Source organism: Amblyomma maculatum, chromosome 8 (assembly GCF_055883805.1).
Source record: "Amblyomma maculatum isolate TAMU_Amacu chromosome 8, ASM5588380v1, whole genome shotgun sequence".
Taxonomy (NCBI): Eukaryota; Metazoa; Arthropoda; class Arachnida; order Ixodida; family Ixodidae; genus Amblyomma; species Amblyomma maculatum.
The window spans coordinates 47,089,046-47,151,631 of NC_139351.1; the positions used below are offsets into that span (position 1 = coordinate 47,089,046).

Genomic DNA, 62,586 nt, shown 5'->3' on the forward strand with positions numbered 1-62,586 from the left:
ACTGCGTCCGGATTGGAGGGTTTAAATTCCAACGGCTTTCTGTGCTATAAAAGAAGGCGCTCGGCCGGGGGACCAGAGAGGTCTTCGTGAACGCCCGCCGTGTGTTGAGCTCCTCGATCGGAGGTGACATTGCGGCTTCTCCCTGGCCTGCGCTGTGCGATTACATTCCCGCGTAGCTTTCGGCCCCCGTGTCGTAGTTGTTTCTATCCTGTGCCATGCCTGTAAATATTGCATAAAGTGACAATTCGTTTAGCTCGTCTCTTGGAATCGGAGCAGTGAGATAAGCGAATCAGAATCATGCCCGTGTCATTCTCGGTCCGGACTGGTGGGACGTCGTCTTGGAAGATGATGGCTCAAGCAGCAGCGAACTCTGGCATCTAAACATTTGTTGGCAGCACTTTGAATTCACTACGTGATATCTTCTGCATGTGCGGGTAAGCGCTTTCTCCTCCCTTTTGAAATTCGCCAGCCTTTAAACTCAGGGTTAATAGTTAGTATGCTTTGAATCGCGTATCTGTCGCACTGTGGTTGTTTGCACAATACCGCTTGTGGGTGAACAAAGGGAGTATTTTGGGCAGCAGTGATTGACCACAGCAATGAAACCACGCGCTGCTGCTGTTATGTGAAGGGTTAGGCGTAGATACGGATGAAGGACTGAACTTGATAACTTCTGAATCAACAAAAATTGTAATTCAAACGAAGGGGCTTCGCAAAGTGAATGGAAAATGGTCCAAGTTGCGAAAGAAGAATTGAGAAAAAATAACGAGATCGAAGTGCTAGTCATATAGCTGAATTGGCTTGAGCTCGATTATGAGCTGAAGAAAAACGCAACTCTGAGTAAGATGGACCAAACCTAAGAGGAAGGAGAGAGCGGGAAAGTAGGGTGCCAGGAGCAAGAGCGGGGAGAAAATACTCAGGGAATATCTCATGGGGACATCGACTATGCAAAAGCGAAAACTTTCTGTTCCAGCTTTTCCCAGCTACGAGCGAGTGTCTAAGCGGCAGGAGAAGCGACGACGTTAGGAGGAAGCCCGGTGTCACCAATATCTAGCTGAAACGCGCTCAGCTTCAGACGGTCGCCGAGCTGCCAGCTTGCAAACCTGCGTATGAGAAACGAGCGTTTGACCGTTTTAGGTGAGAACGAAACGCTAGAACCCTAGAAGTAGATTCGGAAGCAGTGAAAGAACGACTTTTTCTCCCGCGTCAGTACGTTGACAAGATAGGGGAAAGAAGGAAGAATGGGACAGCGTACCTCAGTCCGAAAAGAACAACATGCGCAATCGCAGTCGACTCGGATATGTGTGATATGCTGAAAGCAAAGTTTGTCCAACCATGCGACTGGCACGGTCGCATAAAAGGAACAATATATGTGCCCAAGGGCGCAGCTTTCAAAGATGGGGATGATGTAGGAAGTATGCTAAAGGCACTGCAGAAAATGTCACTAAAGTGTGTGTGGCCAAGACCAGTCATACGAGCTTGTACGCAGTCAGGACGATGCACAAAATACCAAAGTACACCTCTTAGATGAGTGAGTTGCGTAACATTGAAGCCACGAGAAGTCCTTCAAGTGAAGTGTGGCAAGGTTTCCCTTAGCTGAGATGTCACTGAAAGTATCGTTCGAAAACCGGGAGAGCATTGTACCAGTATTGCTTATTGAAATTTCGAAGAGTTAGTTGACGAACACGAATGCACACAGTAGACACGCAGCCAAGAAAAGGGCAAAACGCACCACTGCTGGAGAAGAAAGACAAGAAACGCCCGCCACTTGACACAACGGCGCGAACCGTAAAGGCTGAAAAGAATTGTCAGATAAATTCTAAGCCCAAAGAAAAACTAACACACTGCGTCTCATGAAAAAGAGATTCTGATTGTGCAATGCGCGTGGATATGTCAAGCACTCAGCCCAAAAAGAGTGAAAGGAAATTGGATTCTATGGGCACGAAGCTAGCAGCCTTGACTTGTAGTAAGAGTGAGACTGTCGAGTGTTTAACCAGCAGGAGTGCTTTGACTTTGACCGCACGGTTGGGGAAAGGGAGGGGCCAGTAGTTTTTTAGCCACATATGCCAAAGCAGCTCATCTTGAAGGAGTGTCACGAAGCCAAAACAGAGCAAAGATGTCACGTAATGTGCGCTGAGAATCGTATGAGACTAAAGCTCAGCCCATTGATCGAGGAACGATCATGAAACTCATCGACAGCAATGAGAGGGTTGATTACGAATCATAGAAATGATATATTGCCAGGGGGCAGTCGAAGCGAAAGACTTTGAAGTGAATCCATTCTGACATCGCAGGACTTATTTTAAACTGTGACCGTGGATTATAACCTGTACCGGCTTTATTAAATTAGTCCCAGTCACCAACACCGTCACAAATCTGGTGGAGGGGAGCTTTGATGTCCCGTATCCCACCGCTAAGCAGGAGTGCTAGCCCTATATCTGTGGAAACGCCTGTTCACGCACCAGCCGCAGGGAACGAGGCCAACCACCTGCGTTTTCCCCATCGAGCATGTCTACCGGAAGACACGCCGTCTTCGCAACGCCTGACTCGACACCCACCTACGTAACGCTTCAGAACTCCCGCTTCCCAAAGACCTTTCACGCGAACACCTATGAAGACTTTAACGACTCGTTGCAGCGCTACGATGGGGTAGCTACGTTCAACCTGTGGGATTACGCTACCCGGCTTCAAACGTTTAGTTCAGCCTTGAGGACGGCGTTCCGACGTGGTTCGAGAACCGTGATGAGCAGCTGTCTCCTTGGAGTCAGTTCAAGCGTCATCTTGCGGCAACATATTGTAGCTCAGGATCACGCAAACGGGCCGAACGTGCTCTCTAATCTTGGGTTCACATACCTAACGAAAATGTCGTGGCGTATTTTTAAGACATGACACGCCTCTTCAAACGTGTAGACCCAACTATGTCCGAGGACAAAAAGATGCGCTACCTCATGGGTGGAGTCAAAGAGCAGTTTCTTGCTGGCCTGATTCGCAGCCTTCCGAAAATGGTTTCAAAATTCATTGCGGAAACATCCACAATAGAGAATGTGCTTGGTTCGGCATAAAATCGTACCGTCCGAGCCGCTTGCGTTTCTGCCGAGGTTTCATCGCACAGCATGGACACATCTGCGCTACGGGAGCTCGTACGTTCGGTTGTGCGCGACGAACTCCGACTGCTGTATCGTACACCTCAACCAGGTCTCACCTCCATTGCGAGCGTTATGTGCGATGAGGTGCAGCAAGTGCTCCGGCCGCCGTTTCCAAGCGGTGAACCTCGTCCTGCTGTTCCTCTCACGCCACCTGAGTGTCACACATAGGCCGAGGTTCTGAGAACTCCATCCCTGTCGCCACCCGTAATTCCTGCTAACGGAGCCGTACAGACAATACCAGCGCCCGCGATCCAGTGCGTAACAGATTCTCGACTGTCTACAACAAAAGCAGACGAGTGGCATACCTCCGACCAAAGGCCGCTATGCTTTCACTGCAGGGAGCCGTGTCATATCTATCGGCGCTTCCCGCACTATTCCGAAGCGTCTTCTTTTCTATTATTATGCTCTAGCTTAGCTTGAGCATCATCACATAAAAGAAGAGAGGAAGAAGGAAACATCATTGAACACTGATAACGCAAGACTGTGAGTTCGTCCACGCAAAAAAGCATGGCAGTCTCTTTTAATTATTGTGGATTATCCACAAACTTGTGTTAAGATGAACACCCAGGCGCAAGGCAACATCCCTTGATGCGGTCCGGTGTGCCCACTGATTTTTATGCTAGGCTGCCAGTGGTTTACATGGTGGATTGCGAACGTCACTTGGAACAACGGCGGTGCTTGTTAAACGTAGTGTTTCTTCCAGAAAATGAAACCCCCCACGCCTGGCATCTTAACTATTGAACGCACGTGGCGACAGTGCGGTATCTTGCTGAAAGGAGTTCGCAGGGTTCGAGCATACAAATCTGTGCAAAGCAGAACTAGGCGTAGGCCGTGGTCCGCTCTACAAACTGACAAGCAAATATCTAGCTAATTATGTAATCAGCTTTAGTCAATTTTACGTGGTTACTCTGAATACTCTGACAAACTGCCCGACAAGCCTCGCAGTTATAGAGGCAAAGACACTTGCTGATCCCATAGATCAAATATACAAGGCCGGAAGCTGCCCAATGGCGAGCTTCTTATAGAAGTGCTTTATAACAATCCTTATGCAAAACTAGCAGCATTACATGGTCCATCAAAATAAGCTCATACTGATCACTCAATACAGTTCGCGGGGTTATTCCAGATGATGAATAAGTGTCTGACTGAGGAAGAATCACTAGAAATACTGAAAGAGCTGCATATTACAAAAATATCAAATCAAGATCTGGTGAGAAATCAAGGTAATAAAGCATATAGTTGTCCCATTTGCTCTAAGTATCCTTTCCGATTTAGTCTAAGCAGGCAAAAGAACTTCAACTTAGACAGACAATATTTACTTCACGCTGCTGCACAAGTGTCTCGGATATGGCCGCATCTCCAACGCCAGCCAAGATGAATTCACCTGTGACATACGTCTTTTAATAAGAAATATGATACAATGCAACTTCAGGTTTCAGAAATATCTAGGCAGTATTTTGCACTGAAAGCTACGAAAACGATTGATGAAGCCCAGGAGACCATCTAAAACGCAGAAGCATAAAGAAATCAGTGGAAGTTTTGTTTCAGACAATATTAAAGACAAGGGTGTTACAATAACCTTGACAGCTTACAATAATTTGAAATAATGTTACCAGCACTCGAATTATTGCAAACCTTTAATAAAATTAAAACCTGTGCATAACGCCCGACAAAACAACATACGTAGTCCAGGGTACACAAAATGGCCTCATGATTACTTTTTGTTCATGCCCTTCTTCTATGGCACAGTCGGCATAAGGCTACATAGGCATAAGGCTAGTAAGCAGGTAGCCATGCTGGCTAGTCTGTTGAATATTTTGAGAAAAATGCGTGCTGCACCATGAAACGGACTCATGAGGAAACAGCCCAGCTAACTACGGGTGACGAAACTTGTCAGGCGAACCGCTTTTCTTTCGTCACCCACGGTTTTGTGCGACAAATGCTGAAATTGACTAGAATTGGGCAGGACAAGCGTGGCTCCGAAAATCCAGTTTATTCAATACATTGCATTTAAAACAATGAAACGTTCATGCTCTGATAAAATGCACCGACAATGTCACAACCTCAGGCAACTACGCTTGTTTATTATCTCTTTACTTGACAGCATAACTAATGGTGCGCTTATGATCTTGGCTTTTATGCCTTCCCCTATCTGGAAAGTAATTTTTTCTGTCTTTTGAAAGGGTTATGGAGATGGTTCCTACAAAGCCTAACGTACATTGGTATTCTGCGCAACGACGTTCGTTTCTAGGTTGGTAATATTACATAAAGCAATGAAGTGCTTCTTTAAATACAGATGCGTGCACACACCTGACGGGTTTGCCAAAGTAACCCATTTAGCACGGCAAGGTAATTTTATACACAATGCCAGTATTTCATTCAACAAATATTTCATGGAACACAATCTCGCATGTCTTGACTTCATGCTTCAGAGGTGTGCCGGGAAATATTAGAGGCATATTAAACCGTCACATCGAGCACTTCGCATGTTGCTGAACTTCCGTGGCATTGCACCAGATAGATAGATCTTTATGACAATCTACCTGCGCAATGATTATATGGACACGTGTGATTTCGCTTGTTTGGTTATTTTGATTTTTATGCATTGTATGCCTGCGCGAGGCAACAATTCCAGCCTTTTTAGGTACGATATTTTAATAAAAAATTCATTTCATACTCAGCGCTTTGTTTGTTTTTGAGTGTTTGTTATCCGGACTTTGTTTTTCGCGCTGCGCAAAAACGCTCCCTTTATGCCTTGAGGCAATACACAACACTACTTTAAAAAATTGCAGATTTATTCCAGCGAAGAAGTAAATGTCTGCAAACGGTACGACCACATGAGGAAGAAAAAGCCGGTTAGGTCTCTGAACTGGACTACCGCCTAAGAACAGCGACTTCGAAATGTAAGCTGTCCACACATATTTCAAATGTTTTTCCGCTTATACCCTTCTTTCTAAGGCTCGCGATCGCTAACAAGAACATAGTCACGCTTTCGTGGCTAACACGCTTCCATTTTGAGGCGACAAGCATGGCGCCCGTGTGCTGTGCGATGTCAGTGCACGTTAGAGAACCCCAGGTGCTCGAAATTTCCACAGTCCTCCACTACGGCGTCTCTCAAAGCCGGAGTTGCTTTGAAACGTTAAATCCCACAAACTAACCAAACGCTTCCATTTTCTGTCTGGACTTAGCATGACGCCACGACAGCGTGCTAATACAGAGAGTTGGGTAGCTGTAAGGCGACGGTCAATAGGTTGCGCCCTTCCACTGACAAGGGATGCGATCGCGCATCAGCTGACCGAAGCGTCACAGCTTGTGTAGGTTGTACGAAAGCGAGTGCTGTAACGTTTATGACCATTTCATTTCTTGTGCGGCCGCGCCCGCCATAATCATCTCTTGATCTCAACCGTTCTTGATGCTGAGATAATTTTGTTTTTAATGCGAAAGCAATAATTACTACGCTGTGTTCACACATTTGTGTCCGCAAAATCGTGACCGCAGCCTTTGCGAGCATTTGAGAAGTGTTAGAGGTTGATAAGTGGTGTCAATTGATAGAGGTTCACGCAATATTGCTGCAGAAAAAAATAATTATGCCAATAAGTTGACTAGGTAGTTAATTAGAATGACTGGTTAACAGGAAAGAAAAGGCGTAGTATTAGTCACATTTGTTCTGTGGACACCTTAAACGCGCCGTTAAAGGGAGGAAGGTGGGAGTGAAAGTACCAAAGACTAAAAAAATGGGTAAACAAGAAGTGAATTAATGTGGCGTAGAGGATGTGATGTCACGCCACTGGAAGTAGTGCCGAAAAAAGCCATAGGAAGGAATGATTGGTGCGCAATTTGTAAGTACCAAAGACTAAAATGGGTAAATGACGTGAATTAAGCATCTGGAAGCAACCAGAAGCAACCAACAGCAGCATCCGTGCTTTGGCATTACTCCAATGCAGATTCTGCAGTGCTCGTAAAGTTTATTTTTTATACGTCAACCTAGCGCTCGTCTCACACTCTGTGGCATGTATGAACAGGTTTATCGAACAGTTCATATGGTAGCAGCAATGTAACTTGGGACTACACGCTGTTCGGACGGGAACCTGATAGAGCCGCCCTCCCGCATCGGACTTCCCTGCGTGAACACACGTAAGTATGGAATGCGCCAAGCATGCCTGTTCCCATGCCCAGTATGTAGAGCCTGCTAACCTTTCCGACCTTCCTTATGGTCACACTGATTGCAGGAAGTCAAAAAGCACGAGGCTTTCCCCTGAAATGTACTCGGTATCACGTGGGAAGTGCCTTGATTATATTATGTGTGAGGGGTGAAAGGAGCGAATCGCGACGACAACCCTAGCAGTGCTATCTGATACTTTATTGCGAACCACAAGGATGCTTGTGGGTGTCGCTTAGATTAGCGGTTAGAAATATGGCTTAAACTGCCCCTCTGCTTGCAATGAAACTTTAATGCAAGAATTCCATAAGAAGGATTTTGAATTTTGAGTCAAGTGAAAATGCTTTGGATGGAGCGCACATTACACCAGTACCTTTATTGCTGCAAGCGACCGTTCGCAACTGATTTGGTTTACACATTCGCGCGCACGAATATTATTTCCATACCTCCACTGCGGGATCTCTTTCACTCATGCCGCTTTCACTGCCACTACCTTGCCTTTTCTCTTGCCGCGGTATAGGTGTCCATGGTGTCTGACAGATACTGCACCTCTCCTGTCGTGCAAACCAATCTAATAGTAATAAACAATTTTCCAGTGGTGGTGGTAGAAACATTTACTGCCAATAATACAGAGGGTGGGGGCGTTCCTCCTACATGGCATTTGAGAGCCCCTTTCATGTATGGAGGACCCTCTTACAAAGCACAGGAAAACCCTTGCAGAGCTATCCAAGTGAGAACGTATGTAATTATCTTGCGCAGGTCATTATATGAGGTACCTGTGAGTAGTTTCTCCCAATATTCTAGGGCCACCTTTGGTGAAGGAGAGTGGTGAAATGAGGGGCAGGAGAGTGGTGTGTGTAGAATATCGCCAGGTTTGCCACAGAGCTTGCAGGAAGAAGAAAACTGGTCAGGAAAGCAGGGTGGAGAAAGATGGGATATGAGGCGGTGCGCGTGTTTTGCTTGCGCCAATGGGCAGCTTGTGTTATTGCGATATTCGGGGCAGGAAGTGCGTAAGTCTTATTTTCGCGGTGGTTGGTAAGGATGTCACGAAAGGACAGCAGGCACTCCACGGCATCTGAAGAAGACTATTCCTCCCCGGCCTGGAAAGTGAGACCTCGGGCCAGGGAGAGAACCTCCTCATTACCAGAAAGGCCCGCATACGCGGGTGTCCAAACAAGGGTGAAAGATGGTCTGGGTTGTCAGAAATGCAAACGACGGTGGGTGTTGGGGGACACTAAACCATTGGCAACGTTTAAGATAGCTGTTTTAGAATCCCAAGCTATTCTTACGGCGGGTGTAGATATCACGGCTAGCGCTATGGCTGCCTCCGCCTCTGTTGTAAATTCGGTGAGAATAGAGCAAGCAGAGAGACGTTTTGCATGATTGTTAGTAACTGCTAGCATATTACAATGGGTGTTTGCGTAAGTGGCCCCATCTATATATTCTACACTGGGGTCTTCTCCATACTGTCCGTGTAAGGCTTGTGCCCTGGCTGTTCTACGTTTCCCGTCCCGTTCTGGGTTTATGTTTTTAGGCAGGGGGGTACCAAACTTTTGGAGTGAATTGCAGGAGATAACGAGGTACCTCCAGATGAGTGTCCTACGGGGATATGTGTAGAGAAGAGGAAAGTGCGCAACCTGCTGGTGTACGCGAAAGGCGGGCCGTCTGGGCTTTCAGCGTGGCTTTACGGAGTTCTTCATACCTATTATGGGCCCCAAGTTTTAGTAAGCGGAGTGTTGAGGCGTTGGAACAAAGGCGCACGCCTGTTTTGTGCAACTGCGAAGTAAAGCATTCACTCGATAGCGTTCCTTGCTGGAAGTGGTAAGTATCGAAGAGCGTATGCCACTCTGCTGGTAACGTATGCTTGTGTAAGCCGAAGTGCATTTATTTCATTAAGGCGTGTTTTCCGAGGTGCTACACGAAGATAAGCCAAGTAGTTTGATGAGCTTGAGTCTGGACTGCTTTGATTACATCGGCATGTGCTCCATGGCAGTACAGAATCATTCCTAGTAATCAGCTTATTTGAGTTACTGCGGGAATCGGTTGTGTACCGGGTATCAGAGTGATAGGTGGACTATCAAGATGTGTGGATTTGGGTCGGTAAAGTACGAGTTGATATTTAGACGGTGAGCATGTTAGGCCTGTCCCTCCTTCACATATGCATCAATAGTGTTGAGGGCTGTTTGGAGGGGAGTCTCGATGGTGGTGTAACTTTCTCCACATGCCCAGACTGTGATGTCACCCGCATAAGGGGCGAAATGTATGTCTGGAACCTCAAAAGTTGTTTGGGAGATGAATAAGGGCAATTTTAGTGTGTCGCTGAAAGGAGCGCTCCTTGAGGTGCTCCCCTAGCACTGAGCTTGATGTTTAGAAGCGTGTGAGGGCAAAGTGTGAGAGTCGCTGTTCGGTTGCTAAGGAAGGCCCTTATGTAGTTATAGATGTGACTGCCTATTTGTAGCATTTGTTGATTATTTGGCAGAATGTGTTACATTATCAAATGCTTTGGTGAGGTCGACTCCAAGACTGGCTCGTGTATCGCGAGTTTTTTAATCAAGGATATGGTGCTTTAGCTGTAGGAAAACATCTTGAGTGGCCAGACCCTAACAGAAAGCAAACATGTAGTTCGGCAGGAGCTCCCGCTCCTCCAGAAAACTACTTAGTCGTGCATGAATGACATGCTCCAATAATTTTCCTACACGAGAAGTGAGAGAAATAGGTCGAAGAGTGGTGGGGAGAAGCGTACTGGTTTTGGTATAAATACTACTTCTGCCTTCTTCCACTGGGCCGGCAAAGTGCCTTGTTGCCAGCAATCATTTAAATAATTGGTTAAAGTGGTTATGAAGGGGTGTCTAAGTTGCGCAGAGTTGTATTGGTTATACCGTCTCATCCGGGAGCTCAGGAGGTAAGTTCTGAAGGTCTGCCATAAATTCTGCTTCAGGGATAGGCAGACTACAAGGTAATTAGGAAGCCCGTTAAGTTCCGGATGGGGCAATGATTGGTAACATTTAAAGTATGTATCCTTGAGGTCCTCAAGTAGCATCAAGAGTGTAACTGGGACAGACAGTTTTCGTATGACTGCCTGGACATTCTTCTGTAATTGTGTAGTCCAAGCGGTGATGTCGGTGATTGGAGCAGCTGTTCTGGTAGATCAACATTTCCGAAGGAAATCTCACTTGGTGAGAGTTGATCGCCTAGGTGGGCGGTGAGGAAGGCGAGTGTTAGGAAGGATTTCAGATTCAGTAATCACTTCCTAAGCACTCTTTGGGTGTAGCATCAAGTAGCTGATGGGACCCGGTAAGTGAAGGGAGATCAGTCCAAAGTCTGCATTGAATCAACGCGTAAGCCTAAGCGTTGCTTTGTTGTCCTCGAGATGTGTCAACGGGATTCCGCGAGTGACAAATATCGTGCCTCTCCTTTCGTGTATAGCCATTATAGAACGCCGGTGACCTTTCATGTGTTCAACGGAACGATGCTTGTGTTCGACAAGGGGCGCACAATGTATCGTGTGCAGCCGCAGCGTTCATGGTTTCGCATTTCTGCACTGACACACGTGGCCGGACGCTGATTATCAAAACCGAAAGCTGGCTGGTGGCAATCATGGCTCTAATTAAAGACTTGATTAGCGCTAAATTAATACTTCATTCACCCACATCACCCATTTTTCCGCTTGCACACTTTTTCTTGACCCACTATCCGATGGCACACTTCGTTTTCCGATATACAAAGCATTTTCTCTCTTGCAGCTCAGACAAGGTCATGCCCATGCGAAACGCGCCTAAATACGCATAAGATGCTTAAGCATTAATCATTTCCGATGGGCAATGCGGCGCAACACGCCGCGACTGCCTTTGCAGGTGGGATGCCCACATTTACTTCCCCACCCCCTTTGCATCATCTTTACTCGACCTTGAGCGGGCAGCACACCCCTTCTTTGCCCTTATGCACAATACACGGACCAGTCTTCGTAGCCTCAGTCAGCATCGAATGCAGGTGGCCACACCAGACCCCCTTTTACGCGAAAAACCCACCCCACGCGAAGTCAAGAAGTCTTCTCGAATAAGCTCATCACTCATGCGACTTACACGCAACGCATTATGGCCCGCTGGCGTCAGTATAGAGAGAAAATGGGTACGTGCCTTCACTGTACGACTCTAACGTGTGGCGGCATATCTCATCTACTCTTCGATTGCCCTGCTTTTTCTATTGGATGCTTCGAGATCGAACTCTACCGCTTGAACTACCGTTCTCTTCCAGAAACTGATGCTAACAAACATGATATTTGCAAAGTATGGGTGCCTTAGATACCTTGTCAGAGCAATATGATTTCAGTGACGACCTGTGCAAACAATGAAGATTCTGTCTACTCCCCTTTACCCCCATTCATGGCTATGAGCATTCCTATTCAATAAAGGACGTTCAAGCAATCAATCAATCACTGAAGTATGCGGGATGGAATTTCGGCTCCAGTGGTCGCTTTTCAATGACCGCTAAGAGCAAGGCGCCCGTGTGCTTTGCGATGTCAGCGCACGTTAAAAAACCCCATGTTGTCGGAATATCCGGAGCCCTCTACTGTGTCGTCTCTCATACCCGAGTTGTTTTGGAAAGTTAAACCCTATAAACCAAACCAAATTCTCACATTTCCTTCCTTTAAAATGCTTTAGGTGGCCACATAACAAGTGAGAGAGACAGTGCGCCTTTTGTCCTGTGCTCCAATGCTACTAATTATAAATTGGTTTACAGGATAGGAAGGCGCAGTATCTGTGAGAATCTTTGGGGACCCCTGATCCCTACTGTAAGGGATTTGAGGCACATGAGAGCGAAAGTGAACGCGAGAATATGTGACGTAGTTGAAGGCTGCAAGTATATTGAACCACCTGGGAATCCTTAACTTGTGCTGACATCACACAGCACACATACGCCTCTCCGTTTCGCCTTTATCGAAACGCAGCCGCCGGCGGTCGGGAGGAACCCAGGTACTCCCTAATTGTAGTCGAGCACAAGAACTCTGCGCACCGCGTTGGGGCAATTTACAGTTTACAAAAAAAAAAAAATATACGAATAAGTGATTATTTATAGGCAAGGTAGTAGAGGAGCGCCGACTCGGGCGCGCTGCTATGCATTTGACATAGGCCGATTTTCTTACACCAAGCCCGCGTCCGGCGCACAGCTTCGCACTGTGCTCTCTCCCTCCTATCTCTTGCTCGCCGATGTGGGTTTGCACGCGTTTTCTTCCTCTCCGACGCGTCACCCATTGACCCTGCCGCGAAACAAAATGTCCTGTAATCGATAAAGGCCACCACGTGGTTGTGACGAACGTACGAAGAGCAAATAGAATAACGGCTTTGCACACCGTCTGCTAGCCGCAAAACGCGCAAAATGGAACCGCGCTCTTAGTTGTGCGGCCGCCAACCTGTATCTTTTTTAAGAGAAACTTTTAAGATAAGGCTACGCCCGTGAAGGTTTTTTATGCCGGCTGCATGTATACGCATAAGACTGAGTGGACAGGCGCATACAGATGACAAACCACGCAACGAGATCGCCGGTATGCAGACGGTGCAACGCACGGCGCGGCAGTAGTGCAAGAGTCAGACACTGTGTGCCATTAGGCACAGGCGACGAACTTTTGAAGCGAAAAGATTCACTAGGCTACTCAACACCCAGTTTGGCGTGCGTGCGATCAATTTAAATCACAGCTGCGCATGCGCGAACTCACCGAGTGACACCCGCGCGCTCTGCGAATGTTTACCGAGTGAGTACCGCCGTGCGCTCGGCTTCCTCGTATGACGCTGCTGCGCATAGCACACCTTCTCGCTCTCGTTTCGCCCTTCGCTGCGGCAATCGGAGTAATTTCGACCACCTGGGGATCTTTAACGTGTGCTGACATCGCACAGTACACGAGGCGTCTGTGTGCTGTGCGATGTCAGCGCACGTTAAGATCCCCAGGTGGTCGAAATTACTGCGCAGTCCTCCACTACGGCTCCTCTTTCTTTCCACACTCCCACCTTCCCCCCTTTCCTTACGGCGAGGCTGAGGTGTCCACATCAAACAAGTGAGACAGTTACCGCCTTTCCTTTCCTATAAATTAACCTATTGATTATACTGCCAGGTATATATATAACAGCGCTCGTAGAAGAAATGCAGACGCCTTGCCATGAAAGAAGATCCCGAAGTGGTGGCTTGGAAGTTGGTCCAGAGGACTCGCAAGGCCAAACGAGCTGCCGAAACGCCAGAAGTGCGGGGGGCTCGCCCCGCTAACAACAGCAAAGAAATGCCGAACCGGCAACTAGCGACGACGCCGAACAGTTGCGCAGCATAAAGGACGAGAGGAATAAAAAGTACAGGACTAAAGGAACGAATGAAACAACTCAGCAAAGACAGGAACGTATCACTAAACGGCGACGGCAAGAGGCTCAAAGGCGGATATTCCGCGCCTACTATCAGTGTCAGCAGCCAACAGAGTGACGCCGATCGTCGACGACGCCATACAATAATAATAATAATAATTGGTTTACAGGAAGGGAAAGGCGTAGTAACTGTCACACTTGCTCTGCGGACACCCGAACCGCGCCGTAAGGGAAGGGGGGAGGGTGGGAATGAAAGTGGAAAGAGAGAAAGAGGGGCGATAGTGGAGGGCTACGGAGTAATTTCGACCACCTGGGGATCTTTAACGTGCGTTGACATCGCACAGCACACGGACGCCACTTCGTTTCGCCTCCATTGAAACGCAGCCGCCGCGGTCGGGTTCGAACCCGGGAACTCCGGCACAGTAGTCGGGCGTCTTACCACTGCACCACCCCGGCGGGGCTGCCATACAAGAAGAGACAGACTCGCCGGTATGCAGACTACACGTTGCAACTGTGTGCCTCACTGAACCTTTTTGCTTCGGATATCCAGGATTAACCTAAGCTAAGCCATAGCCAATTGTTTTTTGTCGCTGGCTGTGACTCAAGATATTGCAAAGGAAAAGAAAAATTACGGCCGATTTGCACATTTATTCAATTGGGAAGTAGGTGCGTAGCCCTGCTTAACCGTTGTACTTCAGCACGTCAATCACGGCGAACCTGCGCCACAGTGCCCGACAGCCAGGCTTCATCCATTGCGACGCGGAACAAACGCACGGCGTAGCCGCGTCCTCAGCTTTCCTTACACTATCTTCAGAAATAATTGAAAACAGGCACAATGTACCTATTCACAATGCACTGTTCTGTGGCCCAAAGGTCTTGGGTGGGATCATAGGGGGATAGAAAGAGAGAGAAACGCGTTTGAAGGAGTCATGGAGGTAAGCACAAGCTGCTTCACGACATGGCGAGCGGCTCGGAGCCGAGGTCCAGGGAGCACCGCGTGTGCACGCCTGCTGTGCTTGAAGGCTGAGAAGTGACTCATGAAGGGAAGAGATGCTGAAGTTGACGACGCGCGAGCGACACACGACTGCTCACGCCGGAGTAACACACGCTTGCACAACGCCGCCTAGTGACGGCCGCCACGGCCGCAATTGACAGGCCCCTCTCTCATTGTCTTACCCTCTCACTGGTTGTATCTGTACGGCCGCTCCGCTCCCTTAGTGTTAAGTCGCGTGATGCGGCTGTAGACACTTTCCCTTCTCCTCTCCAAGTTCACGGAGAGACGGATGGACAGAGAGAGAGAGAGTGGCCTCTGCTGCAGCTGTGCGGCCGCACCGCCTCCTCAGTGCTAAGCCGTGCGACAAGCGCGTCGCCACCTTCTCTTCCTCCACTTTAAATTCATGAAGAGAGACAGAGTGAGCGGCTTCGGACAGACACCGGCAAAATCCGTGATTGGGGCTAGTAGTGCTACGTACTTAAACCGTGCCTATTTAAAAACAGGTACTGTGTATAACAATTTTAATAGGTGGCTCTCCACAGAGTGCAAAAAGAACAGAGACGTAAAATTGGTTGTCTTCATGCGCATATATCAAGCAGCCAGCGGGGCCTCCCAGGCAAGTTGTATCGTGCAGACAACAGGAGTGTAATAAGTGAGAGGTGACAGACAATGGGACCACATGTCAGTGCATCTCGACTATGCAAACGATAAACGGCCCCGCCGCGGTGGCTCAGTGGTTAAGGTGCCCAACTACTGTGCCGGAATACCCGTTTCGAAACCAACCGCCAGCGGCTGCGTTTCGGTGGTGGCGAAGCGGAGTGTCGTCAGAGTGCTGTGCGATGTCAGTGCGTTAAATAACCCCAGGTGGCCGAAATATCCACATTCCTACAATATGGTATCTCTCATAGCCCGACTCGCTTTGGGACTTACACCCTACAAACCAGCAAACCAACCAGCATACGACAAACGCGATTGACAGGGGTATATGCCAGCTTTCTCGCAAGCGACACGAGGCAGCCAGACGCGGAGGCACCACGGAACCGCCAGAGCAGAGGAGCAGCGGCGGAACGCTTCCCTTAACGGTACTATTAAGGTCGGCTTGGCCAGCGTCGATGATGATGAATCCGCGCACCATCTATCGAATTCGCCAAGAAGCTGTCTTCGATGTAGCAAAATTTCTCCTTTGCCAATAGTAGTGTTGGGGTTCCTATCTTACTCTGTTCGTACTAGTGACCTTCATTCCACAGTCCAACCAAGAGTATAAGGCGTCTTCCTTTTCCAAAACCTAACTTAAGGGGACAGGGTATGCGAAAGTGTATGGAAAAAGTAATTTTTTGTTTTTTTTTCTAAATATGAAATACATTCTTTTCTGCTTTTTTTATGGTGTTACACTTCATTCCGGGCTAATTGTGCCAACATTAAAAGCGATGTGAAAACCAAGCGACAAGCGACATGGTACCCTTTACGTAACTTCCTTCCAACGTGAATCTACAGAAACCAAAAACTTCCTTATTTTAGCTAAACGACAAGGCCGTTTCACAACGGTGTTCAAGTTGTCAGCCAAAAGAAGCCTTAGTAGCATTGCGCCTGGTGAATGGGCAGAGGACGACTTCCGGACGCAGTCATAGAATTTAACGTACTACGGTTTGGCAATAAGGAGGAATGTTGGAAACTTAGAAGAGATGCAGAACACTGTTTGGGTAAACTAGTTTCACTTGGCATCATTTGAAACGAACCCATGTGATGGTCTGTGTCCAAAGAGCCCCGGCACCTGGTGCACCTACAACAAAAGTGCAAGACGGCAAGCCGTGCATGTATACGTCTTCCAGCATTAGTCCTGTATGCACACTGAAGACCATTTATCTGCAGCTTTCATAGCGAGAGCTTCTGTCGGAAAGTCTGCACGGAAGAATCCAGAAGCCAAATGAGTTGCTCACTATCTTAGTGTGGGAGCGTTCTCCAGAATGCCTTTGTGGGCCTGAAGCATTCGATGTGGTTCTAACATTCAATGATGGCCACACAGCAAGAACTAAGGTTCTTGATGCAGGGGGCTACGTCCCGGCAATACTACTGGCCGCTGGCTAAATGGAGTCGAACGGCGCCAAGTTTTGCTTGGCTGAGAAATCAACAACACAGGCTGACGAAGCTTAACAACAGGAAAGAAGCGCAAAGCTCTAACACGACGATGACTTGCAGCTGGCTTCTGCTGAATAAATGAGTCAAAAATTGTTTAGTGAGTAAAAAATGTGAAATTGAACTCTCTTGGTGCGTCAGGCCCCAATGGGGATGTGGCTGGAAATATTTGCATATCAACATTGTCGAAAGTGACTCTACGTGCGCGGCGTAGACAGTGTGTAGGGTCGTACCAGCCCGGGTGTGCCAAGGCCAACCAAGCTAGAGCGCAAATCTTTTTGGCTCCAGCTGCCATCAGATTATTTAATGGTGTTCTAAGAGAGAGAGGTGTGAAGTGGCGAGATAGAAGAGTCATTGCTCTTTATAGTGAAGAATTGGAGGGTAATTGCAGCCTTAAAAGTGTAATCTGTTTTTTACCCGTGTTCAAAATCACTGTAATGCTTTCTCGCTATTAATATTACACTGCCAATTCATGTCTGCTTATGATGTATGTCATTTAGTATGTTATTGTATTGATCGCTGCTGTAGCCCTTCCTGCTTGCATATGCATAAATAAATAAATAATAGTTGATAAGTGTGCCCCGCGTGCTTCCCGTCTTCGGTACACCCCTCTCGATTGGTGTTCGCTCGATCAGTTGAGTGGGCTGCCTCATTTTAGGGGTTGCCTGTATGGCCTAGTACCCAGCCGATATGAATCGTTCAGAGAGCTGTGCAACTAGTGGTTGAGATTTGATGAGCGAATGGGTGTATCTTACTCCTTTGCAAAATATTAGATGGCTGGCATAGAATCCGTTGCGAGAAAAATTAATGTGACAATAGAAGAGGAAATGGTTACCACTATGGCTGCCTCTTCAGCCTCTGTCGGCATCTACTCTGACAGAAGCGGAAACTGTATACCGGACGTTATACAAGAGTACATTGATGGCATATGTCGCGGGGTGGCTTTATTCGTCCGCGTCGACATAGGCCACTTCGGGGTCACTAGCGTATGATTTTTAAACATCTTGCCTCGAGTCTCTCGTCGTGTCTTGTGGGGAGCAGGATGTATATTCTTTTGAATTGTTTTATGATAAGATTATCCCGGATGTTTTGGGGACTAGCTTCTTGTTAAAGGAGAGAGGACCGATTGTTTGGAGTTCTTGTGGTCTGAGGATGAACGTTCCCGTCTCTGTGGAGGAATGTCTGTTGATTGGAGCCGCACGATAAGCTTTCACTAGTTCTTGATTGTGTTGTGTACTCCCACGTTTAGGACGCGTGTGGTAGGAATATGCTTCGGGAGGTGAAGGACTGTTTTGTACGCTTGAGAGATGACTGCGTTCAGTATCTCTGTTTCTGTCTAAGACAGATATTAGAGGGTATAGACAATTCGGCTGATGCCTAATGCTGTACAATACGCCAGAGATCGTAATCTAGCATGTATCTGTGGTTCTTCGCTATCTGGTTGATGCGTCTGATAGTTTTATGGCTGGTGATAAACAGTTTGAAGATAATAGTCTATGTTGAGTCCATTATTTTGTAGCAACGTTTCTAGAACTCGGAAGCTTTCTTACCTCAGATACTGAGTGCCTATCTATGGTGATGTGTACTGAGGCTTGATTTTGCTTAGTATTCAGGGGTCTTGGTGGAGCAACAGGAGTTCAAATGTATTGAGGGAGCACGCTAGGCCGATGGATGTTGAGAATTTTGCCACTAGGTAAGCTCCTGCTTAAGGAGTGTCCTCTATGTTTCATACATATCCCGTGATTGTCCATGTGGTAATGTTGCCCGCGGAGAGGAAGAGGGAGAGAATTGCGATTTGGGTCAATTTAGAACCATGGGGATGAGAGAGATGTTAAATTGTAGGAGGAAGAGAAATGAAATATGAGTGGGTGCGCGGCCCTATTCCTAGGATGGAAGGGCGTCAAAAATTGAGTCACTATAATATTATTGCTTTGGAAAGGTTCAGAGCCAGTAAGGCTTTCGTGCCGTTATGGTGCTAAGGATGTAGAATTTGGAAATTTTAAGCATGATGTACTGGCTGGGTAAGTGGCTTCTGAATCCCTGCATCGTGTGTTGGAAGGGTGTAAAAATTTGGGCGGAGGTGAGTTATGTCTGGTGGTTTGCCTGATTGAAACGCGGCTGGAAGTCCACAAAACAAAAGTGAGATATCGAACCTTTCCTTTCGTCTAAACGAACTTTTCAATTAATAATGGGTAACCATTCTATGGCTATGTAGGTAGGTTTCGTAAGGGCGTGACCTTGTTGGAGCTGTAAAAGAGGAGCAAGTTGGTGCATCGTAAAAAGTAGGGTACCACCGGATAGGTGTCAAGCAAAGGTGTGCAACTAACGAAATGGCTGATATAGGGTATTCGGCTAATTAGAGCAACTCAGGCATGTATTTGGGAGCAAAGATTGCTACCAGCCAACTTCCCTTTTCGGGCATCAGCTTCTGGCCCTGTCCGCAAGCCAACTTCCGGCTTCTATTTTCAGCTTCCGGTCACGTTTCAGCGCAGAAATGCGAAAGCCTGAGTGTTGCTTCTGCACACGGCACATCGTGTGCACTTTTAGAACACAACCAGCGTTCCTTTGAACGCATCGAAGTTCACCGGCGCTCTACAATTGGTTTTACAGGAAAGGAAGAGCGCAGTCACTTGTGGAATCCTGCTGACAGAACTCGCTGACAACACAGAAGCACTTAAGATTACGTATTTCTCCAATGTAGATTCTGCAGTTACCTCGGAAAAAATTTCAGATCATTACAAACAAAGGCAAGCACAAATCTAAATCTAATTTAAAAATTTGATCTCCACTTTAGTGTCTAAAATTGTAACAGGCTCTCGGGGAGGGTAAAACGTTCGCCGCAGAAATATGGGATCGCGAAAAGATGAACACAGCTCTGTGTCTTTATGGAATTTTAGACCCCTGAACGACCTTTCTAGTGGGCACTTCGGGCACGCCAGGTTTCATGTGAAAACCTACGTAACGCCCCTCCCAAACATGTCTTTGCATGGAACAACGCTGCCGGCACTCTTTTCTCTACGGCATGCTTCTGCTAACTTTTCTGTAATGGACGTGATAAACGTTATGAACATCATTAAACCCTTTATGCATTGTTACGTATGTTCCATCTAAGCTGCATGTCTATTTAGGGCATTGTTGATGTTAGGTTTAGAGAGCTTCATTTATGCTGGAATCAAGTAAAGAACTAAATTTGCAAAAAGCTAGAACATATGTCCTTATATAGGACATATGTACCGGCTTTAAAGCGGTAACACAGAGATACTAGCCAACGCACCTCTGTGGATCGGTGCCAAGGCAAGCATATCAATCGCTAAATGTTTCACACTGCTCAATGAAGTGGATAGAAGAGACTGCAGCGCTGGGTATTGGTGATTACGCCTAATTAAATTTATAAAATATACAAGTACCGAATAAAAAATTATGGTGTTATACGAGTTCTGCGGCCAGGAAGGCTAAATTGTGAAGAATATTTATTTTTATTTATTGCGCAATTTAAATGTAAATTTAAATTTTAATTTCTGCAGTCAGCATGCATGTTTACGTACGCTCATGTTGAAAATGTGTATGGCGTTGAGTTCGAAGACTTCTTTGTACGGCTATAATAAAACGCTTTTCTCCTGAGATATGCAGGCCGAACTCCTAAACTCCACCAGTCTCATTACGAATGCGAAACCGCAGCACATAGCTAAAAACATCCTGCCTGGTGTGCCGCACCTGTCGAGCATAGCGCTTCACCTGACAAGAATGAGTCACAAACCATGGCGTTGGTTTTTGTTTCTTCTCCCAACAATACGCTTGGAGAAACAGCCCCAGCAACACTCTGTACGCACGGTAATTCTTCAGGTCCGGTGGCAAAGAACGACAGGTTACCAGCGTTGTCTCTTGCCAGAGTCTTGTTAGGCGAAGCGTTACGCGCAACTGCAGCGTCACACTAAAGAAGTGCTTCATGCCGAATGGGTCAGTGTCCAATACGCATTTTGACACTGTTTACGACAGGAAGATTAAGACTACCTGTCCAAGGACAGATATCTGTTGAAAACACTTTACGTAACAGAATAGTGGTCGAACGTAGTTCCTAAAAGTTTTTCATATTAACAACCTTGCGAACGGCAGTCAGTAAAATGATGATAATGCTCACGATTGTTCCTCAGTTCATGATGATAATTTCTTTCGGTGCGCTTCGGCTCATATTCCATATAGTCAAACAATGCTCATGTACTACTCTTCGTACGTCTTAAACGTATTCAGAAATGCTATTTTGAACACCCTGCTTAACTTCCGGTTCTCAGCAATACGCATTTTACCATACGTTTTGAATGATTTGTTTCTAATGTTCTCCTTTACTTCTATTTAATAAATCACAAATCTTCTATTATAGCTATTGTCGCAAGTTTTCTGAAGGTATATCCGCGTGTGAGCGACCTGCCTACGAAAATCTGTTTTTGGTAAAGCCTCTCATTTGTTCGTGAAATAAAAGCTCATGTTTTAATCGCACTAGAGAATTCGCTGTTTCTTTTTCAATAATTCCTTAATGGCACTGTGTTTGTCACTTTTATCTTGATATTCCAGAATACTACCGATTTTCGTGACCCGCAGCGAAGTTCCAGACTGCGATAATAATGTGCTTGTGCGAGACTCGCTGCGAGGTCACTACACTATCCATCCTGTGCATGGTAAGTGCCTACGTAATACTGCCACCAGTCCGAAAACTGCCTCTAATTTTATTTAGAAGTTTTTTTGGCTGGTGAACTTCTGGAATCATGTCGAATTCTGCCTCTAACCATGCGTAGTTAATATATCCCGGCTCAGCTGAGGATAAAAATGCTAAAACGTACTGGGAGCTACTGGGAACTACTTTGAGCCAATATTTTAATATCCGCTTCAGTACGCCGCTCAAAAACAAACTTCTATACATCTCTCACATGTATGAAAAAGCACTGAACAAGGGTAGACGGGGAAAGCCTCCGTTGCTAAAGTGGAACAATGTAGAAACAAACGCGAGTACCTGTAACCATTCTAGACACATTTCGGCGCATCCCGAGTGACAAAAAACTTGATAAAGCCGCGTCTCAGGATAACCAACTTGAATTAAAGGGAAAAACATTGATCTGTGCGCTGCAATCACAGCGATAAGACCGTGTGCTGGAGGCTGTTGAACAACAACTAATAAAGATTTCATTGGTTCTTAGCATTACTCTACCCTTAAAGACCCATTATGCTGACAAAATAGACAGCGAAAGGTAAACTAAATATTAGAAACTAAAACAGCTAGGGTTTTTAGCGCTCACATAACGGCTTCAGGTGCACACCATGCCCGATTCCTGGGTGCTCCCGTAGCTGCTTGATGTAGCACTGTCTAGGATTAATGCGTAGTCAAGCTGTCCGATTCTTCGTAGGCTTTTGCATGAGCAAAATTACCGCCACATGAGCTTTTCACTCCGTACGCGACGGCTTATCGGTGTCCAAACCATAACTCGCTCTCCTGGCTTTTATCGTGCTTCGCGCAGTGTGAAGTTTTATCGTCGGCTATCAGTGCGTTGCTGATCTTGATGCATAGCCGCGCAAGTCCTCGTGCTTCGATTCACGCTGAAGGTAGACATCGATGTCAAGATTCTTCTCGACTATTATCTGCGGCAGCATTGCCTCGAACGTCCTCATGGGTTGCCAGCCATGCAGAAGTTTTAACGCGGTCGACCCGGTTCTCTTCGACGGCGATGTTGTAGGCGAAAATGACGTAGGGTAGGATAACGTCCAGTCTATTGTGTTAGAAGTCGACGTACGTGGCGAGAATTTCACGCGATAGTTTTATTCAGACGCTCTGTAAGTCCGTTTCTCTGGGAGTTGTAGGCGGCCGATCTTTGGTGGTTTTACTGGCTTTAGTTCAAGGCCCCTTTGTTGAGCTGCGCTCTGAATGCTGTTTCCCTGATTTTTGGGAGAACTTCGGCGGCCCTGTGTCGTAGGTGAATGCGTTTGACGAAAAACTTCGCCTCTTCTCCTGCGGCACCATGAGGCGGTGCTTTTTAGGCGTAGCGATTAAACTAATCGATGGCTCGAATGATCCACTTGTTTCCCATAAAAGAAGTTGGAAAGGGCCGACGAGAATCATCCCAATTTAGTGAAAAGGGCTGGCTCGGCAGAGGTGTAATTGTGGTCCAGCAGGTCTGATCGGGGGAATTCTGCGGCACTAATACCGGCAACACATTTTCACTTAGTGTGCAATGGCGGCAAGTAACCCTAGTCAATAAGACTTATCTTGAATGCGATGCTGCTTGCACGCCATCCCGAGATGCCCTGCTGGCGAGGCATAGTGGAAAGCCTGCAAAATTGTCTGAGTTCCTTGCACACGATGCGAAGGAGTGTGGTCCTTTTGTCAACAAAGGTTGTCTTCACTACGATGTCGTTTTGTATGGCGAAGGATGTCAACTCACGACTAGCGGAGCGCGCCTGAAAAGAGTAGGGGGAAAGCAAGAGTTCTCCTGCACTGCTGAGTATCCCTACATTATCCCGAGTTCACGGTATGGAAACCTATACTTTTTAATTCTAAACTTAGCCACTTCGCGGCACCAGCGTCCATTAAGGCAGTATGCAAATAAGACATCTTCAAGGCGGTTCATTACCGTGACTACAAGGATGAATACGCGTTACCGTTCAACCTTTGACCGCACCTCTGTCGGCCGCAGCCGCTTGAGTAGCAGAGTTGAACAACGTATAAACTGGTCCGCTAAAATGGTTCTTTCAGAGAGAGATACTTTTAAGCGTACATTTGAAAGCAGTGCAGTGTTTTCCCAATAGAAGTGTCTAATTACGTTTGGACCCCAATTGTGTGACATTTCCCTGAAAGCTTCCGCTGAAATCCAAGCGCTCTGGCGCTAGCTGCGCAGGAGTGGGTGTTGTGCATATAGAGCTCCGTGACGGCAATGAAAACGTTATTGTTTCTGAACGCAGCACTCTGAGCGAGTGTATACTAAATTACTCCCCGAAAGAAAAAAGTTGTATCGACCTCATGTTCGTCTTACAATTATTTCGTTCGTTTACGGACCCGTTCATAGCCCATGATTGAATTTGCTTGCGGCGTTATCTACGCGACTACTGCGGTCGGTAGGAACATTAAGCATTGAGTCTTCGGTAACTCAGCATTGCCGTTTTGAAATACAGTTCCCGTTGCTAGACATGACCCAGAATAAAAGCGTCGCAGTCACATGGCCATTCAGGGGGGGGGGGGGGGGAGGAATCATCATAATGCACTCAAACACCAAATTTCGCAAGAAACGTAATCACTATCCATATTACTGCTTTATGCTGACTAATGTGACCATTTCTTTCGTTTCCAGGTTGAGCAGGGCATTAACTTTATGATGACTATTGCTCTGACCAACAGACGTAAGTGGTTTGTAAATGTTCTGTAAGTTATTGTGCATGTTTAGTGTCCGTTCCGTAGCGTATATGAAAGAGCGTTGGCTTACCGACAGCTTAAACACATGGGATTCCCAAGACTCATCACCAATAAATGCTACAGCGCCTTAGACAGTTTTCTCATACCTCGAGTTATGTGTTTGAAATGCAAGTTTATCTGTTGGCCGAATAAATAAGAAGGTTCAGAAATATAGCTTAGCGTGGCTATGCCTTTTTTTTTAACCCTCCACTTGTAGTTGAAGATGCTACATAAAATTTGCTGTGCACATTGGAAGGGAAGAAAACAAAAGCTAGGATGGCTTCACTTTTGAAACGAGTAGTTTTTCTCAGCATATGTATACTTGGAACTAGTCCCTTGCACAGGTTCATTGAAGTGACGCTCTATAACTTCTAGCTGGCACTATATATAGTCGCCCATTCATGATTGGTACGGACCATCTGTACCTCTGTTGGCTCGTCGATCTTTGAGATCCATGCGGTCGCCTCACGCGCTGGGCCCTCTGTGAACAGGAGTATAACTTTGATTTTGTATACAAGAGCGGGCACCGACAGGGTGATGCAGGGTGTCCCGCGAATGCCGCTGCTATCAACAGGGTATGACAGTCACAATATTGATCATTACATTTTAGCCATTGTCCCAGATTTTCCTGGGGTTGAAGTGCTTAAAACTGAGCCACGCAAATGCCCAGCTCTACAGCCGCTTCTTGCCATGGCATGCAACTAAAGAGTTAAAGGTCGTTTCTGTACTCGCGATGGTCTCTTGCGGAAAACGAACTAATATCTTGTGGGCCCACAATACCGACTGGTTTTTTCAAACGCTCTGTGCTGGTCTGTTTTCCATGAGATGCATGACGATCCCGCCTTCGGGCATCTGCAATCGGCTCCCACGCTCCGTCGAGCTCAAGAGCGGTTTTACAAGCCGAGAATGTGTTCCACTAAAGAACGATATGTGGCCAGCTGCATGCAAGGTCAACTTTACAAACACCGTACCTCCGCCCCGCCTGGCCTACTTCGCCCTGTGGTGTCTCCGTGTAGTTTGTTCGAACAGGTAGGAATTCATATCGTTGGACCTTTTCCCGAATCTCGAAACGGCGATCGATTGATCATGATATGTGCAGGCTGCTTCCCTCGCTATTGTGAAAAAGCTGCCCTACAAGCTGCTACCACGCATCAAGTGTCGCTGTTTTTTCTAAATACTGCCCTTTTGCGACATAGACCAAAGCGAGTAGTAATCAGTGACCGAGGCCACCAATTCAATGCCGATACCATTGAGGTGCTGCTATGTCTATGTATAGCCACCTACATACACTCAACATCATATCACCCACATACAAACTGTTTGATGGGATGCATCAACAGGACACTGACGAACATGCTTGCCATGTATTTGGACTCGGATCATAAGAACTGGGATACTTTTCTGCACTACTTTGCATAAGCTTTCAATGCCGCTACTCATGAAACTACCGGATAGTCATATACCTCTTGTGCTCTCGCCCACCCCGTTACACCCTTGACACAATCCTGCCGTTTTCTACCAGTGAAAATGGGTGTGTCGCCGACATCGTGTCCTTGCCTCAGGAAGCTCGTCATATTGCCTGTTTGCGATTCACTGCATCACAAGAGTGTTTCAAGGACCACTATGATACCCACTGTCGGCATATTATCTACGCTTCGGACGATATGGTCTCGCTTTCGCACCCAGTCCTGTCCCGTGGCTTGCATCAAAAGCTACTGGTCCACTACGATGGCTCTTACGTGGTCGTGGCCAGAATTAGCTACATCAAACATGAAAGTGCACGCTTTACGTCAACTTGTGTCATCCAGCTAAAATTGAACTTTCGCACGTTCCTCGCCTGAAGCCAGCGCACTCTCGAGAGACAGCATAAGTCGCCCGGCGGGCTTCGGCTGCGCAGTGGGAAATTGGCACGGAGAAGCTATGGCGATGTCCCCAGTAGCACAAAGTGATGGGTCGATTGGGTCCCACATAGGCAATGTGGGCAAGGGGCTGACTATATCAAACCTGCATTGATCCCTCTTGGTTAGAGTGCGAGCAAAATGCACTTCGGCTGCCCACACCACGCCTCAACGGCCCCATTGTAGGCTGTCCATGGGCTTCATAGGAGGGGGCAACCTATATGGTCCAACAACAGATACATGCGGGCAATTCGGATGGCTACAAGGCGGCCGAGGGACTACATAGCGCCCTGCGGAAGCGATTGCGGGAATGCGTGGGCAAGCAGTTAACATGGCTGCATTCAACCTACAAAAGTCTCGCGTAGTATATGAATGGGCTGAGCGCTGAGCATTGCAGTGACGAAGCGTGCCACCTCGAAAAGCAAACTGGCCGTATGTAGAGCAGAACTGGCCCGCAGCAGTTCAGTCTGAGCAAGCAGCTGGCATGCCCGCATTAAGCCCACAGAAGTATCACACAGGAGATACCAGGGCTTAGCCGTGAGCATTGCAGTCAGCGATGTGTGGGCAACCCCCCCCCCCCCCCCTTCCCCTCTGTCAGCTGTCCGCATACTGTTCTGAGCGGACCCATAGCACATTTGCATGGGCAAACAGCTAGTATGCCCGAGTCTAGCCCACAATTCACTGCGCAGGATTTATCGGGGAACCACAGTTGCCGAAATGCCGAAATGAATCGTAATGGGAAAGACGCCGTAGTGAAAGACTCAGGAAATTTCTGCTACATGGGGTTCCATCGAACAGTAGGCGGGTGCCTTAAAATCGTTTCGTCCCCCGTCAAAAAGCGGTCTCCGTGGCCCCGCGATTGAACCCTCGTACTTGTATTCCGCACTCGAAAGTAACCACTGAGTCATCACGGCGGGCTTCTGCACTTCAGATTAAGATATCAACTTTGTAGGCAAGTCGCGGAATCCTTACGGATTGTGGGCGAATGTTCTACTTATGATGGGTCCCGAAAGCTATAGCGCGCATGCATATGCTAAATTTCTCGCCGTTCTTCCTAAGGCTCAATAGGCCTCACTCTGCAAGTAACAGAACTAGACTCTTGTTAACTGAGCACAGGCCGTAAAAAAAAGTGCAGAGGCGATTTGCGAGATTTTCTGGTCACAGGGCGACGACAACGACCTTCCCTTTGAGACGTTGGCAAAGTATGCACACCTGCGAGCAAACGTGGGGACACCAAACGCTTTGACAAATCTGCATGTCCGCTTTTTCTGACGGTGAAGCGGTTATTTCTGCATAGGGTACCCTCCTAAATATTTAATTGCCGTCGTGCCCGAACAATTTGGTCTAGCCCTTCGTTTTGTATAGAGAAAAAAAAAGCAATCGTAGCGGTTAGAGTGGTCTTTTCGCTTTTTCTAGAAGATGTAGGCGTTGGTTCAATGCTGTGTACTAAAGCTGGAACGTGAAACCGAAGGAGATTATTGCTGCTATCAGCCTCTCGCGCCTCCCTGTCGGTCACCGGTCGTCTGCGCACAGCGCGCGCAAGCCAACAGCGCATGTGAGAAGCGCCAGCACAGTCGGTGGGCAACGGCGGAGGCCGAGGGTGAATGTTTCCTCTACGAGCACATTGCGGCCGAATTACAAGCGCCGACGAGCGCGATTCATCGTACTGGGCCTACCGCTGTCGAGCTCGCACGATGTCGACGATCACCGAATCTTTCGCCGTCGTCCCTGTATGTTGACACTGTGTGCGTTTTCTTCTTTTTTTTTTGTCTGGATATATATTCTCGCAATTTACTGCCTGTAATATATGGATAGTGATGCTTAGTCACCTTATTGGTGGAGTTTGTATTTTTCCTTTTCGCGTTTCGTAGTTTGAGCTGTTGTCATATTTCTTATATGGATTCGGTTACGCGCGGTAATTTTTACCTTGTGTTTCTTGTTGAAAGCAATTAAATGCGTATTTTACACTCGCTGAACTATTTATCACTGGCCAACGCACCACCACACGTGAACCTTGCATAGGCTGACCGATCTTAAAGAAGTGAATATCGTCTAACGCTGACTATATGGTCAGTTGGAAGAATGAAACGGCCACTACGGCTCCATGATTTGCTCCTGGCAGCTGTTCGACGAGCCATTTGTGAGAGACGCCCACAGTTGATTAAGCCGAAGACTAACTACACGCTCTAAAAGACCCACAGTTTACTAAGCCGGAGACGAACCTACGCGCTCTAAGTTGCGAAGTGCATAGCTTAGCCCAATTATTTGGAGTAATGAATACAGCCAGACTGCATGTTGGAATATCGCTCAGCCTTTCTTTTCTCGTGACATGGCACCAAGGCAGGTGTTGTTAGCCAACCTATTTATTGTTCCACCCAAGCGTAGCAATTTTGGAGCTCAGAGGTGAGCACTCTCTGCGGAAAAGTATGGGTTAGACACGAGCATACTACCTTTTGCCCCACTTAGTTATGATGGGTCCTCGCAGGGCAATAATGACCCGCCAGAAGGTGGGTGCGCATGCTTCCCAACTGTGGTTCCCAGAGCATGCTCATGAACATTACGTAGACTATGTGTGCAGTTCCTGTCAACATCTATAGCCGGCATGTATGAGAGGCCAGTGGGTGCCTTAGTGGAATGGGCTTTGGTTTGACGTTGAAACCCTGCTTTTACCAAGCCATATGAATGTGTATGCAGCTCTGAAAACAAGGGGTTTGAAAGTAATCCCACTCTCACATCTAAAATCAGCTACATAGATTGGCTGCCATCCTCTTTGTCATATCTTGCTGTGTCATTAAGTCATGGAGCCGACCTGTAAATAATTGCCAGCCTATGTCCTACTACCACTTACCGGACCCATGACCATGATTTTTCCCTCACGCCACACTGTAGTTTTTGGAAAAGGGGGACTTTTCATTAAAGCCATCCATCAAGGCCGGTGCAGATATGCAGCAGAACTTGCGCAGTATCATGTCTAATTGTTCCAGTGCAGCTGGAACTAGCTGAACTTGATAAATCGAGGCCATCAATTTCTGTCCTATCTTATAGTCTTGGAAGGGATCCCTGATTTGTTGGAGACCTCTGTTACAAACATATCATTGCAATGACATTATTATAGTTAATTTTTTGTGAGTGCTATGAATGCGAGAGTGTTTCAGGACATTTGCAAGTTTTCTTTCTATACAGAAATAACATTGTTGTACTCCCGGAGAATTATCTATCTTGCTTAGTTTGATGACTCCCTATGCAATCCTTTAAATTGAATTAGGCTAGTAGGTTGTGCTGCAGTGCATATGAAATATAACTGGGAAGATATCTGCATTTTCTGTGCAAACCTATTGTTTATTGGCATTGAAACCAAATACCGTCTCCTAGTATGATATTAGTCATTAGATGGAGCTAGTCGTAGCTTCACATTGACATTTATTAAGGCATCGAATGTTTTGGGTTTGGTGCATTAGTGATTTTTTTTTTTAGGAATCTGCATTTAACATTAATGTCCATGCCACAGGGCATTTCTTCGCATCATATCCTTACACACAAAACGTTCTTGTAGCATTTCCTGCAAGGTCTTATTATTTTGCCACTCACTGCCATGAAGATTTAGGGTGAGTGGTGACAGCTTTGCTGAAGGTTAGATTATGTATTTGTACTTGCAGTAGCTGTTCAGTGCAGTACAGTGTGGCAGGTGCCATCCCTCGACTATCGCATTGGAAGTCACTTGGGACCTCACATGTACCACGGAAAGTAGCCCACTCACCAGTCCCTAACTTGGACTACCGCCTTCGGAGCCTGGACCTCAAGTGTGCCATGAAAAGAAGCCCACTCATCGGTCCCTAATTTGGACAGGACTATTCCTTCTCGCGCAAAATTGAATGAAAAACGCATAAGGCATGCATGTGGCCACTTTGATGTGAATATTTTAAAGAGCTTGTTAGTTAATTTAATAAAATGTTTTTGACTGAAATAATTTTCATTTTTGAATCCAACCCAGAATTGCAGCCAGCATACTAAAATGTGGCAAAATATGCTTCGCCTGGTGCACTGTACATCTTCCTGTAATTTTTGTTTTACTTACTCTTCAGAAGTAGGACTCATTACCTGCAAATTGGCATGCAATTTATCTATACATTATCTAATATATTCGCACAATTTGCAGTTTGTGCATGAAGTCCAAGCTTTTATTAAAAACTAAACTTTAATCCCGCAGATAGTAACTGTTTTTATCATATTGCTATAGGGCTTCTTAAGAAAGGCTGCCTAATGCAAGGCTTGTCTTTGAGACTGATATGCTTTGTTACCGGCAAGTGCTAATGAAATAATATTGTGGTATTAGGGTGCGTTTGGAGACCTGTGCACAGCATTGTACACAGCTGTTATTCAGTCAACTGGGCTATTTATGTGACTTTTTGGGTTGCTTTATATTAATCGTTTTCTGTGCAAGCAGTGCTGCATAACATCTGTAAACCCGTGCATGCTGCTGCTTTTTGGCCAATGTGACTGCCCTGCATGGACTAAAGGCATTCATTTGCTTTTTGTGTAGGTTGTTTATGAAAGACCCTTGTAAGCTGCTGAAGTAAATTCATTGTTGGCAGCCAGCCTAGGCAAAATTTGCCCAACTGGGGCGTCATGTGGGATTTGGGTGGGCAACCTTCATCTGTGCGGGATGGCTTTCAGGACCCGCTGGAGGTCCGTTTGAGTTGGCACACAGGGGTGGTATGTTGACTCTTATTGAGCTCCCCTCATTTCCTTAGGCAGCCCCTGCAAGCCCCCTGAAGTTCCCCTTTAGATGGACCACAGACGTATTATGTCGGCTTTAAGTAGGCGCCCCTCCATACACAGGCAGCCCCTGTCAGGCTCCTGTGGGTCCCCGTTGGGTCCCATGTCGGTTCTGATCGGGCAGTCCTGATTGACTTTACTGGGACAGCCCCAGGGGTTCCGTGACTGTCCCCCATGGAAAGTCCAAGGGGCAGCCTATGTTGATCCCCACCATTGCCGAGTTACCAATCCTACAACCTCCCCACTTCGGGCCCACTTGGGCAATCCGCTCTGGGCCGACAAGGGCCCGCAAATCAGAGCCCCTTTTACTATTGGGGGTACTGGAAGGACAGTGTGTTAGTGACGGAAAGAGCGGAAATAAAGCTGCTGATTGCGGCCAAGATCTGACTTTGCACATCTGGTGCGACCCAGTCCTGAACGATGGTTTCACGATGTAACAATATTCATAAACTAGGCCTTCAATTGATTTTCCCAAAAGCAGCAGGTGTTCAAGAAAGGAAAAGTGAACGTATTAACTAGAAAGCATTTCTTGGCTGACGGGACGCCTGGACCTGAAATGTTGACAACACAATGACAGGGCCCGGCTGGGGTGGCGCAGTGATTACAGCGCTCGACTACTGTTCCCAGGGACGCGGGATCGAATCCCGGCCTTGGCGGCCGCTTTTCGATGGGGACGAAAAGCAAAGCGCCCGTATGCTCTGCGATGTCAGTACACATTAAAGAACCCCCGGTGGTCGAAATTTCCGGAGTCCTCCACTACGGCGTCTATCATAGCCTGACTCGCTTTGGGACGTTAAACCCTACAAACTAACTAAACCAAACACTAAGGACAGGAATTGCATACTCAGCGTTTTCACACCAACATTCAGTATAGAATAAATTATCTCAAATAGGTTGGTTTTAGTGCGAAAGCAATACTGCTAGCAGTTTTCTGCCGTCTCGGTGGATGTCATTCCTTCGCTATAGCGCAGCTGCGGCGCACGACCACGTGGCAGCGTGGCGTCACGACCAGAGGAGAACAGAGGCCCCAACTCGTCTCTTCGGCCGTAGTCGTTCTTTCGCTCGGCGCGGCGGCTACCACGTGACAGCGTGACGTCACGACTAGAGGAGAGCAGGGGCTCCAACTCGTCTCTTCGGCCGTAGTCGTTCCTTCGCTCGGCGCAGCGGCTAGCACGTGAGGGCCTCCTCGGCCCGCCGTGTGAGGGCGCTCGGTAGGAGAGGATAAACGGGGCGCCGCAGGCGCGCTCCACTTAGTCATGTCTGGAGCGACGTGCTGCGCGCCAACGCCGGCGCCGTGCCGAGGAGACAGATGAAGAAAGGCAAGAGCGGTTGGCAAAGCAACGTGCCTTTGCCGCAGAATGGCGAGCCCAGCGGCGTTCTAGAAGTTCAATGAGCGAGAGTAGTTTCATGGACTCGCTGAATTTCGAAGAATCGTCTATGAGTAGTGCAGAGCGATATAATTACCACAGAAGAAAGCGCCGTATAGAAGAGCCACCAGACCGGAGAGAAGAACGGCGTATAGGAGGGACCAGAAGAAACGGCCAAACGAGAAATGTGGGTGCAGCCGTATATGTTAGACGGCCACTGCAAGCTTCTGTGTTAACTTTGCCGGTACCCATGGAAAAGGGAGTCACTGTGTGTACAACTACATGCCTTGGATCTGGTTGTGTCTGGTGTTTACATCGTCCACAAACTGAAAACGACGAAGCCCTGGCCATCTTTTCAAATGGACTGCCGAAACGAAGTGATAAACGATTGGTCATCTGCACCGGAGACTACAGCAGACTCAACGAGAGACCCAGAATTCATACGATCTCTCGACTAAAAGTACTACCTTCAGCTATGTCCTCTCCATTCAAAGAGTACGACCCAATGGGGTAGCAGTCTAGACTTTGTGATGTATAGACATTCAGACGACTATGTAATTACCAGTGTTCAGACCAAGAGTCACTACTTTACGGACCACCAAAGCGTGTTCATTGGAATAAACAAACAGTAGAAACCATGTTGTGTCCAGAGCAAATCATTTAGTTTCACAAAAGGCGAAGCCATGCCAAACCACTTTCATGTGTGTTCATGTTCGAGTGTGGTGGCGTTTTGAGTAGCTGGGGTCTTCCAGTCGTCATCTCGGTCAGTAGGGGCACATGAACTTTCGGCTCTCTCGTTGTGTCTTGTCATGTGAGCGGTGTCTCCGTCGTGTCTTGTGGTAACGGGGCGGGGGCGCAATTCTAGAACGGTGAGGTCGCGTCGAGTCAGGAAGGCTGGGCGCCAGCCATGCGATGCCTCCTAGACCATTTGCCGATGGATCAAGAAGACGAAGGGCGCCGATGCTTCGGTCCAGGATGAGGACTGATGATGATGTACCCGGTACCTACAACTAAAATGTTACGAGGCGGCAAACCGATGAACACAGAGCCGAAAGATAATGTCCGATGACCGTGAGATGATTTAATGAATCGCGGCGGGACTAGCGCGAGCGCTCTTATCCACGCCACTTCTCGCTTCTTAATCGCTTGTAACAATATGTAAAACGGCGAACACACATGACTGAAGGCTTAGTGCAGCCGAGGCCTTCTAGCCTAGTGAAAAGTGAATCCACTAGGTGCATGACAGAACTTGTAATGCTTCCGTATCGCTGCGCCTAAGCAGACTTACGTAAAACCATGTAATTTTTATGCCACAAAGGGTCATTCGGTGTAGGTGATCGAAATGCCGGGATACCGAGCGGCGTCGGCATTAAATGCTAATAAGGCATAGTGATCATGCCCAGGTTTCCACATTCGCGTCATCTTCTCAGCTAGGCTGGGAATCTGGACTGCCGGTGTGTAGCTCGCGTACCGTCCGAAGTCCGTGGAAAGATTTTAAGAAATGCTCTACTATCCGTTCTTGGGCTGTGCCAGGCAAGAAGGGTGCGTCTCTGACGATGTGTTCATGACCCAGGTAGCACAAAGTGGGCTATGAAGGGTGGGCCCCGGTGGGCCCGATGTAGACAATGCAGGACAGCCCCGGTGGGCTCAATGTGGGTGCTGCAAGAGGGGCCGACATAGGCCCGAAGGAGGCTCTCGACAAAGCTCCAATGGGCCCCACTAGGGGCCGATGCAGGCAGCCCTTGCGGGGCTGCCCACATTTTTCCGGCATTGTTAAAAGGGCACATCCTGCCAACTCCCCCCGATGGTCCTACTTTGGACCGATTTGGGCAGCCGCTTTGGAGGAACATTTTTTTTTATTTCAGTTAGCCCCTCAGATAATGACATAGGACCAATGCGGGTTCTATAGCGCTAGCCGCACTTGGGCTTGCCCACAGTATTCTCATAGGGGTCCAATGCAGGAAACTGATGGAAAGCCCTAGTCCAAGTTTTCCCAATCAATATTCATGCACATAATTAAGTATTTATTTTATACAGGTCTGCACTTTCTAAACAGCTACAATATTAAATTTTACAATAATTCATAACATTCATCTAGCCGAAATGACTTCATGTACATCTTGTTCAGGCTATGGAGATGTGTGTTCTGAACAGTAATATTGTGCTGAGAGTTGCAGACTGTCCAAAGCAACCACATAAGAGGCAACAGTTAGCAATCAGTTTGTTTTAGTATTTGTAGCGCAATTTGCATGAGGGCGAGAACTAAAGCCATGTAAATTCCTAATCGACAAATGATGGCAACAACTGTTATACAAATCATCTATAATAGTAATGTAGGGCAACATCTAATGCAAATAAAGGTTGGAAACAATGATTACGCAATTGCACGCACGCCTTCTAGCCCCATTACGGCCGATGTGGGACCTACAGCGGTTTTGTGTGGGCAGCCCCAATTGGGCTGGGTGTTGGTTTTGAACCTAAAGCCCACTTGCTGTTGCACGTGCCTTCAAATTCCCCACAAGGGACCAATTTTGGTATCATGCGGGCCCTCCCGCCTTCCAGTCCCATTACGGCCCATGTGGAATATAAAGCAGTTTTATGTGGGCAGCCCCAATTGGGCTGGATGTTTTCGAACCTAAGCCTACCTGCTGTTGCACGAGCCTTCAAAGTCCCCACAAAGGACCGATTTTGGTACCATGCGGGCACGCCCACCTTCCAGCCCCATTACAGCCTATGTGGGACCTAAAGCGGTTTAGCTAAGGCGGCCTCATTTGGGCTTCAGGGGGGCTTGCCCAAATTGAGCCCTTATTCATATTTCACCTGCCCTCAAGTAACCTACATGGGATCGATTGGGGCAGCATGTGGGTATGTCCGTTTTCTTGCCTCACTACGGCTGATGTTGGACCCACAAATATTTAATGGGGGCGGCCTCATTTCGGATCTATGAGGGATTTCCCATAAAAAGCCCACATTTAGGTTGGATTGCCCTCAAATATCCGGCAAGAGACCCTTGTGGTCTGGATGCAGGAATGTGCTCTGCATGAGCCCAAGAAACGCCGCTATGGGACCCATGCAGGAGGAGCAGGGGCAAGCCCAAATGGGGCTTGCCCACTTTTGCCCCATCGGGGACCGATGCAGGTTTTATGATGGTTGCTCCAGTCCTACTTGCCTACATCGGACCTACTTGGGCCCCACATTCTGTGCTACCTGGGGACGTTCAGGGAGCCTTGACTCTTAGTCATTACGGTACTCAATGGGATTCTGATCAGTGGTACCTCGTCACTACTTATATGTCCGGGAAGATTGGAGAAGTAGCAATTTATGATATATAGCGAGACGCAGAAAGTGATACAAAAATGGCTTCCATATAATTAGTAAATGCATCACAGTTACACTGGGAAAATTAAATACACAACTGATTAAGATTAGAATCGAGCGCTTTAGACATTATTGTCAAATAATGACTGATAGGTTACCAACGTTCCTCCCAATGAAATTCTAAACTATCTTACCGATGCTCACCTGTGGGGAGGACACTTGGAGGCTAAGGAAGCGTTCAACATGAATTGAGAAACATACCCACCACTATGGAGCGGACGATGGCAGGTAATAATTTTACAGAAAGCGTGCCGAAAGGCTCAGGGAAAGGACGCGTGCTTATGACACTCTAATAGAAATCAAGAACATAGGATCGGCAGACCGTGTAACGCCAATGCAAGTAATTGGCGGCGCGCTGCGGGTGATGATCTGAAAAAAATATTTTGATAAGACTGCTGGAACCATCCTAAAGTAGTGCACATGTATACAGTGCCTTTCTATTGCATACTTAGCGAGCTACAATGACGTTTTTCGCTGTGGCTTGCTGAAGTGTAACTAAGCCGCTGTATATACACCATGGAGCCACATATCTAGTTGTTTTATCTTATGAACCTACAAAACATCTTGTACCTATCAATTTGTCGTACGTTTAAGATATCATATCGGGAGGATTTTATATATGAGATATAAATGATCTATGTTGTGGATCAATATTATCAAAATATGTCCTATATTTAACGCAGCTGTTTGATAACTTTCAGTATTATGATTTAATTCTCTGTAATGTTGCAATAACACCGTACCAGCTGATGAGTACGATATACAGATATAATGAATGCAATTTTCTTCAACAGGGAATTTCACTTACAATGGAAATTTGAGGCAGCGGCGTTACTGCTCCTATTCCTCCTTTGTCAGCACAGATGTTCAAGCTGAGCAGAAAAGAGGCAGCGCAACCTTCACTATTCCAAGATTCTCATTGGCATCAGTGCTTTGGGTTGCGGAGAACTCCAGACAGATTGCCGGTACCAACATTGTATCAGGCCTAGCCTGCCTGGCTTTTGTCAATAATTTCTATGGGCATTTGTAGCATATCTCATGAGCACCGGCATAACAGTTTCCGAAAATTATATTTTGACGTCAACGTCAAGAGGTGACTCAATGGAGCATGGTTGTGCTTACCGGATGCAGACAACGTTGAGTTAGTTGCAGTTGCAGTACATCTGCACCAATAGGCGCCTTCTGTTTCATTCATTCTGCGTGAAGTAACTTTCCGCGACGTATTTTAAGATAAAGAAGTATAAACATGGAGCTGAGGTCATGAGAATAAGGTGACCGCAGACCAATCATAACTATTTTGTGGTTACGTTATGATTAGCACAGTTGTGTCATAAGCGGAAAGCTATCTGCACCCTAGCCAGCAAAATGAATACAAGTGCAGCATAGCCAAGCGGTCAGAAATTAATGAATATCGACGGTATCTGACCACGTCTCTCCCACATTCTCATTGCTCTTAACGTCATCCTTGCCTAATAAACAGCGCAGGTGACAAGTATTAATCAGAGAAATATAAACACGGACACAGGCAGTTGCGTCGGTTTTTCAAAGTTGGGTTGCATTCTTTTTGTCCACGCTGTTTGTTTTAGCAATGATTTTTAAAAGATAATGGAAATGTGAGACAAGCAGCGCAAGCTCAAAGTGCATAAGAGAACACATAAACAGCTGCTGGCGCAGATTCTTGAGATATATCTTATATACAATGCTACCACATTGGTATTTTATCTGTTTCATAAGAAGTTTATCTTCCTTCGATTTAAGAAGGGCATCTTGTAACCAGATGCTCCATAAACCACCCATCCTGTATATAGAATCTTAAAAAGTCTATATTATATTTCCCACAGTTTCATCCGAGCTGGTGCTCGCGTTAACGATTAGCATACTCTTCAATGTGGCTTCTGCGGTTTTGGCCGCAGTCCTTCTGTATGGAGCAAGAATGGTAAGTATCAGTATTTTCTCTTTATTCTTCTCTGCCTTCCTTGTGTCGCCGTCTTCTTTCTAGGCTGATCATTACTAAAATATCTTATCTGTTTTTATTAATGCGCTTGCTCTGACGATGGTAAAGTGTTTAACGCATGCTCTGGCAGAGTGGCATCAACCAGCAACAAATTAAGGTGAATTGTTTTATCATTTTCTCTACGTGGCAAAGCTGGGAACCAATACAGAACAGGAACAAAGCGAGTGGATGCCTAAGATAATACCCGAGGCATCCGCATAGCTTTCATCTATTGATTGCTCTCCATAACAAGTAAAAAAAGAAATCTATGAACTGATCACAAGAGATTGAGCGCAGAAAGATCCTTGGAAGGCGCCCGACTTCACTCTTCAGAATGTGACAACAACCCGTGGTTTCAATTTCCTCAGGTGATGCCAGTAAGTCGGAACGTCCATAAACCCGTGTCGCTCAGGTAAAACCCTTCCACCTGATGCTCCGCTGTTAGGAGAAACGCCAAGGGAACAACTATTTTATTTTCCGTACAGTTATTATATCCTGAACCATCAGAACCTTTTTGATACGTGTGGAAATTTCTCACTTTCTTTTTTCATTACCTGCTCGTCGCACCTGCTATAAAGACAAACGCGAAGCCACGGAGTAATCTGCATCTTCACCTAATTCTTGACCGCTATTTTTGTCGTACTGGTCACGCTTATTTCAGCATATTCACTAAATGGCGACATCAAAACTCCAGCCAAAACTCTCTTGACATTCCTATCTCATATTGTGCTCTGTGAAGAGGTTTCTTTGAGTTTTGACTGCTTACAGCATTATCTACAATCCCTTAAATCGCCCCTCCCCCCATGCTACAGCGGGCAGGTTATAAACTTCTTCAGCAAGACGAGTCGGCCGGCGAGTTGGAATTACTCCCTGGCTTTCAAGATCGAGAAAGAACACTGTCCATTTTCCAGCTTTCCTCGTCTTGATATCGCTCAGATTCAAAGAGTCACCGAAACATGTACATGATTGCTAACAGGCACGATATGTCGAGCAAAGCTGAGTACAGCGCAAGGCTAGAGTGCCGTATTAATACCGGGGTGATATGCCATGTAATATGCCACACCACTGTGATTCTTGTTGGCGTCTAACGCCTGCTACAATATTTAGAAAAAAATTTTATGCAGCTTTGACTGTTTGTAGGACGAGCTTCAATACTGAAATTAAACATACCCAATAAGTAGTCCCATGATAGCCCTAGAAATAATGTTATTAGCGCATGACAGCCTATTTCGATGAAACAGACATATCGCCTTGTGAACATGGATTTCCCAATGCCTTCTATAGTTGAGCAACTATATCAACTCATACATGGCGTACCCTTCGCTATTGGCCAGCAGAAGCAAACTGACCGTGTTTTATTAGTTTTTTCAATAGCCTTAGACTCGTTAGCACACACTGAATTTATGGATCCAAGGTAGAAACAGAGAAAAAAGTTGGCTGCACAGTATGAAGGACCAATTAATAAGGGTTATTATTTTCCTAATTTGAGACGTTTCACAGCATAATTATCTAAAGATCTGGCACATCACAAATCTGTGTTCGACTCTGCTTAAAAAATCAATTTTTATGTGGCGCCACTCTGACGTTAGAGCGAGAGAAAGAAAATGGCTGCACTGTATGAAAGAGGCACTGGACATGTTTGAGAAGAAGTGTCATTTCGTAAGCCGAGCCAACATTTTTGACAATTGTCGTGGCCCCAGGCGAAGAATTTTCAACTTGTTGAAACATTGGCTCCGCTTGCAAACTGAGGCTCCCCTCAACTTTTGCTCAGTGATCATTTATACTAGACTTCCTATGAACCTTGAAGCAACGATATTCGCTTATTTTAGACCGGGTAATTAATTATGTTAGTGACCGTACTATATACCTCGAAATTAACAACAGCGAAGTCGCAACAGCGAATGTAACATCCTGAGCTCTTGTTCAGCGCTCTTTTATACTAAACTTACTGGAAATCTTGAAGCAACCATAAAAGCTAGGTTACTGTAGACTCTATAATGGATTACCTCAGTAACCGTACTCAATTTCTCGAAATTACAACGCGAAGTCCGCAACAGCAGTTTAACATCCGGTGCACCACAAGGGAGAGTTGTAGCCCAAGTATTACTTCTAATTTTTAAACGACTTAATTGTAACTTTACCTGACTATATTAAACTTTTTGCCGACGACTGTGTACTTTACCTAGAACCTCTCTGTCAAGGACCCTATATTTTAAGATAACGCTTTGACAGCAGCGATCAAGTGATGAAAAGAATGCCAAATGAATATATTTGTTAAAAATCTGCAACTTTATCGGTAGCCAGAAGAAAAAGCATTGATTAGTTTTTCAGTACATTTTTAAGTACTTTGAGTGAACGCCGTAATAATGTGTACATAATCAACATCACCGTTTATCCGGCCGTGGAGAGAAGACGAAATGTGGACGAAGTGTGTCTTGTTGATAGCTTCTGCTTCGGCTGATATGGGAAGAGGAAGGGGAACCTACCGGTACTTCCTCCAGTCTCACTAGGGGTGGATGTGCGGAGTCACAGTCAACACTTCTGGACAATGTACCGCCCGAATCACCATTGACGGCACCTTGGACTACATTGAGTTCGCTGTAAATCATCCTGTGTCTATCAACTCGTCCTCGGCTGGTATTTTCTCTACAATGCATCAGCACTCATTACGTGTTCCCCTCCCAATCTTGAAGTCACTGAATATCTCAGCCCCATCCCCCCCCCCATCGTCCCCTTCCCCAGACAACCATATCAGATCCAGGAGATGTCCATAAAATGCACCCCTCAAAATATTTCATATTCAGAGGATCTCCCCAAATACCCACAATTGGTCCAGTGGATATTCCAGAGATGTCCCTATTGCCTCACAGTGGACGTCCACATGGACATTAATTATGATGTCTAGAGGACGTTGCCAAATCAGTCTCTGGACATTGCATGGACATTGCCAAGATGTACAAGCATGCACTTTTAGCAGAGCTAGGGATGGCTGTTGAGCAAAACACATAGAGTGAATTAGTTTTATTCACAAAAACAACAAGCTTTTAAACACCTTCCCCTTTTCATGAGTTTCAGTTTGCATCAGTGCTTGTGCCCCCTGAAAAATATGAAAGATGAAGTGAACAATAAAGTTAGGCATTAAGAAATTGACAGGTAACAGAAAATAGTCACAAAAAAGGCCGCATGCACAAAACAAACTTGTCTGAAAGCTGGCAACAGAACTTACAGCTATATAACAGTGAAAAAAAAAATGGATGTAAAACCTTTACGTGTAAAGAAAATAAGCCTATTAACATGCCCAAAAGTTAAAGGAATGTAAAAATTTCACAACCTGTTGTCTCTGTAACAAGGATAGTTAACATTTTGTTTCACTTCTTTTTCAGTTAAGGTTGGAAGTTGTTTTAGAGTGGAAGCTGCACTATTTGGGTTGCAACTTCAGATTTCACCTCGCTGGGACTGAATGACTTCAACCTAATTAAGCATACGTGTCCACTAAAAAGTGAGACATACTGTGCCTTCCTTTCCCCAAACCAACAAAAAAAGAATTTAAAAAACAACGGAATGAAAAGGTGGTGTTAAGGCCCTCGCATCTACTTTTAATGAGAAGCTTGAGCACCCCCTAATTCAAACCATGTACAGCCTTGGTAAACCATGCAAAATCCCGCTTGAGCTTTCGCTCATTGAAACTTCTTCAAACCATGCTTAAACAGGCATCTAACTGGTATGTGCACACACAGTTTTGTACAAAATAGTGGCTAAATTTTCATACCTTGTTTTGCAAGCCTTTCCTGTTGCTGTTTAAGACGGCATGGAGCATGTTGGAGCCAATTCTTTATTACTGCTTGCACATCATCGACTGTTGCAACATACCGCATGTTTGACCTTGCAGCCACTGAAACAAATACAGCAGTATAGTAGCTGTGGTTTATTTTAAAATACCAAAAAAAAAAGGAAAAAATGTTGCCAGCCGCTGCAATTGCTATTTAATAACTTATACACCTGAGTACCGTGCTGCAGCCAGTGGAAATAAAGGAACAGGGAGAGAAAAACGAGGACAAGTAGAGCGTAATGACAGCAAGGAAAAGAGAGTTTCATACACTCTTAATAATATCCAGAAAAATATATAGTGTGAACAAGCTAGCACCATACGCATGGCAAGACAACAATCTTATTATCTGAAGTGAGCTAATAAGAGCCCCAGCCTAGCTTTTCTAAAAAAAACTTGAACAAAAAATGGCAAAGCAGCAACCCATTTTGCGATGAAGGCATGCAAAAAAGGGATGTTTAAAAAAAATTATGTAGCTTCAAAGAACCAATTGCTTCACTGCAGTAGCGTCGCGAGGGTCACCTGCACCCAGTGCGGAGGCGCGGATCCCCCCCCCTCCCCCCCTTCCGTTCCCATGTTTTAAGCACCGGATCGCAACTTCCTTTCCACCTCCTCTGTCCTCATGGTGTTTGCTTTAAAGTCAAGTTCACTCTGCACCCAACCACGCAGTGTGAGTGAAGTGTTTTTCTTTTACTTTTTAACACATTGATGCAGTGATCATGCCCCACGACTTATAATTCAGCAAAACATCACATAAAAAGCACATATTTCCGAAAAAGGTAGAAACACTAACACATGTAAGTTGCGAGAAAATTCACTGAGCAATCGGCTTAAGACAGGCGATTGCCAGTATGAGACCACGTGTTTTAGTTAGGTCCCAAGCAGGGCATTTTAAATGCCACATGCATAGGTGAAAGCCTTTTACTTTGCATTATATACATTTTCACCTCTTCTTTCCTCAAAAATGTGCAAGTTGATTTTCGCACCCAGACTGAAACATTATCAATGTGCATTGATGACATACCAACCAAAAATATTAATCGCAAAACAGCCTTTTGGAGCTGGGAGACTGTGGGCATCTCCAGGCTCTTTTTTTAACGCTTTCAGTTGCATTTCTCATTTTAACAATGACAGCCTTTTTCAAAGGAAAAAGGTTAAAACCGCATAATGCACTACGTGAGCACCCCCGGGTACACTCTCAATTCAACTTATAAAACACTTGGCCTTGCTAAAGGTGCCCTCCTTATCATTATTTTTTTCTTTTAGTCAGCGCATAGTGATCACACTTGCCATTCCTCTGAGCAACAGGCATTCCGTGCCTTTTGGCATTTTGAAAGTGTGAGGCGATGTGTGACTCAGCCGAGGAGCGAGAAAGGCATAGAAGATAAATGAACGTGATAAAATTCTGCAGGAAAGATAGTGCCAGCGGTCCTCGCTTGGAAAAGGAGAGTGAACTGCACATGCACAAAAAAGAGGAGATGCGGTATTGCGGCTGCCGACGGGTGTTGTCTAACATGCTCCCGCGCAGGGGTTTCCGATGGGTATCGTGTTAATGCTGGTGTTTCCAGGGTACACACACAGCACGTACACAGGCTCGGTTTAAAGTGGCATGGAGTCTGACATAAATTAAGGCATGTGTTTTTAAGCACCCCTCAACACATTAATTCGTTCTACGAGAAGATCACACTTGCCAGTCAGTGCCTCAGTGGCCCCAATGCGTGCTTTTCGAGTCTTTTACACAATAACTGATTTGGCCTCTGCCCCTTCCTCCCACTCACTGCCCAGCTGCACCACCCCCCCGTGCCGTCACTGCCCCTCTGTAGTAATAAAGTAAGCTTATTTCAAATTTAAAGGACATTTATAATCACTCAACGTGCCCATTACTATCTTTGTACGTGCTTTGTATCTTTCTACCTCAGAAAGGAATCCAACAGCGATCTATTTATGCCTTCCAGGGGTCTACAAGGTTAAGAAGTTGTATAAGCATGACAGCATCATAATCCAGATTCTTTCATAGATTCTGGAGAAGTACTTACAAATGATCAGTGGTGTCACATTGAGAATCGAGAATTTCTCTTTCCCCTTATTTCCGATCCAACTGTAGTTCTTGGCCACGCAGTCTTTCATCAAGTAGTTCAGAATATTTCTTGTTGAAACTGCTACATTTTCTCCACCAAGAGATTTCAGTTCCCTCAGCTGAAAACAAATGCATCCAATGAAATGTTTACTGGCCTTGAAAGGCTTACATGCACACTGGCCATGAAAGCTTCTAAAATCCTGTATGCCATATTGTATATTGTAACTATACACACTCAGAATCCTCTCCGAAGCAGAAAAAAAGTGAATACATTGATGCTTTAAATTTATAATTTCAACTATAAAATATATAAGAGTGAAAAAAAAATGCAACAAGATCAAGGTAGATAAATACTATAAAAATAAGTAATGTCAGAAGTCCTACCAAACAGGATTCCATATGACTAGCTAGCGAACGAAACCAAACCAGTGTGATATTTCTATCCGTGGTTTTATGCCAGCTGAAAATTTGCAGAAGACATAACTGGCCACTGTTTACCTAAAATGAGTGTAGAAAGACAGGCTGTTACTGAAACTGCTTCACTAAATTTCTATATATATTCACAGGTTGAAGTATTGACACTTCTTGTGGACAAAAATGTATTGATAAGATGGAAAACAATCGTAGAGGTGCAGATTTATGGTCAACTACTAGAGGGGGTATTTCTAAATTATACCATGCCTTTTTCAAGCCTTCATAAAAAAATGGATTACCCAAATCAACAAGTTCCAATTAGCATCTCAGATAACACACTGGTAGCCCCTCATCAAACATCACATTAACGATGTTTAACTCTTACCATTTGGTTCTTAACATCTGGGATAGAGTCGTCAAACGCCTTCCACTCACGGAGGTCATTAAACGGTCGACACACGAGAGCCAGTGTTGCTTCCTCTCCTTATTTTGACCGTGGCATGTTTTCAAGAGCATCCCTGTTTTATTCCGCTAGGAGGCGGATGACCTGCAGCAGCCTGATAACTTGCCTTTGGAACTCTGACAGCAAAGCACAAAAGCAGTAATATGGTTATATACAAAGATACTGGCGCCATCAGTGACAAAGCATATCAAAACAAATGTCTACGCCAGTAAAACTGGAAAAAGAGCAGACAGAGCAGTTTCTTTACTTGGCGCTTCACCATACATTTAGTTGACTTATGTCACAATAATAGCAGTCAGCATCAAATTTTTTACAAGTCAACAATAATACATATTAATCAGAATTGTGTGTGAAGTTTCGGGATAAGCAATAACTGTACTTGTGATTATGCCAGTTCTCAAAGTTTTTCTCATTAAGCTTATGACAGTAATAAAAATAATGCGGCTAAATATTCACGGTGACAATACCTCGTTCTGGAATAGCTGGAGCTGCTGTGCACAGTCCTTGATTTGGTGCCTCGTGTGCTGTTAGAAAGACCAGAAGCCAAATTATGCCATGAAGCGAGTCAGTAATTAAATGAATACATGCAATTTTTCCACAGAAGCACTATAACTATGCGTGTTATTACACCATTCGAGGCTTTTATTTTAAGCCTTTAAGTCTATATAACAGCAGCAGTTAGACATTAAAAATGGTTGTACCTCGTGGTTGTGCCGTGTGCTGCCCACGATTATGCATTGACCCGTGTGCTGGAAAGAACGAAAACATGATTAGCTCCCAACCGCTGACAATTTACTCTCTCTACCTGTTGTTTCAAGAGCTGTCAATGGTTCGGCTAAGACGGTGCGATCTGAAAATGAAAAGGACATATATTATACCTTTATAACAAATAACTGATCTGTTTGCCTTGAAATTAGTGCACTTCTTATCCTCAAACTGGGAAAGCAGAAGGCCATGTATGCTCATTGGCAAGCAGACGCATTTTTTATTGTAATAAAAATTAAACCAATACTATTTTAGAATAATCACCCTCCCTATGTAAGCATTTCAAGTCCAGTTGGCTTAAACCATTACAACTGACCTGGAAGAGTAGAGGAAGAAAAGTCATTTGGAGGGGCTGGATAAATCTGCAGGTCCTTCCTTTGCCTTTTTCGCTGACAATCATCATCAGAGTCTGACTCGGATATGTAACGATAGGGCCGAACTCGTCGCCTTGACCTCTCATCCTCAGTTGAAGACAAGTCCGATGTGAACTGGCTCCTTTCCAGCTTCAACCTGGCCACGTCATATGAGGCTGAATAAAAAAAATTAAATTCAGCCATTTCGAAGCAGTGCTGTCCCTCTATAAGCACTGTCCTTAAATACAAAAAAGGGTTTGCCATGACAGCTGAGGCAGAAATAGTAGCAAACCTGAATTCATTGCACCTGATGCTCATAAATCTTGGCAAATACATATTTTGCATGCTCATAAATACATACGCACCTTTATAAACTTCATTGCACTGTTCCACGTACATGTAAAACTTTTAAATGAAACTGAGGACAATACATAGTCTATACATAGTTTTTTTTTGCAACAAAGGACAGCGCACAGTTAATATAAAGAGTTTTCTTTCTTTTGCAGAAATAATGAAATGCAATGTGTCTTAAGCACAAAAGGAAGGGCATATAAAACAATCCTCACAATCTCTTGACAACTAAATATAATAAATTGGCAACCTGAAAGAAAAAACAATAAAGGAAAACTTCAACTCACAAAATATCCCTTTCACGATGACTTGATATCGCTGCCAATCCTCATGTGGCTCTGCTTGATATTTTATCAACTTCTTCAGCCTTTCTGACACATGTCTTCCATGACCCATGACACGGGAACAACTTCTACTTCTTGTAGAAGTGAAAATTCCACAATATGCAAAAGACATCTAAAACACAAATATAAAACTAACATTAGAGTTCAATAAATGTGAGCTTTCGGGCAGCTGCTAAACAATGTGGATGATTGGAAATGTCACATATTTTCCATGGTACGGGAGCCTTACAGCTTTTCTTGCATACTTCAGAGGCCAAGCTTCTGGCACTGATGAAAGTTCCGATACAATATAGATTCCCAACTGAGATGAAGCAATGGGATGCTTATAGAGATCTGCCTTGAGTCGATATTTCAGTCCAATTATACAAGGCTCTTCAGTCGACTTCAGGAGGGCAATATTCAGAATGTGAATGATGTCATCTTCAACAGCAAAGCAGCTATCAGCCTCTCCTACAGCAAGAGTGAATGTAGGTGTCTTTACCACTTGGTGTTCTGGTGGGCAGCAGTGTGGAAGCATGGGGCCAGAATTATGCCTTTTCCCAAACTCATAGGCAAGAAGTGCCTTATTATGAGAATAGCTGCAAAGTTCGTTTTCTTGAGTTCTTTCCATAGCTGTAGTAATGGGTCTTCATGCTTGCGCAGCATTTTCTTTATGTGCCTCATATGGCTCTCAAAACAAAATGCACTGAATGCATCCAAAGGCCCATGGCACAGAGCATCATCTGCAAGATGCAGAAGACAGTGGGTATTATGTGAAATCTGCTCCTCACCATACAGTCTTGATATTCCCTTAACTACTGACTGAAGAAGTGCCTTGGCATAAGCATTCAGCGAACTGTAGAGACTCTTATGTACAAGAAATGTTATGGCACAATGAAATGCAATAAAGTGGCAATACAAATCTTCGTTTGCTACTTATTTCAAAGCAACTGCCCCAGTGTACAACAAAAATGTACGGAACTCCACAGCTTTCCATCTTTCCAGCTCGTCAAGGCCCCGAGGCTTTCTGCTGAATTCTCTTGGCATGTAATGAGCGAAGGACACACAGACCTCAGACAGAGCATTACGACCTGCAGGACCTAGGGCAGCTTTTGATCGGCCTCCCACCCACTGCTGCATTAATTTCTTCATTACTCCAACACAGACTAGGTGCATGTAGTCGAGAGGTACATCTCTAATGAAGTCCAGGGGCAGTTCGGTTAAGATGGATACACCATGGTGGTAGTCTATGTCTGTCTGCATGCGGAATGAACTGTCTGTACGTGCGGCAGCTGTTGCATCCGGAAAACAAATTCTCCCTTGCACATAACTGCCCTCCACAGTACATTTTGGGCATGAATTATAGCCGCTACGTCCTTTTGTCATGAAAACAAATGACCTCGCTGGGGAGTCACATATAAAGCCTTTGAGTGAAATACTCCTGATGTTTCCTTTTGTGGCAAGTCCATTTTGCACAAGATGACTCAACTCAGAAACAAAAGGTCTCAGAAAGGCATTTGCAGAGAGTGGCTTGGCTTTTCCTTCAAACACACCAACAATAAAAGGCTGGAGGTCACTGTTTGCTATCTTGCACTGTATTGGCCAAAGCTGCACCTTGGAACTTTTAAACAGAGGAAGTCCGTCTATATTAATATAGAGAGCTAACACAGAAGGCGGTTCCTCTAAGCAATGTAGCATTTTGCGCAGCCCATTAGCGAGTCCAAAGCGGCAGTACTTGCCCGGCGCAAGGGGGGTTATATTCGCAGCAAGTGCTGTTGACCTTGGCGTGTTTAGGAGGCTTCTGCAGTCGCGCGGCAAATCTGAAAAGCAGCTATGCTTTGACAGCTTCTTAAGCAGGGAGGTCGCGGCCTTCTGCGTAATGTTCTCTTCTAGTATCCACTCCCACAAAATGCACTTTATGTCAATATCTGCAAAGTCACTCGCACATTACTAGGCGTTGGACGCGCGCAAAATGGCTCGCCGCTTAAAGAAAAAGCTAGAGGTTCCGATGACACAGGTGATCCTTGCACGGCGGGAATAAACTCTAGGTCAAACATGACAGAGGTGGGCTCCGGGCTGTCATTTCGGGCGGGAATAAGCTCTGGGTCAAACATGACAGAGGTGGGCTCCGGGCTGTCATTGCGGGCTAGCTCTCTAACTACCATTTCTGGTTTATGCACTTCTGCACACTCGTCGGGTTCACCAAGAGCAGAAACCGTGGCACGAGTACTCCTCGCAGCTGCGCGTGCTGCCCATGTCTTCGCTCTTGCTTTAGGCATAGCAGAAAAAGTCGTGCTCTTAGGTGATGCTGAAACGTACGTACCTTTGAATAAACGTACTCCACGAACAAGGCAATGCACAGGGTGATTAACAACTTGTCAACTCCGTCAGCGAAGATGTGGCAGTGACGCGCGTGCAAAGATATGGGGCTGCCAGCAACTCGGAGAGCAGTTGAGGCCATGTGGGCTTGTGTCAGCTATGCATACATAATATGCATGCCAGGCACAATGACACTTATGGCTTCCGGGGATCGTTTCCGGTTGTACAGGAATGTACTGGTAGGGTGCAGAACTATTATACCAAGCGCGAGCTGCAATACTCGAAAACGCCAAGATTAGCAGACGTTCCCAAAATACGACGACGCCACTCGACCGCTGAGTGTATTGAAATAGGCATGTACTACGGCATGAGTCATCTGTGGACACACGTCCGCATTGCACTTAAATTTACCGCGTCTTCTCACTCGCAGGGACAACACGCGCATTGTGTTATTGTCGTTATTGTGCTGTGATGCATGCGCAGCGGAGGCAGGGAAGGGAACGTGACTAACGCCGCGGACGCCATGAAAGAAAAAAAAATAAAAAAGGCGTGCTACTCCGCGGTAATTTTGTGGTATAGTTGCCGAAGATATCATGAAAGTGACAGCGCGTCGCCCAATAAACGCATTATTCATGTTCATAAATGTATCATACAACAAGCCTGCAGGCAAAGCATTTAATATTTTTCGCTCGCACAAAGAATGCACTATTTCTTGATCGCGAATGTAGGCAGCGAGTCTCTAACGTCCCCCTCAACTGCCTCAACCTCTCCGTCTGTGCAGAGGAGGCAGAGAAGGGACAACAGGGTCTTAAAGATGAAATTGAAGGGCATTACATGAAGACGCTGTCTGCCTTTCCACTTAACCTCTATCCGGCCAGCACAACAAGCTACACCCCACCGTTTTTCTCCCGGAGCCAGGAGACAATGAACCATGTCAAATCGGTCAAATTTCCAGGAAGCTCGACTCACGAGCACGTGCTCATGCGCAGTACGCTACGCAAACACGATCCAACACCACGGCGCGAAAAATAAACTGAATTAAAATGCAATTCAATCACTGGATATTTCGATTATTTAATTTCTTACGGCAATTTAAATTTCGCACCTTGTGACATTTTTGCAATAGCATTTATTCATGTATTCGACAATTTGAATATGCCAATCAAATATACAAGGTATTTACCAGCGGAATTCGGTAGCTAAAGAAAAAAGAAGTTTAGTAGGCCGGCGCGGTAACATATATTCACGTTTGGCTAGTGCGCGCTGCCTGAAATTGCTGCGAACCGCTAGAAACACAATCTAGATGTGCCAGCAAAACAGGTGTTTCATTAGTCCGAATCAAAATTTAAAGTAAAAATCTGCTGAACTACGCATGTCCACTGAAAGTCACATTATAACATCGAAGTTGTGTACACTGTGTGGTATCTTCACGACCACACAAAGGTAAGGTCATGAGGATATCCACTAAAAGATGACCTTTTAATAATGGACGCATGGACATCTCATGGGTGTACAAAAATGACGTTTGATATTGCGACCTTTTGTGAAGATCCTATGGATATTGCTGGTTGTGTGGGTCGTCCCACTTGGTAGTGGTCGCCGACCACGTCCTCTATTCTGGCTGCGAAGATATTCTTCGACTTCTGACGCCGTCACCAATGACGACGTCTTGAGTACATCCAGCCCTCGTCTCTATCAAGGGGCATAATAATAATCGAGTCTCTCCTATTTTCTGGCGATTCTCTTCTCGCCGCCTTCTAAACCACATCGGAGCCCTTCTGCGCTGTGACTCTACTGTTGCATCATTCGCTTCCGCCCAGCCTGTCAACCTTCTTGCCATTTCCACCTCCGAAAGCTCCGATGCATTCCCTGCCTCGCTCGTAACACTTCGCTACACGATCAGCACCGACTTGATGTCAGACCAGACAGAAGCGTTGTTCGCTGTAATAAACAAGCTCGCAGCCTGGTTCGATGTCAGTTCTGAACCCTTGGATAAAACCGCTGCCGCGACGCTTTGCATCCACGCCGACGAATCAGGAATCATTCGACGCTAGCAATATGTGTGTCTTTAACCGAGTGCAAGATTATTCGGAACGTTTTGCTGGTACGCTTGCACACAACGTATTAAGCCCTTCGCCCACTCCCTGGTCATCGCCTGTTATGTTAGTGCAAAAAATGGTTCGGTTTGTGTTGGTGTAGATTACAGCGCTCTCCATAGAATCCCTCGCAAGAATGTCTATCCCCTTCCTCGAGTTGGCGACGCACTCGGTTGTCTACAAGATGCCCAATCTTTCTCCAGCCTTGAATTAGGGTCAGGTTACTGGCAAATCCCCATGCATAAATATGGCAGAGAAGACCGTTTTTTCAACACCGGATGGCTTATACAAATTAAACGTAACCCCTTTGGGCTCTGCAAAGCTGGTGCAATATTCGCGCACATGATTGACACACTTCTCTAAAGACTGTAATAGAAAACATACCTCTGCTACTTGAATGACGTAATTTTTTCATCGTCTTTTTCTGATCATCTCACTCTTTTCGATGTAGTTTAGCATCACTTACCAACTTATGCCTGGTGGTAATAAAAAAATGGTATTTCGCATCCATATATATTCGCGTTCTTGACCTTCCCATAAGTAGCGAAGGAATTAATCCTCACCCTCAGAAAACCGCTGTGGACGGCACTTTCAACGTCCCATTCGGGCAAAAGATCTCCGAAGTTTTTTATCCGAGGCATCATACTTCCGCAGCCGCCATTGCGGCTCTATTGTTTCATCTTTACATGCGCTTCTCCACATCGACATGTCTTTGGTCTAGTTGTCTATTTGCAAAACAGCATTTGAAACTCGAGAGCGTTCTGTCTTCTCTGTTTCATATTCCATTCTCTGCCATTTTGACACATAAATATCCGACTATTTTGCACATTGACGCCAGCAGTCACGTCACTGGCGCTGTTCTGCAACGCCAAGACATCTGTAAGAAAACGTTGTTGCGTATTCAAGCCCAACTTTGACTCCTGCATAACTAAACTATTACCGAACAAGAATGTCTCGCCGTCGTCTCGACGGTTCAGAAGTTCCGCCCCTACCTGCACGGGCGTCATTTCACGGTCGTCACTGACCACCTCGCCCAATGTTGGCTGTCCTCGTTGAAAAACAACTTCGATCATCTGGGCGATGGATTCTCTGCCTTCAAGAGTGCAACTTCTCAGTCACTTGCAAATCGGCCAAGCAGCACAAGGACGCCACACACTCTTTCCAGTCCTATTGCTTTGCCATCGCAAGCCTTTTTCATCTGCCCCTTTAGAGCCATGCCATTAAGAGCCTAGTTCAGCAGTCTTTCAGCGTCGCAACTATCGCCCCCGCGCCCGAACTAGACTGTGATCTTGCTCACCACCAGCATGCTGACACATACTATTGAAAACTGACTGATAGTTGCAGCGGTGTTATTAGACCTCCACATGTCCGTCTCCGTCGTCAGTTAAACAAATTCAAGCTACGTGATGGCGCACTTTTTTGGCACAACTACAGTCCAATTGATCCCACTTGGTTCCCGTAGTTCCCCGTTCCCTGCGCCCTCAAACTCTGCAAGCCTTTCACAACTACCCCAACGCTTGTCGCCTTGGATTCCTGTAAAGCTACGACTGCATCAAACGTCGTTTGTTCTGGCCTGGCCTCTCACCCTCTGTATTGAAATATGTCGCATCTTGCATCCTTTGTCAACGACGCAAGCGGTCTATCTCACCTCCTGCCGGTCTCCTGCAACCTCTCCCATGGGTTTTTACGTTTTTTGAGGTAATCAGCATTGATTTGTGTGGACCCCTGCCCTTGACGCGAGCTCAACGCCGCTGGGTCGTTACTGCAGTCGACCACCTGCGCGGTATAACCGCTGCTACGTCGTTTATTTCATTGAAATTGTTATTCAAGACTGCTTGAAGTGATGAAATTAAAACAAGTAATTTGTAACCATTTGTGTTGCTGTTTATGGCCTCACGGGGGCTAAACACCAACTATACTTCACGGTTATCGTTTGGTTGATGAAAAATAACCCCATCATGACTCAAGAAGACATTGTGCATAGTGTGTTAGCTATCGTAGGGGAATACGACTTTATAATTTTTAAAACAAAGATAAGTACATCAAGTTTTAAGTGCAAATAAGAAATATAAAATAACTATCTCTATGCATTTCAGTAAAGGAAAAAGTAATGAAGTTGATTAGTACAAAAACAACCTACAATGTTGATGAAATTTAAGACAGGAGCCATGATTGGCTCTAAATCACGCGCAGAACTTGTGGCCACTTTCCACTGAAAATTCTTGCGTTTCCACTACTGAATTACATACGCAAGAAACGCCTCGTGTGTGGCCGCATTTTATGGCGTTCCCTGTGGATTTTAACGCCAAGAGCTTAAGTATCCTATTCGCAAGAATCTTCGTATGTGGCGTTATCTCCGCAGCGTTTTGATCAAAAATTATTTCGAGCTCAGGACCAGCCTTAATGGACTAGTCAAGCAGTAGTGGTTTACGATAAAACACATGTTCAAATGAGCTGTGTCTCGTACGTTGCAAAAATGCAACAGTAAGCGTTGCAGTAGTTCAGGCTACAATTGGATGCAATGGAACGTTCGATTATGAGTGTTCGGTACCGTTCCTCTGCCCCTTTAAAAATATGAGACTGGACTTCCCCAAATCGTTCTTTGTGCCCACAGGTGCACGTAAAAGGCAGTCAACTATTGTAATATAATTGGTGGATATTGACCTACATCTTTCCTGTGGATGGTACATGGTAGATGAACAAAAAGCGAACACTTCCGTTCCAACCCTTTCCCGCAGGTACAGGCAGCTTCAAGTGCAGGGCAACTTGTTTCTTCATAAGTCTCGTCCGTGCAGTCGGTAAAATACTTCACGTATTGTCCAAATATTGTGCAAGTACTGCCAAATGTTTTTATATAAAGGCGGAATACAAAGTATCGCGGCTTCAAGCCAGGCCCCGACCCTTGCTTGGACAAATGATGCCATTCTCGGCAGAGTCCGCCCAGCCTGCTGGTGTGTTTGGTTGACATCGGGTTTTTGGCCCACCATTTCCATGCAATCTTCAATATACGTCACCTGTGAAGCTGACTTTTGCATGGTCTGCTAGCGTACATCAGTCTAAAATCAGTGTTCTCGAAAAATTATGAAACATCTGGGCACCGATTATGGAGATATATCCTACATCTTGCATACTGGCCCATGCCGGTACTTCTCCTGAACCCATCGCAACCAATAGCTCAGTCAAATATTTGTAGGGTACTGTTATATCCGCTTATAACGGCTTATACACCAGATATATATAGTTACCGCCTAGTTTTAGCGAGAGGTTTATTACGCCCACTTGAAGGTGACTATTACTTGCTTTTATTATATTTCTTACGGGGAAACCAGAAGTGTATAGGCATTTTTATAACGGGTGCCAAAGTGAGGCTTCTTTTTACAATTCTTCTGGCTGGCGCAACCTTCTATCAGGTGAGTAGTCGAGAGCTATTTCTACAGTTCATGATCTTCCTTCTTGTAAGGTAGCTGAAGGGGTAATAAGTATGACACCCTTTTTAAGGGATACGAATCAACATGAAGCGTCGGTCTACTCTCCATGATATGGGTAGAATGACCACAGTTGCAGATGCATATACTTGTAAAATGCTAGCGGAAAAATTTACGCTTTGTCTAAACTCTTGTTAATTTTACTTTGTTATAAACAATACCCCCCTGTCCTTTTAGTGCCAATGATTCCTATTTACGTAAGCTAAATATTTGCTTTGAGAAATTCGTAGCGTGCAGAAACGACAGAATTTAGTAGGCTATACCTGATGTGGTCGCTCAATCGCGGATAACTCCATAACTCAAAAAGGTAAGGCGACTATTTTTGTAATATATTTTGCGAAACGCCCTTCTTTGCAGTACTGGGGTGGCGCAGATGCAGAACATCTCAGTGCGTGGAAGAGGACCATGGTTCAAAATCCTGGTTAAACACAATTTGCCGCCATGCAGTTTAGAAATATCCATTAGCCGGTACAATTGCAAACAAGTGCAGGGGCGGCCTGAACCAAGCGTCCACCATTGGAAACGCCGCCCCTAAGCGAAACAAAATTTCACTACTTTACTTCAGTCATTTGGCTTCACCACCGACATGAATGGTTCAGTACACCCCATGCCCTTAAACCCCGGCAGCCGGGAAACAACTGCACAGGCCGTCAGTGACACTATGGCGCATTGGATGATGCAAAGAACCTCTTGCTCCGCACAGTATGCCAGTGGAAGCTGAACCTAGAAAATTTAAAAAACAAGGAACATGTCAAGTAATGCCAATGTAGCAGTGGTGTTTGAGGAAATGGAAGAAATTACCTGTGGCGAAGCTATCGGAGGTAATCAAGAAGCGTACAGTCCAACTAAGAGATTTACCATGGGGGCAATCCGGCATGCTCTAAAGAACGGAGGTAGCTTAAACGAAGTCAAAAATCTAAGGAAACGCAAGAACTAGATGTATGCGCTAGACAAGGACAATGCCGTTAGCAATATGGATAAGCTCAGCGTTGTATTTTTCATTGCAACAAAATGCGACAAACTCGCTGCGATGAGACCGGGTTTGGAGTTTAGCTGCTATTTCCATGCTGATTTGATTCCCCCCCCCCCCCCATCTCCATAAATAAAAACAATTCTTGGGCACACTATAAAAGTACTTTTGTGTCACTTCCTCGCATCTTAAAGTTACCAGGCAGTTTAAACGAGGAGCACTTCGCTTTTGCATCCCTCTTGTATCCTGTGTTTTTCCTGAAATCAAAACCTCACAATTCCTCAAAACCACATACACGATCTGGTTGGAACACTTTCAATAAGTGTTCTGAAAGATGACAGAACTATTTTTTTACTTAAAAAAGGGAATTGCGCTAAAAAAAAGACACGGACGAGGAGAGGACATGGACGGGCGCTCCTCGTCCGTGTCGTTTTTTTAGCGCAATTCCCTTTTTTAAGTATGTATGACCGACTAGCCCAACAACGTGCTCTCCTATTTTTTTACACTTGCAGCTGTGGACAGTGCATTTGCTTGAAAAGAAAGCCGGCAAAACTGACCAGGTAAGTTACTTGTCATGCATACACCGACATATTACCGCACTTTATGCGTTTCTACCATTATTCGAACTCAAATAAAAAAAATAACTTCTTCTTTCTCATTATTCACTTTATTTAGCAGCCATTCTTCAACGCATGTGAGAACTATAGGTACATCAAGAATATTCTGTAAGCCTTGATCATTTCTAAGAATAAGAGCCAGCCTTCTTATGTGTGTTTTCTTTTTGGATATGAATCAAATGTAATATGTTGCGCTTAAAGGTCAGCCAGCAAACCAGTGCCTTTTACTAGAAGGGAGATTTAAAATTTTTGTCATCAATAGCGGCTTCAATTCTCATCAAAGGAAGGCTTACAGTACAAGAAAAATAAAGGTGCACAGAGATCTCAGAGATCTCAGGAATGTGTTCGACAGCCTCAAGGAGGATTGCTGCAGCCGTATCTCCACTCGCCAGAGGAACGACGAGCATGAAGAGTGTTTTATTCTAGTGCATATGGCAAGAATACTTTTATTCGCATTACGTAAACTACTTTGCATTAAATATGATTTCTGAAAATCATTTCGCATAAATATTTCTGAAATTATTATGTTCTGAAAACAAGATTTGAGTTTTATGTATAGGGTTAAATACGTTTCTACACAACTATGGCCGCTTGTTCTGTCAATTGTTTTTAGGACAGCACCTTTGTTGTATCAGTTATTTTTATCTCATTCTTTTTAACCGTGCATTGCACTGCGTTTGCCTTATGTCTATTAAAACCTGGCTTCTTAGGTTTTAACATCCGCCTTCCAATTTGTATGTATGACTGGTCCACCCACCACGTAGGCTCACTGGCACCGGCGTATCGCAGACGATTTTTCGGGATTGATCTTTGCCGCAGCGTCTGCATTTTCTTCGCAGGAACGTACAAAAATACTGTTGTGCTTTTTGTTTTCGGCGGACCCCAATAATGTTCCTGAATGTTTGTTCTGCTCTCCTCCATCCTTTCTATATCGTGTTGAAAAAGAGGAACCCCAGGATTCTAAACTCAGCACAATGCCCGTCACTGCAGATATTCAATGCTTCAAAGAACCCGCAATATAAATGACGTGTTCTTTCAGCGGATGGCCTTTGAAAACATGACTGATGCTTTCCAAGTAAGTAGGCTAGTAATGCATTCAAGCATATATCCAACACATATAGTTAAGTGCTGCAGCTTAAAAACACTGTAAACGAAGATTGGAAGGACTGCTTACTGGATACATTTAAATGTTGGTGAACGGCTGTCACGCAAGGAACACTTAAAATAACAAGTTGGCAATTTTTTCTCATCTGTATAAGAATTTAGTGGCCTCAAAGGAACATTGTGAACTGTTGTGTCGCTTTAACTACCAATAATGAAAATATCAAGTGGCGACACAGAACGTGATAAAACAAGCACAATAATTGGAACATGAAAAAATAAAAACTATTATTACACATTTTGTTGGCACTGCCACTTTATTGCTCAACGAAACGTAAAATTGAACTAATAGGCGCATAGTGACGAAAATATCAGCGCTGAAAACAGTTACCATGGAAGACACTCAGCGCCTGGTATTAACGGCAGGTTCATCAGAAAGATCCCTAGCGAAAATATCCTATGAGTCGCAATAACCACATAAAGATTTCTCAAACTAAACTTGTACTAAACTCATACAAATCTCATACATTCTCATATATTTCTCATAGGTTGAATGATACTTGTATGAGATGATATTAGATTTATACGAGTTTTTTATGAGTTTAGTATGAGAAATCTGTATGAGGTTATTTCGACTCATATGGTTTTTTCGCTAGGAATATATACAGTTTTTCACATCGGAGAACGCATATTCAGCTCAAATACACTGATACCCTCGTCACATGAATCAAGGTACGCTAGCTGACAGTCCTGAGCAAGAAGGTATAGGGTGCTTCATCCTTTGGTTCAGCGCGCTTAAACCAAGTCATAATGTCACCTTTCCAGTGCGACGAAAATTATTTGGGGGGATAGGGAGTTTTTAGGAAAGGATGGTGCTTAAATACCATTAATTCATATTATGTATAATTTGTTCCTATTGCCTTTACAGGTTTAATATCAATTGTATGTGGAGAGTTTTCACAGCAGTAATAGTGGTAAATAGGTTCGAGAAAGCTAAAGTCTGTTGCTATCTCGAAAGACGTTTCATTTCTTTCTCGCTCAGCCGATACACCCCCGGCTGGGATGAGACATTATGACGTGACTGGCCGAAGCTCCATTTAGTATAGTCTTTCCCTCCTCCTGGAGCAAGAGATGCGGCTCTTTGGCGCAGATGGGCCCGCTAGGAGTGAAATCTCGATCAGTCGTGCCGAGGCCAATGACATTGTCATGAAAATAACCACTGTGACGCGCGCGCTTTTCGATCTTTATTTACCTGGGCTGTATCGGCTGTGCCGGCAAACCCTTAAGTCGCCGTAGACGCGAGGGCACATAATCATACTGTCACGTGGTGGTGACAAGGCTGATGACGCAAATCAAGAGTCGGCGATTGCACTGAAGAAACTCTTTATTGGGCTGACTTGCGCCCGCAAAACAACTAAACAACTCGCCGGAGGCGATAACACCAAACGTGCTCGTCGATGGTCGAACAACGAATGCTCGTCACACTTGTCAACGCTCAATTTAAAGGCTGCTCAGAACAATCTAGATAACGTCGCAAACTGCTACTAGCACAACCTGGACCATTGTAGAAACATACGCGAGTGATCGGAATTCTTGAGACAGATCTCGGCGCATCTTATGCAACAATGAAACTGATAAAGGTGCGTCTCGTAACCTTTCTTTCTTTCTTTCTTTCTTTCTTTCTTTCTTTCTTTCTTTCTTTCTTTCTTTCTTTCTTTCTTTCTTTCTTTCTTTCTTTCTTTCTTTCTTTCTTTATTCGTTATTTCTCTACCAAAAAATGAAAGAAGGAACTGTGACAAAAGGCGTTTAGGCCTGACGGGGTCACAGTTCCTCATACATTAAAAACATGAAAAGCAAAGGATACAGAACTGATACGCGATCCAGAATTAGAGTGATAAAGCCGCATGCCAGCGGTTGCCAAAAAGCAACAAATGCAGTTTTTTTAGTTTTCGTGGCAATATAGTCACCTTGTGGGCCTTGTGCCATTCTTCCCGCCGACCTTCTAGATGTACAGTCTTTGTGAAAAATATACGGCCCAAGAGGTTCGCTTCTAAGCCCTCCAACTAAGCCCCTGAAAGCAATGCTAGAATATATAGGCAACCATAGAGACGAATGGGGACTATATTTGTCGTCTACGAGATTTTTGACGGTGCAGATGTGTACCAAGCCCCGTTATGGGACAAAGACGTAAGACCCTTGGGCCGTATATTTTTGACAAAGACTTTACGTATACGCTTGGTCGGTTAGGCAGGTTGCCAGCTGGTGTTGCGACGTGACGCACCCGGCGTTTCCGGGGAAGTAAACACACTAAAAAAGATATTTTTATCGCCGGATGCAAGGTCTGTGCTGCGAGCTGTGCCGCTGCCTATGTTGGCAATGCGAGCTTAGGAACGAGCTAGAGTAATTACATTTAACACTCTAAAATAAAATGGTTTACTTCAAATCATTGCAGCTTCTTGTCAGCGCCTTTAGCGAGAAGTGAGACAGGCGGGGGACGGGGAGGTTTAAAGGCATGACAGCTGGGTGGGAGTACAATGCGCCAATGCAAACAACCCATCGAATTACCGCTGATTGAAAAATAGGGTGTCAGTCAAACCGACCGCACCCATCTTATTTAGTTACTACATGTATGGGATCTGCTATCGGAAATCTATTACATGGAGCGGGCACTAATCATAACAGAAAACAAGCGGCATTTTAAAAATCATGAGGTACGAAAGCTTTGCCATATGCCTTTCTTCTGACTTTATGTTCTTTATACGCGAGATGGTATGAAAGCCGATTAACTTTGGTTGAAATATAGCAACACTCTAGCAAAGGATCGGAAATACGCCGAATAAACATCCGAGAAGCGAAAAACAGACGAAGCGAATATTTTCAGACGAGTTGCAATACAATTGAAATGAGTACGCAACCACTTAACAAAGATTAAATGCTAGATGCATAAGAATTCGCGGTGCAACACAAATAGGCAGTTGGCATGGCCGTCGGAGTCTCGTCCTCTCGCACTTCGGGCGTTTTCTACTAGCAGTTATGCACATACATTCCTATCACCGCATATTGCCTACTTTCGACAAATGTACAAGCAATTAGTCGTCGATATCAATCTGGCTTTCATGGCCAAAGCGTCACAGAATGATGTCGAAATTTCTTAACATTTTTTTGTACAAAACGTGCACAGAGAGGGATGCCGCAGCAGTTAGTTACATTTGGATAATTTGCATCGCGTGGGGTTAGTTCTACGATGTCATCAGAGGCGACACGAGTTTTGCTTCTCAAGGGCATTGCTCTCAGGAAGATCTGTTGTTTTCAACGTGGATTTGATATTCGGCTATTGATTAAAGTCTGGTGGATTTATATCAATCGCAGCGTGTTCATTTCGATAGAGGCGCTCGGTGCTGCGGGATGGTTCCCTGCCCTGATAAATGCTAGTCGACCTACATTACTTCCACGCACTTTATTATGGTGCCGTTTTTATTAATTTTCTATTGAAAAAGTTAAACCACCTCTTTCGCAACGCATAAATAAAAAGATCGAGACATACAAACTGCCTAAAGTTGTCATGGCAATATTTTCCTTTCCAGTTTTCGTGGAATATCACCGCTCCCGGAGACTTCAGAGTAAGTTGGCTGCTGGCGCCAATAGGCGCATTTGTAGTAGATAAGGGCTAGCGGCTTCTACATGTTCTCATGCTCTGTTAGTGAACTGATGGTAAAGTGAGGAACGGGCGATGCGCTGGGAGTTATAATTCGAACTCCGGCTGCGTCAAGTCTTCTGCGCTTCTTGATTATATTGAAAATCTCTCGCCCACAAGAGTCCGCAAGATTTTTCGTGAGTTGTGTCTTCCAGACGCGGTTGTCCTCCAGACACGGTAATTGTTTCTGACTTCAACATAATTTCCCTGGTCCGGACGTCGCAATATGTTCTGACGTAAACATAGTTCCCCCATTTGGCTAGTTAGGCTTAGTTCCTATAAAAAGCTTCGTAGGGCTACGCGTCACTTCATTATACCATGAAGAGGAGAGCTGTACTGTGATGCCAATGTTGATGATGACGAAACCGAAGAAAAGAAAGAAAGCAAAAGGAAAAAGTACAGCAAAATGAAACAGAGGTAGGCGAGAAGACGTAGAAATATTGAAGGAGTACCGCCACTAGGCTCATATCTGACGTAAAGTACAATCGTACAATATTTTTGAAATTGAAATAGCACAAAATCAATACTTGCAACCACGTCGTCGATGCTATCAAAAAAGCTACAGAAAATATCAGGCAGCCATACAGGTTTTAATAAAACAAAAAGTCGGATAAAGTCATGCATGGTTTAGAGTGCGAGTAGTTGTAGTGAGCGTAACCTCGGAAGTTACCTCGAATGTCAGAAGGACGGATAGGGAAGAGTGGGAATATGTAAGTGCGATCAATTTATGCGCGTTACCTTAAGGTGCCTGGCTAGAGAGTTTTATGCAAAACGTTGGGCGAGTTGGCGTTTAGATTCAGCAGACATAGTTCTAGCGCTTTTAGACAGAGACGAAGGAATAATGCAGACACCACAAACGCTAGACATACGCTAGAGCTATGTATATTGAATCTAAACACCAACCTTCCCAGCTTTCTGCGTTAAATGCCTTTCCTTCTAGTACACTGGGCACTGCCATCCCTCCATCTTTATGCCTAGCGTTCGTGCTGTCTTTGTTCTCCCTTCGCCCCTGTCTAAAAGCGCTAGAACTATGTCTTTCGAATGGCTAGAGAGATACCTTCCAGGTATTAGCAGTGCAGAAAGGAGGCAGTAGGAAGGCTCCAAAATGTACATGCTGTCAAACACTGACGCGCAGACTAGCCGGGTAGCAGTTTGCATGGTATGAGAAGGTATCACAAGAGCGAATAATATGACATTCGAGAGGATTTACCTCGGTAATCACTCAAAGTGTCGTTACAGAGCAAGTAGCAGGAAATATACGTTGAAGCCACACGAAAGTGGCGTGATTTTTTTTCCGGCGACCATTTCTAAACCAGTACTTTGAGAAGGTCTCAGGGATGGTGACCTCGTTCGCCTGGAAAAGAAAACGAAGAGAGAGCTAACCAAGGAGCACGTACGTGTGAAGACATGGGTTCTTTTAGTCACTTTTGTACGGCAAAGTAAAATTTCATACTTAATATATATTGCAAAAAAGACATTGCGACAGCCCTCGTGTCCACGTTCTTGGTACCAATCGGAAGCACTCATTTAATTTTCATTTGCGTCTGGAAGTGCATGCAAAAAAACCCTGTCGAGAACTTTGGCTGTGTTTAAATTTTGTCACCCTCAAGAATCAGAAGCTGACATAAAAGAAGCATTGGTAATGCGCTACAAAACGCAATTAAAAATGGTACGTGTGAAATTTAGTTCAATTGACGCATTAAGGTAATCCTCCTGGATTAAAGCTACTGCAAGTTTGCCACCCTAGAATAGAAACGAATACCAATCTAGCAGCGAAATTTCTCTTGCCACAACAAAGGCCTGGAAATTCTATTTTAATAGATCGCTGTATCCAAAACAAAGTTTACAATATTTTCTGAAACATGTTGCAGCAATACAAAGAGCTTTCACTGTTTTCAATAGCGGAGCCTTCACAGATATTTTGAGAGAACGCTGAGGCCGGCCTGTTGCAGGACTGCAAGCTTCAGACTTCGAGAAATGACAAGAGCAAAGCTTTCCACATCTCAAGTTAGAGTAATTATTGAAATAAAGCTACCAGGCGCTGTGCAAAGCCAGGATGCATTTCTGTGTATTGTTATAATAGCCCACCACATATAGAACTCATTGAAAACAATA

General features: G+C 45.3%; 2 protein-coding genes across 2 annotated transcripts; one reads left to right on the forward strand and one right to left on the reverse strand.

The window, feature by feature from the left end:
* Window positions 1–40,626: 40,626 nt before the first annotated feature.
* Window positions 40,627–46,236, reverse strand: LOC146181105 (uncharacterized). The gene is made up of 9 exons (XM_084577850.1): window positions 45,881–46,236; window positions 45,479–45,691; window positions 45,203–45,247; window positions 45,099–45,146; window positions 44,865–44,921; window positions 44,320–44,513; window positions 43,480–43,639; window positions 41,387–41,509; window positions 40,627–40,714 (listed from the first exon to the last, which is right to left on the reverse strand). Exons 1-6 carry the CDS (start codon window positions 45,912–45,914, stop codon window positions 44,458–44,460), a joined length of 453 nt encoding a protein of 150 aa, XP_084433976.1. The 5' UTR covers window positions 45,915–46,236; the 3' UTR covers window positions 40,627–40,714; window positions 41,387–41,509; window positions 43,480–43,639; window positions 44,320–44,457.
* Window positions 46,237–52,562: 6,326 nt separating this feature from the next.
* Window positions 52,563–60,448, forward strand: LOC146181106 (uncharacterized). Its single transcript, XM_084575710.1, has 5 exons — window positions 52,563–52,587; window positions 53,890–54,014; window positions 55,572–55,619; window positions 56,716–56,751; window positions 60,362–60,448. The coding sequence occupies exons 1-5, from the start codon at window positions 52,563–52,565 to the stop codon at window positions 60,446–60,448; spliced, it is 321 nt and encodes a 106-aa protein (XP_084431836.1).
* Window positions 60,449–62,586: the final 2,138 nt, after the last annotated feature.

What these genes read in the sequence shown, in the direction of transcription:
- LOC146181105 (XM_084577850.1), bottom strand. Translation starts at nt 45,914, where the DNA reads ATGTACGTGGAACAGTGCAATGAAGTTTATAAAG. An exon ending in GTGCAATGAAGTTTATAAAG is followed by an intron (nt 45,692 to 45,880) that starts GTGCGTATGTAT and finishes TTTTTTATTCAG; the next exon opens with CCTCATATGACGTGGCCAGG. An exon ending in TTCTTCCTCTACTCTTCCAG is followed by an intron (nt 45,248 to 45,478) that starts GTCAGTTGTAAT and finishes TTTCATTTTCAG; the next exon opens with ATCGCACCGTCTTAGCCGAA.
- LOC146181106 (XM_084575710.1), top strand. Translation starts at nt 52,563, where the DNA reads ATGACTCAAGAAGACATTGTGCATA. An exon ending in CTGGCGCAACCTTCTATCAG is followed by an intron (nt 54,015 to 55,571) that starts GTGAGTAGTCGA and finishes TTACACTTGCAG; the next exon opens with CTGTGGACAGTGCATTTGCT. An exon ending in AAGCCGGCAAAACTGACCAG is followed by an intron (nt 55,620 to 56,715) that starts GTAAGTTACTTG and finishes GTGTTCTTTCAG; the next exon opens with CGGATGGCCTTTGAAAACAT.